This window comes from Pinus tabuliformis, chromosome 3_2 (genome assembly GCF_031772625.1).
Source record: "Pinus tabuliformis cultivar Carrire ecotype Pingquan chromosome 3_2, CPIR1, whole genome shotgun sequence".
Classification (NCBI taxonomy): Eukaryota; Viridiplantae; Streptophyta; class Pinopsida; order Pinales; family Pinaceae; genus Pinus; species Pinus tabuliformis.
Window position 1 is genome coordinate 1,097,864,169 of NC_142302.1, and position 72,089 is coordinate 1,097,936,257.

At 39.0% G+C, this 72,089-nt stretch overlaps 2 protein-coding genes and 1 pseudogene across 2 annotated transcripts; 1 reads left to right on the top strand and 2 right to left on the bottom strand.

The window, feature by feature from the left end:
- Positions 1-5,243: 5,243 nt before the first annotated feature.
- LOC149184500 (cyclin-dependent kinase B2-2 pseudogene) lies at positions 5,244-5,924 on the top strand (annotated as a pseudogene).
- A 9,396-nt stretch (positions 5,925-15,320) lies between these two features.
- LOC149184501 (mitogen-activated protein kinase homolog MMK1-like) lies at positions 15,321-33,046 on the bottom strand. The gene is made up of 6 exons (XM_089417547.1): positions 32,632-33,046; positions 31,311-31,440; positions 22,950-23,087; positions 16,976-17,308; positions 16,572-16,755; positions 15,321-15,990 (listed from the first exon to the last, which is right to left on the bottom strand). The coding sequence occupies exons 1-6, from the start codon at positions 32,844-32,846 to the stop codon at positions 15,818-15,820; spliced, it is 1,173 nt and encodes a 390-aa protein (XP_089273673.1). The 5' UTR covers positions 32,847-33,046; the 3' UTR covers positions 15,321-15,817.
- A 12,928-nt stretch (positions 33,047-45,974) lies between these two features.
- Positions 45,975-46,373, bottom strand: LOC149184502 (uncharacterized). The gene has a single exon (XM_089415352.1). The coding sequence runs from the start codon at positions 46,371-46,373 to the stop codon at positions 45,975-45,977; it is 399 nt and encodes a 132-aa protein (XP_089271478.1).
- Positions 46,374-72,089: the final 25,716 nt, after the last annotated feature.

Below are 72,089 nucleotides of genomic sequence, written 5' to 3' on the forward strand. Positions count from 1 at the left end.
CACTTCATTCCCTGACAGTTCGTCCTCCTCTGTTTCTTATTGAGAGATGGACCTTCCTTGAGTGAGCCTTCTAGATGAGGTGTTCCTCTTATATCCCTTGCTCAAGTAGACTTCTTAAGTGAGATCCTTCTTGATGTATGGGTGTATGACTGTATTGTTGTTCTGTTGCCCTAGTTTTCTTATGTGTAGAAGGTACCCTTAGTGAATTAGGGTCATTCCACCTTCGCTAGAGAGATAGGCTCCTTCTCTAGGCTTAGGAGTTTTTGTAGACTTGATTTCTTACCCAAACTGTTTACCAGTTGCAAACTTATCTTCTTCATTTCCGCACATGTGACTGTTTCTAGCCCTAGAAACAGAACTCTTATCCTCGGTCTTATTCCTTCTTCCTTCGTTTGTGAGGGTCTCTTCTTCGCTCTTAGAGGGAGGCCTTATAGACCTTAATTTCTAGCCTAGACAGTGATAAGTATGGGACTAATGTACTGTTGTTGTTATAATCACAAAGAGGCCTCCTTCCTTCGCACGTGTGGTTGTGTTTTACCCTTAGAACAACCCTCTAACCTTCGGTTTTGTAGCCTCTTCCTGTTAATATAGGTTGTCATTGATGTCAATATAGCAGTGTTTGTGATGGAAAATTCTTTGATACATGATTGCCCATTGATGCCCATTGATCATAATGCTCATAGTGATGAAAGTTTGATATATGATGATATGATGAGATGGAGGACAAATGAACAGAAAATGATGCAGGAGGTCAATTGAACAGCAAATGACACAGGAGGTCAATTTATCAACGATTTAACAGCAAATGAAGCAGTAGATCCAGTAAAGCAACAAGATAAAGAAGCCAAAAAGTAAGATGAAGAGTTTATCAAAATCCATCAAAGAAACAAGTCATCGGAGCAAGAGAAGAAGGTTATCGCATATGCCCAACGGTAAGTGTTATCGAAAGAACAAAAAGCAACATCGATAACAAAGGAGTAAAGAAGAAAACTATCGGAAGAGCGGAAGAGTGAAGAGAAGTCGCAGGAGCAATAGCTATTGGAAGAGCGGGGGTAGGAAAGTATGGACTTCCTTGATCGTGGCTGAAGTCCCGCACTCAATCCTAGTCGTCGATCTCATAGTCAACCCTTAGATCATGGTCAACCGTAGGGGTTAAGGCCGTTTTTAATCCATGTGCCAGTCGAAGTCCTGCAAATCCTCCAATTGCAATAACATTGTGGACCCGCTGCACCATTATAATATGTCCTAAAGAAATATCGCATCTGTCGCATATCGCAAGTATTGAAGAGATGTAATGATGGTAAAACCTCCGATTGCGATATCATATTGCAGACCCGTTGCACCACTATAACATGAATTTATACAATTTTGCGTCCACAATATCGCTAGTTTCTAAGGAATGTCAAACTGCTGATTGAGATTAATGGTGATGATGTGGCATGTGGGACCTCCATATGGGTAATGTATCTCGAGCATCTATCACAGAGAAAAAGTCAAGTGAGCGCAGAGGAAGTTGAAGATCAAGCAAGCGAAGAAGGAAGCTGAAAGGTCGAGTGAGCGCAGAGGAAGCCGAAGATCAAGCGAGCGAAGAAGGTCGAGTGAGCGCAGAGGAAGCCGAAGATCAAGCGATCGAAGAAGGAAGCTGAAAGGTCCAACGGAAGAAGAAAGGAAGCCAAAGCATGAGCGAAGAAGGAAGTCAAAGGGTCCAGCGGAAGAAGAAGGAAACCGAACGTCAAACATTCTGTTGACTGGGTTATTTATTGAAAAGCTCGGACCTGTGTTTCGAAGTGATTTCAAATAACAGTTCAAAAGGACACTCTACGGATCTAAGAAGATTATCTGAGTATGAACAGGGCAGGGTTGTTTTTTTAATTGAACGCACAATATGAAACTGCGACAGTCACTCCTCTAAAGAAGTCATTCTTGAAGCAGTTACTCCTGAAGCCTCACTCCCGAAGCAGTTATTGTGACAATAAGAACAAAGGGTCGAAACAGAGTTTTTTTGAAAAGACATTGAGGCCTAGCGCAGATATCTTGTTGATAAGTATCGACAGATCTTGAAGACATTATTGGAGATCATGATGGCTATTTGAAATCATCATGAGGTAACTTTGCAGACTCTGTGTGGGAAATATGAAGAGTTGTGAAGACTCCTTCATATGAAGACAGGTTGTCATTGATGATGTAGCATGGAGACTACAGTGAAGCTGTAGATTGACAGAATTCAGTGAAGAAGATTTTGGGAGCAGAGAATTACTACCAAACATATCCAGACAATATATAGTAGAGGGTTGGAGCCCTTGGGGTTGGTGCCTCACAATTGGAAGGATTGGTGTCCTTGGAGTTGGTGCTCCTAAATCCAAGGTTGGTACCTTGACAAGACAGGGTTGGTGCACTGGAGGTTGGAGCCTCACAAAAAGTCCAAGTTGATGCTTGGAAACAAGTTGGAGCCTTATATATATTGTATATGATTTATTGTAAAGATTATATTAATAAAAGCATTTATTCCTATTGTTCATTTTGTGTTCTAAATATAAATGACTTAACTGGTAAAAATAACAATTGAAAAGGAATATTGATTCACCCCCCCCTCAGTATTTCCAACAATTGGTATCAGAGCCAATATCTTCACTCAAAAGCCTAACAGCTTGAAGGTTGATCACTAGAACACAAATGACGAAACCAAGGAAGAAAGTCTCCAATCCTCCTAAAGATGTGTCTCCCTCTACCATTGAAATAGAAGTCAATCAATTTGTGGAGGCTCCATGGTTCAATGGAAACTCTCATATATGGGAGGCAAGGATGAGGAATTTCTTAAACACTCAAGGCATTGAAGTATGGGAATCAGTAATTACTGATAACATGACGAATAAAGAATCGAAGGAGTACAATGCAAAAGCAATGAAGGCAATCTTGAATGGGCTACCAGATTCTATAAAGAACAATTTAGGAAAATGTTCGTCAGCAAAGGGTATATGGGACAAACTTCATGACCTTCACTCAAAAGGAGCATTGACCATGACCACCAGTCAAGAAGACCTAGAAGATGAAGAGAATGAAAAAGATTTTGTATAAGATCTCCTCGGTAAACCTATGGCTGCCATGGAAGAGATTATCAATTTAAAAAAGGAAAACGAGGAACTTAATAAGAAAGCACTAGCTGGTGACCAAGACCAAACAAGGAAGAAAGTTGACCTTGCCAAGCTTCAAGTACAAGAAAGGGATGAAGAGCTTGCCAAGCTTAAGAAGGAATTTCATCAAAGCAAAAGAAAGCATCATGAAGAAGTCATATCCATGACAAATCAATTGGATAAAGCAAAGAAACGGGAAGATGCCTTGTCAAACCACCTTGAACAAAGGCACAAAAGCTCGAACAAACTTGAAGTAGAGATTGGTCAATACAAGGAAGAGGTCTCCTCCCTTAGATCACAACTAGAAGACGCAAGGAAACAAGCACAAGGAGCTGAGAGGAAAATGGAAGCATTGGCAATCATAGAAGGACAGGTTGATGAAGCAGAAAATGAGAGAAACACCATGATATGTCAACTAAAAGCAAAGGATGGAGAAACCTTCAAATTAAAATCTAACATCAACCTTTTCAAGGCCGAAACATGTAAAGCTACAAGGATCAAGGAAGAAATGGAGAGTAGTCTAGCAAAGGAAAATGAATAAATCTTCAAAATGAAGTCGGATATCATCTCCCTTAAATTAAAAGAAAATGAAGCAATACGTATTAAGGAAGAAATTGAGAAACAACTTGCTAAGAAAAATAATGATTGCGAAAGACTGGAAGAAGAGATTGTCTCCCTCAAGAAAAAGGTCGAAGGGATGGAAAAAACCTTGAAGAGCTCTCAAGCCTTGGATGACATGCTCAGCCATCAAAGATGTCCATTTGATAAATCAGGTCTCGGGTATGCAGGTGAATCCTCAAGCAAGAATGATAATGCTTCAAACAAAAAGGATGTGAGGAAGCCAGAAAGAAATGTTGATGCTCCCAGTTCCAGCAAAGGCAAGGAGAAGAGTCAAGGCAACAATGGAAGAAATCCCGCTCCAAGAAGAAATGTAGATGTTGTCAAGGATGCAAGAAGCAATAATTATCATCAAAGGATCTCAAGGCAGAAAGGCTTCAGAAGTACATCAAGGAAATCTCCATCTCCCAGGTACCAAAGTTTATTTCTTGGTTATTGTTATTCTTGTACAAACTTTGGACACATGGAAAAAGATTGTAGGGCTTATAATGATCCCCGTCAATCTCCAAGAAGCAATTTCGCAAGAAGAAGTCATGAATTCTTATTCATGAACAACATAGAATGCTTCAAGTGTCATAACATTGGTCATATGGCACGTAATTGTAACTTGATTTGGGCACCTTCTCAAGCTAGAACCATGCCAGAAAAGAAAGTTACACAAGTATGGAGAAGAAAGCAAATACAATCTGAAAATCTCTTGAACCCTCCAGCCAACAATGCGTGTTGTTGACTTGATGAAGATATTCTTGATATTTCGAGTGTTTGATGATGGGATTATGCCAAAAAGAGACCATGCATACAATTAGGGGGAGCTTGTGATTATTGATCATTATTGCAGAAGTTGTTCATGAAAGGGTCCTTATGAAATCCTTGTTGAGCTATACTAACAATCATCCTTTGATAAAGATCATTTCTCAAGAGCACTACATTGAAGAACATGAGCTTTTAATCATTCTTTGGACTGATGTTGAAGATGTTTTCCACTTGATCACTAAGCAGAAATTGGAGCAGCAGAGAAGGCCATTCAATGCTACAGAAATAGGGCTAATAACTATGTTGTTGGTATTACAGAAGTTGAATGTCTCGACTCAGGGATATTATGAGAACAGGTAAATCAAGGTCAGTAATAGAGGCTTTGTTTGAAGGGAAAATCAACTTATAGTTTTCAATTTTGTAGCAGTAACATGAATCTTGATACGATTCTGAAGTATATGAGGTGTCATTTGTTAGAGGAATATCTGGAAGGAAGGATTATAAGGGAATAATGCCAGAAACAGGGGAGGATGTGACTCTCAAGGTCGCTTACACACATTTTACGGAAGGAATTCCCCCCACTTCCATCAGAGAGATATCAATTTTACAGATGCTATCCGACAGCGCCTGCAACATCGTCAAGTTGCGAGATGTGGAACCTGAAAGAGTCGACACGGCCAATTTCGCCTTCATATAGTATTTGATAATATGAATCTTTTTTTATTTATCAACAAATATCAGATGCGGTCGCTCACAATACCGCCCCTGGTTATCAAGAAAATTATGTACAAGCTTGTGAAAGGCGTTGCTTCTATGCACGGCCATGGCGTCATGCACAGAAGCCTGAATCCTAAAGCTATATGGATAGAAACGGAGGACAGGGAATTTGTGTCACTGAAAATCGCAAGGTTTTGTCTGGGAAGAGCTACCGATTTATCTGGCAAGGCTTATACGAAGAGGGTAGGGGTGCGCTGGTACATATCTCCTGAACTGCTCTTGGGTCAGGATACCTACTGTCTTTCTGTTGACATGTGGAATGTCGGCTGCATTTTTGCTGAATTGTATAGAAGGGAGCCTCTCTTTGTGGGATGGAATGATTTCGAGATTCTTCAGGTGATCTTCAGCTTGCTCGGAACTCCAAATGAAGAAGTTTGGCCGGGAGTTTCACAACTCAGTTATTGGCATCCTTTTCCTCAATGGGAGCCCTGTGATCTCAGAACCGAAGTCCCGGATTTAGATGATGATGCTTTCGATTTGTTATCAAAACTGCTGGTATGTGACCCTTCGAAGAGAATCTCTGCCAAGTGTGCTTTGTTGCATCCTTATTTCTCTGAGTTGAGTAGAGCATATCTACACAGTACTTTGAGAACGTGTCCCTCTCCAACATTTAAATTTTTCATAGGAAAGTTTGTGAACAAGTAGATGCAAAAATATAGTTTGAGTGGGTTTCCACTGCTTGAAGGTAATGAATACTAAGTATACAATGCGGATGTCGCAGTACTGGCTTGAAACTACATGAACATGTGAAAGAAAATATGGTTTAATGCTTTGAAGGAATCCTTATTTGAAGAAAGATAGCAAGAATGACAATTTCAGTGGCATCTTCTCTTGATTCAGACTATAAAGACTCCTTAATTTTGACTGTGAAGACAACAAAATTCGGATTGCAGAAGCATAAAAACTTGGACTTGAACATTTGGTGTATGGCTATTTGGACCCTATTTGGAAGCATTGAAATGGAGCATCTTTAAGCATTGTTGAAAGCATTATGAAGAAGTTCTAGGACATGAAGAGGGGATAATGTGCTAGTTGATGATGAGGCAGCAATCCCTCTATCTTGAGTAAAAATAAGAGCACCACATCAGGGGGAGTAACATACCCATAAAAATATACTATTCATAAAGAACAAAAGTAGTTTGACAGGGGGAGTCCTTGTGCACTCCTTTGCCATTGATGTCAAAGGAGGAGAGAAGAAGAATATTGCCATCAATGACAAAGGGGGAGATTATTAATCTAGGTTGTCATTGATGTCAATATAGCAGTGTTTGTGATGGCAAATTCTTTGATACATGATTGCCCATTGATCATAATGCTCATAGTGATGAAAGTTTGATATATGATGATATGATGAGATGGAGGAAAATTGAACAGCAAATGATGCATGAGGTCAATCGATTAGCGATTCAACAGTGAATGACGCAGTAGATCCAGTGAAGCAACAGGAGCAAGAAGCCAAAAAGTAAGATGAAGATTTTATCGAAATCCATCAAAGAAACAAGTCATCGGAGCAAGAGAAGCAGGTTATCGCATATGCCCAAGGGTAAGTGTTATCGAAAGAACAAACAGCAAAAGTGATAACAGAGGAGTAAAGAAGAAAACTATCAGAAGAGCGGAAGAGTGAAGAGAAGTCACAAGAACAATAGCTATCGGAAGAGTAGGGGTAGGAAAGTACGGACTTCCTTGATCGTGGCTAAATTCCCACACTCAATCCTAGTCGTCGATCTCATAGTCAACCCTTAGATCACGGTCAACTACGGGGGTTAAGGCCGTTTTTTATCCATGTGCCAATCGAAGTCCCGCAAATCCTCCGATTGCGATAACATTGTGGACCCGCTGCACCATTATAATACGTCCTAAAGAAATATCGCATCCTTCGCATATCACAAGTCTTGAAGAGATGTAACGATGGTAAAACCTCCAATTGCGATATCATATTGTGGACCCGTTGCACAACTATAACATGACTTTATACAGTTTCGCATCCGCAGTATCGCTAGTTTCTAAGGGATGCCAAACCACCGATTGCGATTAAAGGTGATGATGTGGCATGTGGGACCTCCATATGGGTAACGTATCTCGAGCATCTAGCACAGAGAAAAGGTCGAGTGAGCGCAGAGGAAGCCGAAGATCAAGCAAGCGAAGAAGGAAACCAAAAGGTCGAGTGAGCGCAGAGGAAGTCGAAGATCAAGCGAGCGAAGAAGGAAGCCAAAAGGTCGAGTGAGCGCAGAGGAAGCCGAAGATCAAGCGAGCGAAGAAGGTCGAGTGAGCGCAGAGGAAGCCGAAGATCAAGCGATCGAAGAAGGAAGCTAAAAGGTCCAGCGGAAGAAGAAAGGAAGCCAAAGCGCAAGAAAAGAAGGAAGATGAAGGGTCCAGCGGAAGAAGAAGGAAACCGGACGTCAAACATTCTGTTGACTGGGTTATTTATTGAAAAGCTCAGACCTGTGTTTTGAAGTGATTTCAGATAATAGTTCAAAAGGACGCTCTACGGATCTAAGAAGATTATCTGAGTATGAACAGGGCAGGGTTGTTTTTTTAATTGAACGCACAATACGAAACTGCGACATTCACTCCTCTAAAGAAGTCATTCTTGAAGTGACTCCTGAAGCCTCACTCCCGAAGCAGTGATTGTGACAGTAAGAACAAAGGGTCGAAATAGAGTTGTTTTGAAAATACATTGAGGCCTAGCACAGATATCTTATTGATAAGTATCAGCAGATCTTGGAGACATTATTGGTGATCATGATGGCTATTTGAAATCATCATGAGGTAACTTTGCAGACTCTGTGTGGGCAATATGAAGAGTTTTGAAGACTCCTTCATATGAAGACAGGTTGTCATTGTTGATGTAGCATGGCGACTACAGTGAAGCTGTAGATTGACAGAATTCAGTGAAGAAGATTTTGGGAGTAGAGAACTACTACCAAACATATCCAGACAAGATATAGCAGAGGGTTGGAGCCCTTGGGGTTGGTGCTTCACAATTGGAAGGATTGGTGTCCTTGGAGTTGGTGCTCCTAAATCCAAGGTTGGTGCCTTGACAAGACAGGGTTAGTGCCCTAGAGGTTGGAGCCTCACAAAAAATCCAAGTTGGTGCTTGGCAACATGTTGGAGCCTTATATAAATTGTATCTGATTTATTGTAAAGATTATATTAATAAAAGCATTTATTCCCATTGTTCATTTTGTGTTCTAAATATAAATGACTTAACTGGTAAAAATAACAATTAAAAAGGAAAATTGATTCACCCCCCCTCTCAATATTTCCAACACTTCCTTCGCTGCCCTTGTAGACCCTTTACTTCATCTTTCTTCGTTCTTTTCTTGCCTCCTTTGCATTGTGGATTTCAAAGGTCACTGAGTGCATTGTATTGGAGTGGACAACCTCTAAATAAAGGATTTTTCCTTCTTTTAGGCCAACTTGTAGGCCGACTAGACTTTTCCTTCATTATTTTCTTTGTTTTGCTTCTTGAGGAGGACATTGTTGCGCGGCTTGCACTTGTCTTGGAAGTATTTCTTTGACTTTTATACTATTTTATACATAGTGTAACATGTCCTCAAATGGTCTTACATAAATACATTTGACTCTTGACTTCCTAGAAGCACTTAAACATGTGCTTGACCTAATTCAATGAACAAGAAACTCATTGAAAAGTATCATAAAAATAATTTCTCCTTTCTTGAATAAATACAAAAGTCAAACTTACATTTATGAACACTGAACCTAGTTACACTTCCTTACAGGAGGGTGGTTACATAGTGGTATCATAGCATGGTTCACCCCTCGGACTAGATGGGTGGTGTGTTGGTCATGCAATCATGTCAGTGGCATATGTGTTCCTTATGTTTGTGGTCTATGTGCTTGTTGCATATGCATGGTATTGGTCATGGTTGCAGTGATGTCGCCATGTGAAGGTTCATGGTGTTGTTGTGGGATGTTTCGTCATGAGTGTATGAATGGATATGCATTGTTTATGCATGTGAAGTGCTTATATGTTGTCAAGAGCACATTAATATGGTTGTTGTTGTCATGGTATGTGATTGATATGATCGTGAATTGATGACTGGACTATAGTTAGAATGATGTCTATATGTTGTTATATTTATTTGTTATATGTTTATATGTCGTTATGATTATGTTTATACATGTATTACACTGATTGGTTGATCTTGCAAGTGATATCCTCCCCAAATGATGCTAAGGTACATTGGCTTGTTGATGATTGTTTTAGCTGACACAAGATGCATTGCAGGAAAGAGATCAAGATGACTAGCAAGATGGTAGACTACAATTCACGATATTCTCCTTATGGATCAGATGGGCGGCGTGGTGTTGGGAATTCTTCTGAATTAGCAGACACATTGAAAAGCTTAAAGGCAGAAATAAGGAGTTGAAAAGCAAATAATGACATAATCATACAAGCACATGAAAAACAAGCAAAAGTTAATGCAATAATCCTTCAGAGTTTGTCAGAATTGCAACGACAGAGCCCACTTCGAATCAACCATGAACAAGAGGACAAAACTAATGGGGCGTATGGAAATAGGTCGCCTGGTGAGCACAGGTCAGATAGAGATGACATGATCAGAGATGGCGGATTCTTGGACACTATGGATAGGAGAGGAGATAGACATAGATACTATTCTAGTTCTGGTTCTGACAGGAACTATGATCATCATCGTTATCACTCTTACATGAGTGATAAGGGATATTTGTCGGATGCGTTTAAGAAAGCAAAGCCACCTACATTTGATGGAGAGATGAAGAAGTCACAGCATGCATAAGCATGGTTGCTTGAAATGAATAAGTTCTTCAGATTGTACGATTACTCAAAGAACATAAAGGCCATAATAGCTACATTTAGTCTTAAAGGTAAAACAGATATCTGGTGAGAAGATGTAAAGAACGTTAGATATATTTATGACTTGACTTAAAGTGAGTTCGAGAGGTTATTCCGGAAGAAATATCTATCAAAGAGATATTATGATGACAGGGCAAAAGAGTTGTATGAGTTGAAGATGGAATCTATGATTGATGAGGAGTGCACTAGCAGATTCTTGGAGCTATTGAGGTATGTGCCTTACCTCAAAGAGGAGAAGGCCAATATTCAGAGATTCATCAGTGGGTTGCCGATAGCATTCAAAGATGAGATTGAGTTTGATAAGCCTAGATCATTGGAAGAGGCCATTTGGAAGCTAAAGCATTGTTACGAGCAATCAAAGTGCAAATCTAAGACTAAGCCAAACTGGAAAGATAATGCAAAGAGCAAGGGAAAATGGGACAAGAAGTGAGCAAGACCTCAGGGTACAGGTAATAAAGAGAATGCAATGCCATTTAAAAAATTCAATGCAACTGACAGAGGGCAGGGACTTCGATCTGAGGCGCAGAATAAGGATGAAGGCTGAAAGCCTTTGCAGTGTTGGACTTGCGGAAGACAGCATCGCATGAGAGATTGTACATAACATCAAGGTGGTAGACCGCAGATTTACAGTGCTCAGGAGATACAGATAATGGGAGATGTTGTACAGAGTATTCCTAGGATCTATGCAGCACTGCATAACAGGCAGGCAGATCACCATGCGTCTATTATCGAGATGGACAATAAGATTTGTGATCAAGTTGTTTCTATTTGAATTGACCATGGATCTTAATTATAGTTATGTTAATTCTAACCTGGTGGATAAGTGTGGTTTGAATAAAATACATGCAAATTCTTAATTAGTGCAGTTAGATACAGGTACAAAAAAGCGAGTTCATCATTGGGTAAGAGCTTGTACATTTTATTTGAATGGTATGCCTACCTCAACACATTTGAATGTATTACCGTTGAGATCATACAATATGTTGTTGGGTATGGATTGGTTGTATCTTCATAGGACTAAGGTGGATTGTTATCACAAGGCTATTGAGTGTCTGGATGACAATGGGAAACAAAGAGTCTTGCAAGGTAAGAAAAAAGCAACACAGTGAGAATGGTGACAGCGATGCAGCACAAGTGTAGTCGGAGGAAAGGGTGTATGTTATTTGCGGTGCATATTTCTAGTGACAAAGGTAATTAAGTTGAGGATGCAGATGCTTTAAGCAGGTACCATGTTCTACATCAGTTCCAGGGTGTATTTCCTGTAAAGATTTCAGAGTTGCCACCTCACAGGGAAGTAAACTTTTCTATTGAGTTGGTACTAAGGGCAACACCAACATCGAAAGCATCATAGAAGATGAGCACTCCAGAGTTGGTAGAGTTAAAATTGCAGTTGAAGGAAATGCTTGACAAGGGATACATTAGGCCAAGTGTATCACCATGGAGCGCACTGGTACTATTTGTGAAGAAGAATGATGGTACACTAAGGTTGTGCATTGATTACAAACATTTGAACAAAGTGACTATCAAGAACAGGGATCAGTTGCCGAGGATTGATTATTTGTTTGATCAGTTGAAGGGAGCAACAATGTTCTCAAAGATTGATCTGAGATCCGGATATCATTAGACATGCATTAAAGAAGATGGCATTCACAAGACAGTGTTCTAGACCAAGTACGGACATTATGAGTTTGTTGTAGCTCCATTTGGTTTGACTAATGTTCCAGCTACTTTTATGTGTTTGATGAATAGTGTATTGCATCCTTATTTGGACAAGATTGTTATTGTGTTTATTAATGAGATATTGGTATATTCTAAAAATGAAAAATACCATGTCAAACACTTAACAACAGCAATGAAATTGTTGAGAGAGCATCCATTGTATGCTAAGCTTAGCAAGTGCTCTCTTAGAGTATGTGGATGTTGGCATGGTTTTACTTATTATAAATTAAAAATATTAAGATTAGCACTATGCACAAAACAAATATCTCTTCATAATAAGAATGGAATGTTGCCTCCCTTCAACATGTGAGCATATTTACACCCTTTTGCTCTCATATTGTGAGCTATATCTGACAATCAGCTCATGATTTGGATTTTAGTGAAAATGATCCCTTGGTTCATAACAATTTAATTTGCTAAGACACCAATTCAATTAATGAACACAAAATGTCACATCATTCTAATTAAATGAGAAAATAGTGGGAAGATAAAAAATTTAATCATGTTCAATGTTTTAATCCTTACCTTTCATCCAATAGAGAAGATTGCTTGACACAACATTTAGCACATCCATATCATTTTCGCAATTTATTAAACACTAATGTGCATCTTCAACATGTGAGCATATTTACACCCTTTTTCTCTCATATTGTGAGTTGTAACTGATGGTCAACTCATGATTTGTATTTTAGTGAAAATGCTTTTTTTGCCAATCTGCCCGATCATGGATCATCAATTCTATCAGATCGAATAGAAATTAGATTTACCATTTTGGAACCGTGCTATGCTTAAATGCTATTAATGATAATAATAATTCATTGTTCTCAACAATTGGTCCTGGAGACTTTTTGGTTCATCATGCCATTTCTTAGTTTGGCTGATAACGATAACGGGGTTACCATCTCCTTCATTGCCCAAAACACCCCCTGTTCGGCAAGAACCGCTAGAGATAGAGCTGGATATAGAGCCCACGAAGCCACCCTATGCGAGAGCCACCAAACTTTTTGAACTTATCGAACTGCTAGTTTGGTTATAGCCCACGTACCACCAGAACACCATAGGTTGGCCCAACCCAGTGCTCTCGTACTAGGGTTGGCTCCTCGCAACGTTTGGTCACCACTTCGTTTTCGTTTTAAATATTTAGGTAATAATATGTTAGATACTTGTGATTTGATGAATGAAATAGTCATCCCTTGGTTCCTAACAATTTAATTTGCTAAAACACCAATTCGATTAATGAGAACAAAATGTCACATCATTCTAATTAAATGAGAAAAAAGTGAGAAGATAAAAATTTTAATCATGTCCAAATTTTTAATCCTTACCTTTCATCCAATAGAGAAGATTGCTTGACACAACATTTAGCAAATCCATATCATTTTCACAATTTAATAAACACTAATGTGCAGCATCTTCAAGGCAATATCTTACTATTCATGGTGGTTCTCATAAATCCATCTCACCACAATTTATTAAATACTAATGTGCATCTTGAAGGCAATATCTTACTATTCATGGTGGTCTACACAAATGAATTATTTGACATAATTGGGTCAAGGGAATGATTATGGTTTTTATCACCCGTGTCTCATGGAAGGCCACTCGTTTGGTTGACAAACTACTCTGATCCAACAAACTCTATTGCCCGATTGCCTTCCAAGCAGCTTTGACAACTTGTCAAATTTACGTATTCTTCTAATTTTAAAGAAAAAAGATTTTGATTTTAACCAAATTCAACTCAGTCAAATTGCAATATATATTGATAGTGATTTAATTTGGTAGTGCTTTAATATTTGCCAATCTCTACATGCATATTGTTGTCCAAGTGAAAAATTGTAATTGAATGGATCACACTCGTGCCAATCCTAGAGTACCGGGGCAAGCACTATGAGCAAGGAAACCACTGTTAATTCTCTCCCTATATACAATTCCAAATACTCTGATTCAAGGCCAAGGCATTGTTTTTATCAAGTTAGAGAAGCACAAAAACCCTCCACTGTTAGTTTTGCAATCTTCTCTCAACTCCCCTTGATGATAAGTTTCACATTGCCACCATTGCTATCTCAAAGAACAGGAAACCACTTGAGGATCTCAATCTAGCCAATGGTGACTGAAGCACCAGTGTTGACCTTTGAGCTCACTAATGTTAGGCAGGACTATCGCTAAGAAAATGATGATCCACCTCCAAATGTGAGTTTAATTTCCATCGCTGCTAAAATGATTTCTTATGGAAATGATCACACGAACTTAACCTTGTTGCTATAGTGTCCGTCTATTTTGATTTATGCTTTGTGATTTTTATCCACTGTCGATTTGTATGCACTAAGAATTTGGATTTATTGAAGACTCAGTTACTAATACACCATCAGCCTTTTTCATTGACTCGCACGTCTAATATGATAGAAATAACTGCTTGGTCATACCACAAACTTGACAGGCCCCTAATTGCCTAGGGATCCATGAAGCATTATTATCATGCAGGGTACATATACTGATATACGTTTACAAATAGACTCCAAACGAAAGGATGGCATTCAACTTTGTATGCAATAATGGTCATCTGTGTTTCAAGACTTTTATAATTTATAAAAAAAATCATCAAGTCTGTTTTTCAAATTCCAGTAAAGACTTGGGTGTTCACCATCTGAAACTTTAACAGAATGCGTGCCAACCAATAGTGCTAGTCCAGAATCTTCATTAGGGTTAACTACTCTTTCATCATTGTGGGCATAAATCGACATTGTACTTACCGACTGGGTAAACTTTCAACATAAAATATCACAAGGCAAAACAATACTCATCAAAATCAATTCAGCAGTTCAACTATTTAGCTCTCTAGAAGAGTGGGGGCTGTCAAAAATAAGTGGGCCGGAAATTGCAACAGCCATAATTCCTACTGCTACTTCCCACAAATATTATGCCTTGTTGAGTGAGTGGCATTAATTTTTTTAAAAATGTTTAAAGTACACATACTGGGCAGTTTTCATATAAAAATCATTAGCGGGCAAATCAAATATTTGAGACAAAGAAGTTGGGAGACTCTGCATGTAGGAAGACAAAATTGTTGCACAAAACTATTATAAGCAACTGATGCATGGCATTTGGCTCTTTCCACTGGCATTTGCTTTATGTGAAATGGTGGATAAAATTGGAAAAGTTAATCACGTTATAAATATACCTTTCAGAGCATCAGGGCTCTTCCATTTGAAGTCGCATATCTGCATGATCGATTCATAGCAAGACCAAATTATTAGCGTGTTTTCTAATCTCTTATTCTGGTAATTAATTTTGCATTTTCCTTTCTAGTATATCACTTGTTCCATTCATGCTCACCCATAGTCTTCCATCATGGGTTGGAAATGCTCCTTGTAAAACATAATATTTGATTTCCAGTGCAATGGAGAAAAAAATATTGTAGATAAATCAGACAATCAAAAGCTGAAAATCCAAAACCGACGAGATTGGGGAAGAAAGCAGGAATTTATTTTATTCATATCAGTACACAATAGCCAAAGGTCCAAGTTCATCACTTATCTGAAAGGAGAATTTGACAAAATACCATATTGAGCATATAGTGGCAAACTGCCAGACTCAACTTTTCTTCACTTATATTCTAACAAAAATTATCTTCATACAACCCCTTGAAGTTTGAAGATAAAGAAGAATAAAGCATAATACAGTTTTACCGCAGTGTTCAGGTCTGTGACTCATACATGCACAATGCATCTCACCAAGTTGTAGCATATCAGGTTGACATACTCCAATATAAATGCTTTACACCCCTTCAATCATTATCTCCCTTACAACTTGCCCTGGACTCAAATGTGGTTTTAATACACATATTTACATTGCTCCCAAAACTCAATAAATATTTATAACACTATGACTGCTACAAACAAGAAAATAGCCCAGCTTTCAATTTTCAAAGTTGTAACCACTGTCAGCACAAAATGTTACTTTATTGTGCATACTTTGGATTAAAAACCAGAGCCTCTCTATAGATCAGCTCTTTCATCTGATCCTCTGTTAAGGTGTGCTGCTCAAAATCAAAGCTGAATGGCATGGCACAAGTGGGTTCATCACTGATATCATGTAGATTTGCCAGGTACGGATGGGAAAGTGCCTCTTCCACTGTTCCAAAACCAACAAACATATTTGTTTAACCAACTGGACCTAGAAAATCAATTGTACTCCCATCCAAAAGAACAAACAACTTTCATTGCCATAAAAATAAAAGCAGCTAAAAATTTTCTGCAAAGGATATCAAAATAAGATATTCATCTATTTTTGTCAGAATTGGATCTGCATTACCAGTGCTGGGAAACTTTGCTCATGTGCTAGCTTTTGGCCTCGATTTAAATGGTATAATTTAAATGGGTGTTTCCTCAGAGACACAACTGCTAAAAGTTGCCTGGATTTAAATGGGTAGAACTTAAATCTATACAATAGGGCCTTCTTGAGTGTACAGATTTTTTTTTTCTTATTTTAAGGTCACAGCCAAGTCAGACACCAAATTGGTGTATAAGACCCCCTTGTTTGTGGGACAAGGAACAAAAATTGATCTCAATACTAGATGTCAAATACTGTGATATAAACAGCCATAATCCAAAAAGGATTAGTCCAACTTATACAAGGATGAATTAAAAAGTTCTGCTTTAGCAAACCAATAAAGAAATGACCAGTCAACGAGAAAAAGAGGTAATGTTGTGCACCTGTGATCCTCTGATTTGGATCAAATGTCAGCATTCTTTCACAAAGATAAATTGCTAATGCATGCACATGAGGGAATTTTTGAGTAAATGACTGCCTTGGATACTGTGGCAGTTGCCGAATAAATCTTCTAGCATTATCACTCCGAACAAATCCAAGGTCAGCCTCAGTTGGCGTGCCAATCAACTGCAAAGACAATAAATGCTTTCTCACCGCACTGGCATTATATTTAAATTATAGCCATATCTTCAACCATTCAACCAAAACTGTAAAATGTCTCTATGTCCTTTAACCAGAGACAAGATATGAACAAGAAGCGTGGCTCAAACTTCAATAGGCTTAAAAGTATACAACCATTATACAGGGCAAGCTGCAGTAGGAAAATATTACAAGCTATGGCCTTTACCTCTATCAATAAACGCAGCTGATGCACATGATCCCTTCCAGGGAATAAGGGTTGTCTGTTCATCAATTCCATGAAAATACAACCTACTGACCAGACATCAATGGCTGCAGTATAATCTGATGAATTCAGCAGCAATTCTGGAGCTCTATACCATCTAGTAACCACATATTCGGTCATGAAATCGGTTTCAGAAGTAATCCGAGCCAAACCAAAATCACATATCTTCAGATCACAATTTGCATTCAGTAGAAGATTGCTGGGCTTCAAGTCCCTATGAAGGACATTTGCAGAGTGTATATATTTCAATCCTCGCAAAATCTGATACAAAAAGTACTGCAATAGACAATCCACGTACAAACATTAGCCTCTAACAAACAATATTTGAAGGACCTCATTCATATAAACTATGGCACACAAACGCATACTAGAACGTAATACCAAGAAACAACAATTCCTGCCTTTTTTCAAGCATCAACTTCTAAGGATGTTTCTGAACAAAACCCCACTTTGCAGGTGGTGGGAGGTCAAACTCATGCACTTGATAGGAAACTTATCAATCATTATAAGTTGCCATGGAAACTTGTATTGATGTAGTTCCCTAGAAGTTGTCTGAGTCTCTAACCTCCACGAGAAATCAACCTTTAACTTTAAATGAGTTGCATGCTAATTTGCCTGAGATGGCCAATGACAAGTCCCCAAGATTGGACAATTTCCCTTGTGAGTTGTGTAAAGCCACTTGGAATTTTTTGACCAAAACCTCTTCAGTGTTATGGATAAGATGGGATAAATTTACCAATGTCCACAAGCAACAAAAAGTAGGCCAATGGGATGAGTATACTCCGAGTTACAATCACAACATGGGAGTGCCAAGGCAACTCTTAAATGCCAAAAGAAAAAGAAATGCACTCAATAATATGAATAGTGAGTATGAAAGGGTACAGCAAGAATGGAAAAACCTACAAAAGAGATTAGCGTTACCCCACACTATAAGTAGAGGTAGCAGAGTTACCCTTGTCGTCGTCATCGATCATTGTAAAAGTAAAAATGCAAACCTGTAACATCATCTAGGGAGTGCCAAAAGCTTAGTGGGCATGGCTAGTTGATCTTGGGAGAAGCCATCAACATAGGCTATCCTAACATTTGAGTCTGAAGAGAGAGATCTAGTTATGGGCATCTGCATAGTCAATTAGAGTTCAGAGACTGGTCCAAGTTGAAAAAGGGTATGACCCTATGATCACGTGGAAGTGGGTCAACTATCAGTAGCATGGGAGGACATGTGTTGTCTCACTAACCCAATGTCATCTCCATCCATCTCCATCCATCAGTAGGGAATTTTTCTAACAATTTTCACCTTGATTCTTAAAAACAGGCCAGACGAATCAAATAATCAAACTCATGAGCAGAGGCTCATAAGGTCTATTCTAACATATGTGAACGATCAACTCCTGTATGTAGGGAGTCAAACATCTTTGATCTAACTAGTAAAATATAGTAGTCACAATATAAATAATCATACGTCACTTGGATCTCACAATATATTGAACACCTAAAAATGAGGTACCCTTTGTCTCAGTGTCTTACAAATGACAACACTGTTAAATCCTCTCTATCCACGAGATGTTACCAATTCAATGGCAAAAAAATGCTTGTAAAAGAAGATCCATCATAAGACTTAGAGCCCCAATGGAAGGAACAAGAGATCTAGGTTACCTAAACATACTGTTGGTGAATATCTTTACTCATTGCCATATTGATCTCCCTGTTTGTAGAGCCAAGGTGGCTAGGTGTTTCCAAAGAATATTCCAAAGGGGGGAGGCGCTAGAAAGAGATGTTGATAGACTAAATAAGCAAACAGACCTCTAAGAACTAGCACCACTCACACCTTGAGAGTTCCATCAAAGGGCCAAATTGGAGTATCGCTCTCATCTTGTAGTTGATTCCCTAGGGTGTGTATCTTGTGAAGAAAGAAACAACCCTACAAATGCTACCAAGGCACAGGATTGGTGCTTAGTTTGGACAATGCCCAGCAAAACAGTGCATTTGCAATGGAATAAGCATCAAAGTATAACAGATTGGACTTTTTAGACAGGCCTAATCTTCTAGTAACAAACTAAGTCCCCAAACCTTCACAACTAAGTTGCAAGAAATGCCTAGTTTGGCAACATCCCAATAATTGAAACTCTCAAAAATGTCAAAACAAGTATGAAACGCCGATGACCATATAGTACACAGCATTTGCAAATCTAGAAATATTGTATGATAAGATCAATGATGTTTTGGCCTTTTCCAGTAACATTTCAAGTACTTTTTGAAAGTTCACGAGCCCACCCAAGAGACCATGAGGGGCATAGGATAGATAGGAAAATATCGCCCGGTCTGTGCCAATGAACAGTAAAAGTTAAGGAACTTTTACTTCAAATTTTAACATTACTGTTAATTGTTTCAGAATGTTCGAGAATGATTCCAATCTCATCGAACTTCATATGGAGAAAGTTGAAGTTCATATCCCATTCAAAATTCTGCAGACTTAATAGTTTTCAATATTTTAGCATTGGCAGGATTGTAGTGCTATTACTAGATTCTATCATGTATGAAAGTATGGGACTGGCATTAGTCATTACCACCAAGCTATGAAATTTTGCATCATGCAATCATCTATGAGAGTTAATATGGATATGGTTTCTTTCTAAACTGCCATTTATGTGCATCATTCTTATTTTATTTTATTTTGGCAAGATAATGTGTTATTTAAAATAAAACTATATATCAGGGATGGCAGGAGCGGGAGGGGTTATCCTTTGCCCCGATGAACAAACAGAGACAATATGCTTGGGGTTTGGGCATCGCAACTAACAACCAAGCTGAATATCTAGCACTTTGGCAGGGATTAGAATTAGCAATAGCAAGGAAAATCTACAAATATATGGTGTTTGGAGATTCAATGATTGTAATCCGACAGGTGTGAGAAGCAAGGGCATCGCAAAAGTCTGTTACTTTTCCTATATTGCCAAGGATTGTTTTACAAACCCGTCATTTTAAACAAATCGACTTCTTCCATGTGTATAGGCAATTGAATACCGCAGCTGACACATTGACAAATAAAGGGGTTATATTGGAACAGGGGTCCTTAGAATTGGATAAAAGGTTGATAATAAACTTTCCCTTACCATGAAGCAAATCGCCAAACCCTATGGGGTCCAAATACTATAACAGGGGTCCTTAGAATTGGATAAAAGGTTGATAATAAACTTTCCCTTACCATGAAGCAAATCGCCAAACCCTATGGTCCAAATACTATATGTATAGGCACCTACAGCCGATCAATGATCAAATATATGAGGTGGGAGATGCCTTATTTGTTTATCCTCGAAATATATGGACCTAGGCCCGCAAAGATCAACAAACATGTACCTCTATACAAATCAATGCGACATATGGCACTGGAACGAAGCCTCACATAAGCACAGGTAGTCTCAGAATTTAATACTTCAAGCCTTCAAGGTGGTAATTGGAATATAAAGGCAGGGAGGGAATCAGCACTGTTAACACTTTCAATACAATCCAGAATGGAAATAAACCCCTTATCCCTCCATATAATTTATCAGTCATCTCAGGGAAATCGACACGATCCAGGCATGGATTTGATAACCTTGCAAATTACAGCTCTGGGGTGGCAGAATAGAGGCAGAGGAGGATATATTAGGTTTGGTATTTTTCACAATCGAACTCGCACGGCAGTGTTGCTGAGTGATTAAGACAGTGAGCAACGGCGGATGTCAAGCAGAGGGGGTTACATTTGGTGTGGTGTTGTTCGTATCCAAGCCTACACCACTCTATCATTGAGTATTCACATTAACGAGCTATGGAGAATGTCAAACATTCGAAGTAAAGGAACAGTGCAACATAAACCTCTCATGGTGGACCTGGAGACATCATCAGATGGGAATGAGCAAGTTAAAAATTAAAATGAATCAACTTCTGGAAAGGCTTCTAGAGGCAGTGGAAGGGTTGGTGAATGCTCTGAATCAAAGGAGCAATGCAGAGGAAAAGGAAAGGAAGACATACCAGCTGTTAATGAATACTAAAAGCATAAATTATTGCAGAGCAGAATGGAAAACTTTCAAGCTGAGGTCCGAACAGAATTGGCAACAATGGCTATTAGACTGGCAGCGGCAGAGGAAAATTACAACAGTGGATCAAAGTTCACACTGGAAGAGATTGAGACTAGCAAGGGACCAATGAAGAAAAAGGCCAAAAAAGCACGGGGGCCAGGAACAGCAGAACAAGGATGATGGAGGTGAGCTGCAAGGAGAATCTGAAGAGGCAAGGCTTTCAATTGCCAGATAATTTACCAAGCCTTGAAATTTTTTGATGTTATGTAGGTATAAACTGTTATTAGGAATTTTTTGAAAGGAATATGGTAGGCACCTTTTTAGAATAGTTGGCAGAAAATGCCATAAACACAGGCTAATAATATTTTGGACATCTGAATGTAGTATAATTGTGGAGCATGAAGAACTATGTCAGGGTTCTGACCCAGAAACCAGATTTTCCTTTTAATATCAAATTCTTATCCGTACCTCTAAACAAAATATTAAAAAAAATACATATATCTATAATTTTTGTATTTTTTATATACCATGTTTCCCTCACAAACCCGTTTTGGGGATGAAAAGCTTCCAGGCATTCCCATTTTGAAAACTCGTACATGCTTCCACATTTCAAGCAATTTAGCTTGGCACCATGGAGAGTAAAGTAGGTTTGCTGATTCTGTCAAAACACCACGTCTTTAAGGAAAGCCCTCTAGTGGAGATTTACCTAACAAGGGTAATATCATATTAATTCCAAAGGCATGTGTCTAAGCATATAACTAGCTAGAGTCTAATTAGTTTGTTGAGTGTTTCCTACAAAAGGTTTCAGGCATTCCCATTTTCAAAACTCGTACATGCTTCCACATTTCAAGCAATTTAGCTTGGCACCATGGAGAGTATAGTAGGTTTGTTGTTTCTGTCAAAACACCACATCTTTAAGGAAAGCCCTCTAGTGGAGATTCACCTAACAAGAGTAATATCATATTAATTCCAAAGGCATGTGTCTAAGCATATAACTAGGTAGAGTCTAATTAGTTTGTTGAGCATTTCCTACAGAATTATTCCCAAAGCTTTAGCAATGTGATTCACTATATATTATATTCTCAAGCAAATCATTGAGCTCGAGCAATTTGATTATATTGTAGAGAGACACATCCTTGATATCCCAAATAGTCTGTCCTTAAATATTGGTGTCAAACCACTGTGAAACTGCTTGAAGTGTTGGCTTTGAACTGCAAAATACCTTTTGCTAGATACAAGCCAACAAACAGATACAAATTAATTCATGTTCATGGCATTCCTAGTACTATGTGCTCTCCTTGTTGCTAAGTGGAGATTGTCTCGATTGAATATGCTTCGGAACTCCCTCTGGATTCCCCTTAGTCCTAATCTTCTAGGAGATCATTTAGGTTATTTGGGCCTACAGATCTACCTGCAAGGAAACAGAGCATATCTACTAAGAGTTGCATCATAACAATCTACTAAATCTCTGCATGTGTTCTTCGAAATAGGGGACAACTGTTTCACTTTGATGGAAAAGACAAAGAGGTTCCATGTCTCCTAAAATATGCTACAAGTTAGGGAATCTGAATGTAAGAACAACTCCCAAAAATAGTTTATAACCTAAAGAAACATATATAATGTACATGTAGATATCATTATGATATAATAATAAACATTGTCCCAGTACCCTCGAGTATGGTAGAACATAAGCAGCAAAATAATTTCCTTATTTTCTATCTCTAGAATTTGAGAGACACTGAGAGTATAAATAGTAAATACACAGTAAATCTCAAGTTCATATATACAGAGATTCAATGCAAATTAACTTTTCCCAATTACTCCCTGGTTCCCAAGTTGTGTTGAAGAATTCAGATACTAACCTGACAGTGTTCCTCAGATAAGCCTTGATTGGAGCGAATAATTTGATGGAGATCAGTATCCATTAACTCATATGCAATGTATACATCATCAAAGGCTTCTCTTTGTGGAGGAGGTATAATGTCTCTTATGGCAACTACCTGTTGTGCAATCATCAATATATATCAGTTAATACATACTTTCCTGGATAACTCATCCATATATAAGTCAAGATAGAAACTGATGCAATATATCACGGAAACAAAACATTTGAAAGATAAATCCTTCTACAGGACACTACCAACATGAAAAAGTTAATACATGAAATGCACACATGACATTTTAAAGGTTAAAGACTAAAAGCAAACATTCAACCACCTTGAGAATAATTACATTTGACAACGCTGCTAAATCCCACCATGTTCTTTACAATACTAACATGGGATGGCATGGCATGAATCAAAAAAATTTGCAACAAGTTAATGTAAGAGAAAAGTAAAAACCTGAATGGTAACACTCTAGATTAAAAAAATGGGCTTTGTCTTGTAGTTGTATCTTGAATTCACACAACCTTTTCTTTGAAACCAGTACACAAAGATTTACCATCCTTGTGATTACCTGAAGGCCTAGTAAGAAATGTTATGCTTTATTGATACAAGTGCTTAAAAGAATGATTCTGAACCAAGTCAAACTTGACAGAAACTTGCAAAAGAAACATGAGAAATCAGTCTGAAGAAATTACACTAACATGAGCATCTGAATGAGTGTGTTCAGGACAGCTTACACATGACCAGCAGGCAGCCCCCCTTCACCAGATCCCAACAACAGTTCACCTCTCTAAATATCCTAACACTAGACAGAGAGTCACTCTCTGGGCCAGAACCAGCTTATCCAGCCAGATTTCTATATGGAGATCCTCTCCTTTGGCTTTGGATGGTAGGATAGATTCCCTCTCTCCTTCGCCCAATGGCATACTCTTGTGAACTGCGGATACTTCCCATCAGTTTTGCTCCACTCTAAAACATATGCTCCTCAACAATATAGGATATCATCAAACTTTAATGCCATTAAACTTTTGGGAGGCGAGGTTAGGAGAAGCTCTTATATAATTGTTAAAAATGGCAACTAGGGCCAAACTCCATGTGGGTCATCTTATTAATTGAAAGCTGATCCAAAGGGTAGAAGCCGGAACTGCCAGAACAGCCAGAGCATCTGTCTCTGAAGGAGAGCAGCATGCAAGGGACAACTAACTAACATTGGGACAGTTGTATGATACTTAGTGCAGCAAGCATGTATTGGTATAGCTAGCATGCAAGGTACAACTAGCATGCAACAGCAAGCATGCTAGGGACAACAAGCATGCTAGGGACAACAACCAAGCAAGGGGCAACAAGCAAGCAAGGTGCAACCAACACATAGGTCAGTATGGCAACATGGTGCAGCAATGGCACATAATGCATACAGTGATGGGTACAGTCATGATTAATGAAGCGTGATGAGATACAGCATAGTGATGATGGGTGCAGCATGGTGCAGCGCGGTGAGGGGCAGCATGATGACGAAATGCAACACAACGATAGGTGAAGGAGTCACCTTGGAGAATCAGTTGAAGCAGCATGTCTTCAACTGATCTCATGTATCATCTTCTTAGAGATGATCTATGCTCTTATCTAGATAAGTCAAAGTGTTGACTTCTGTTGTAAACGTACTCTCTCTCTCTCTACTAAACTATTGAAGAACATATAAGAAGAATTGATCAAGGGTTTCCCCACATTGGGGTTTGTCCCTGGCTAGCGCCACATCTTGTGTCCTCTTGTCTTGGCTTGTCTTCTGCGATTTATTTTTATGTTCTATCTGCAGTTTACTTTAATGCTAATGTGATTGCTAATCTAGAAAAGATATTGAGTTAACTGTGAAAATTGAAATAAATTTCTCTAAGCATAGAACATACCTAAAATTAACATGGTATCGGAGCTAAGGTGAACGCAATGCCCAAGCAAGAGTGAAAGAGCAATCACCAAAGACAATTGGGAAAAAAAAAGGATCAATGAATTCCTCATCCCTCTTCAAATTCACCAAGGGTGAAGTCGAAGCAGAGAATATTATCAAAATGGCGCAACAGAAGTTTTTGATGGTCTACCTAAAGATCACTTCAATGGGAAGTCCGGATCTAAGGGTGGAAGGAAAGGCAGATGCCTTGGTTGTAATAAGTTCGGCCATTATGCGAAGGAGTGTCTAAGGTAGGGACACATCACATGATGATGATAACAATCATTCCAAGGACATCTTCAATGATCAGAGGAATGACAGGTAATACAAGTCATCAAGGAAACGACCGACTCTTCAGAGAAAGCAAGGAACCCCAGGTATGAAGAATCAAATGTTGTTTCTGATAAGATAAAGAAGCATTATCTTGTATTGGCCCTCTCCTTCAGATTCTTTGGGAATCTGGCTTATTGATCGTAGTGCTTCAAGGCACCTCATCAGATAGAAGGGTGCTCTCTCGAATTTGGACGGAAACAACTGTGGGATTATACTTGGAGTCAATGCCACCTATCTCGGAAAGGGTGTAGGGAATGTTACCCCTCAATTGAATGAGGGTAACTCTATTCATTTACAAGAATCCCTTTTATGTACCTAATCGCAAGAACCTGGTGTCCATCTCGGAAATGGAAGTCAAAGGTTTTAGGGTGGCATTCATTGATAGAAAGGTACGTGTTAAAAATAGAATTTTCAAAGATGCTTTTTCTCATGGGTTCAGGGTTGGCAATTTGTATCAAATTGGGGATCATGTCAATTGACATATCGCATCTATAACACCGGAGGTCTACCTATGGGGCTCTACCCGATGTCCCAGTACCTTCCTTTGCACAAAACTCCTTGAAGGCATTGGAGATGTATTCTCCACCTTGTCACTTCTCACTACCTTGATTTTCTTCTTGGTTTGCTTCTCACTACCTTGATTTTCTTCTTGGTTTGCTTCTCTACCAAGGCCTTAAACTCCATGAACCTATCTAAGACCTCATCTTTCTTTTTCATAAAGTAAATCCAAGTTTTCCGAGAAAAATCATCAATGAAAGTAACATAATACCTGTGTCTCATCAGTGATGGAGAAGAAAAGGGCCCGCACACATCTGAATGCACCAACTCCAAAATCCCTTTGGCTCTGTTGTCCTGACCATGGAAGGAAGACTTGGCATACTTGCCAAGCGTGCACCCCTTGCACACTCCACCCTTGTCAAGGCCTCCTGTTGGTAATCCTGTGGCAATCTGTTGAAGAATTTTCAGCACCCCATGATGCAAGTGTCCCATGCACCTATGCCAAAGTTCACCTACATCTGCACATCCTGCCTTGCTGCTCAAAGCTGCACCAATCTCTACATGCAACTTGTAGAGGTTTTTCACCCTCACATCTATCTGCCTCTTACATCCATAAGCCAAATATTGGAGGTAAGCTTTAACTCTGCCGAAGTTAACATCATATCCTTTATCCTCAAGGATAGCTACTGAAACCAAGTTCTTCTTCGGCCCTGGAACATAGGGAACATCTTGGAGATGAAGAGTATTACCTGGCTCCCTCTCAAAGCTGACAGTACCAACCCCCTTGTGGTAGCATACTTGCCACTATCTCCAAACTCGATATTCAACTACGTGTCCCTCTCATCTAGTTGGCTGAAATACTCTCAATTTCCAGTCATATGGAAAGAGGCCCCTGAATCAATATACTGCATACTGCTCCCTATCAAGCTTGCCATGCAAGCTATCAATGAGAGGCAAACTCATCTACTTCTGCTCCTTATTCAAACCAAGCAACATTTACTAGCACAAAACGATCCAAATCAATAACAGTTGATTAACTAACAACTTGCGCTATGATACTAAGACATTATTAATAATATATCTATATATATATATATATATATATATATATATATATATATATAACTTTTAATCAACCTATTATTATTATTATTATTATCCTAATTCATTAATATTAACGCTAATATATTTATATAGCATTTTATATAACATAAAACCATATTAACCTATAGTTAGTATTATACTAAGTATAACATAGTATTAAAATGAACTATCTAGTTTAATATTGATACCATATAAAGCTACTTATATAGGTTAATCTATAACATATATATATAGATATTTTGTGACATTGCATATAAAAAAGGAAAACAAGGGTCCCTACTTGAAGATGGGAGAAGAAAGCCTACCAAAAGATATTTAAATTCATAATAATGATACAAAGAAGGGAAGTAATGTACAAATTGTAGCAACATTTCCTTTACCCTACAAAATCTTAAAAGGAGAGGAGAATTTAAGAAAACGACCCTCATAGGGTTGAACATGTACTAACCTTAAGTATGGTTGATCTGGACATATGGCCAAATGGTAATGGTGTTCAAATTGTTGGCTGTGTGTTCCCTAAAAGTCCATTCTCAGCAGTCACTGAAACCAGGATCAATGCCCTGGATTATATACAATTGTTGTAAATACACTACATTGCAGTGCCAGGCCAAATAAATTCAAGCTTCAAGAGCGAGAAATAATTTTTAAAATATATATGTTGTCCTTTATAAGAAAAGGCTAAACTAATTTATTCACCTTTTTTGTTGAATATAAAGACATTCAATTAAAGAGTGAATAATGTATAAAGAACGCATGCCAAGCATACAACAATGCCATTATATCAGATGTCTGATATAATCAATTCCCTAAAGGTTAAAATCAATTATACTTAAAACTTGCTACATATTAGCCAATTCAATTATTTATTATAAGCTGGTATAGAGCCTTACATTGTAATCAGGGTCCAACTTGACCAATTTTTAGCCTACCCTGAGAGGTAGGTTTTTTCTGATTCCCATATCAAAGAATCACATAATCTAAAAGATTATTCTTTGTTTTCTCCTTTTTTCCCCTCATTTTCTATCCATCCTTTCTATGCAACTGCTAAAGCAGGTCTATCTGGTGCTGAAAGAGTCCCCAACAGTTATGAATGATACCTCCAATCTGACTATCCAATTGAGCTAAGTTCTCTTCCTTTCAAGGTTGATCTGGCTTCTTTCCAAGCAGATCACACCTACAGGAGCTACCAAGCAAGGTATTTTCTGCATTGAGGTCAGGAGATTGACTGTGGTATCCACCTAGTCTGTCAAAGGTGCCTTCTTAGATCCCTCGTGGGGAGAAGTTCGGTCATCTACAAGAACGACTGCCTCAGGTTCAGTACAATCCATGGATGGTTCCCACCCAATGGTAATTGGAGCCGGATTCCCCCACCATGTTGTCTTTTGATTTACATGCCTTTTTGCCAAAGAAGATCTAGCATTCAGGCAGAAATCAGCCAGGTGTCCATGCACAAAGCAGACTCTGCAATGGAATGCAATGTGTTCATAATCCAAAACTTGGGTCCAGCTGCAACCATCACACCCTAGAACTATATTTCCCAGAAAACCCTCGATTAAGTCAGCTTCAATGCAAATGTGAGCATGAGTAAAGGCAGGCAATGGGCATGAGTTATAAATCATCACACTGTAGAACTATATTTTCCAGAAAATTAATACTCAAGTCAGATTCAATACAAATGCAAGCAAAAGCAGTGACAGGCAATAGGCATATCTGTCGTCTATGGTGACAGAGTTATAAACATGTCCAAAGCATTACCGATGGTAGCAAGGAGTCTCTTGTTCCAATATTCAAGAGGTAAATTTGCTCCCATAACAGGACTGAAGATTATTCTGTGTATGGGTTGAATCCTGGCTTCCAATGCTTCGTAAAAAGGCCAACCCTGCCCATAAACCGAGAGTGGGTTGTTGCCAATGGTTGTCAATTAAAGAAACTCAAGGATAAAAAACACTTTGGCACAAGGGTGTATCACCAACATGTCCTTAAGGACGAGGCCCCAGAATATGAAATCCAAGCCAGGATCTTTCAGCTTTGGCCAAACATTGTTGAATGTGCAGATTAGCCCTTGTATCTGATAGTAAAGTTCTTCCTCCTTGACCTAATAGGGTTCAAGTTCTAAAATCAGCACTGACGCAACCTTCTCGATGAAAGATGATGGAGGCAAGGCCCAGAGAGCAGGAGTGATTCTTTAAAGGAAACAACATTCTCAAGGCCTTCACCTCCAACAGAAGGAACCTCTGGGGCAAAAGATAGTTATGGACTCTGGCAAGCCCCTCCTGCAGAACTGCCAGATGGTGTGGAAACTTCTGCTCAGCAGCTGAATGACATTTTTACCAGGCAAAGACCAATTGCAAAGGAGGATCTCTGCATAGAATATAAGGCATCCAATAGAGAATCTGAACAAGCACTAATGAGTGAGAGTTAGTCTGCAGAAGAAACCACAGAGACTTTGATAAGCCCCATCCAATACAGACTCCCCTGTGTCACCATCACTGGCATTAGACCAGACCTAACTAATTTCATCGCTTATTTTACCCACACGACCTAGTAAAATTCTGCTCTACAGTATGAAGCCTAACTTGATTTCAAAACAACGCATCTCACAAACTAGCCCATGCAGGATTAACAGAGTTAGGTGCATTCAGAATGCCTGTGTTGCATGCATTTCAAAAGATTCTGGAAAATTTGAAAAGCTTCTATTTGTACATAGTACATACCATATACTGGCTATTTGTGTTTCAACTTGTAAGCCATTTGCCAGTTCTTTGATCTGAGAATTTTCACAACTTGTGATTATATGGTTACATGTGTTTCTTCTGTGTATGATCTTAAAATACACACACACACACTTTAAGCTTCCTTAAAAATTCCATACTCATCCTGTATGAAACGCTCAAATTTTTGGAAATCTGGCTCCCAATTGGCATTATTGAACCAAAACAATAAATATTTCTAAGAATTTTAATGGGACTCAAGAATAACATTATGCAAAAACTTCCAAACACAATTAAAAGCTGAGTTAAAAGCTTAAACATTCAACAAATATGAATTGAAAACATTGATATTTATAATGCCACACAGGAATATGAAAATGTATGACATGATATTTGTTATCCGAAGTTTCTTAAGTGTAACCATTCTGACTAACCTGATCCTCATCCCTCGTTGACTACTTGAACTAGGACCATTTCTTGGCAAAAAAGAGTGTAGTTGAAGCTTCTTCTTGGATTTGATCATTCAGGCAAGCTATTTTATTATTCATATAATAAGCATGTTCAAAGCTAGTCAATTGGGTGTAGCTTGAGGGTTTGTTAGTAAAATTGTTACCCTCCCCATTTTGTGACATGTTTGCTCTTAATGAACCATCTGGTGATGAGATATATATAATTTATTCCCGAGTCATTAACCTGATCTTGTGCCCTGAAGAATCTAGGGTTTACACTGGTTACCATCTTCGAAATGTGAGGGGAAGCACCAGGAGGTTTCCCCCAGGATATGCTAACCTAGAATAAAGCGTGTTCAAAACTCAAAATAGTAACAGGCACACCAATTATTATTAGAGAAATGAGATTCATCAACAATTTACGTCCAACTAAGGATCTAGGACATAACTTTACCCAGAAGATGGAGACATTCAATTGAAGTTGTAAAGAATAAATATGTACATGAATCGTAGACAATGATATCAGAAAAAACAATAATGGAAGAAGCTTTATTCGATTGTCTGTAATGTCAGTATGCATCACAAAACAAGCAGGTGCCTAGAACTTTATTGAAACAAAGTGGTGCCATCAATCACAAAGCACAAAGGGGAAAACACAGAAAATCCTACAATTTAACTTGAATGAAAAATAAATACCAGACCCTTCAAGGGGAAGTACTGGAAAACGGAAAATAACTTCAGAATAACTGCATAGGTGTAAATACACACTACTTGAATGTCAAAACTTTAGTGCCTTGATTTTCTAAAGTTCATTATTTCTCCAGACTGCATCTTCAATCAATATGTGAAGTTTGGCCATACCGGATATTATAGTTTGCTCTAACCTCAGTTTGGCCATAAATTCTATTTGTTTATCCGTTCATAAAATCTTGTGTTTGCAAACATGGGCATCAACCCCACGTATTCAAAATCATGATCACTAAAAGCAATAAAGTTTTTTAGTATAAATGCACATTAATGGGCCATGATTCAACTAAAATGGAAATGGTTTTGAAGGTTGTCACAGTTAGCTATAACTGGAATGAATTCCCACAGCTTCTAGGCAGGTTAAACCTTAAAACTAGATTTGGATGGCAGCATGCCAATAGAAACATCAGCTGCAATATTGCTAAAACTCCGAATCCAGAAATCATAGCAGTGGACAACTGGGTAAATAAATCTAGACACCGATAATAGCAGGACACTAAATAATGAAACAAATGCCATTAAAAATGCAACTTTTAGGGAACAGAGACATTACATTTTCATGATCCATATGTCGGAGCAACTTGATTTCCCGAAGAGTTCGCTTTGCATCTATGCGATTGTCAAACGCATTGGCTATCTTCTTGATGGCAACTTGCTCTTTTGTCTCAGAGTTCATTGCAGAACTGAACAAAAAAACAATAAAAAATAGTTAATTTCCATAAACATTTAAAAACACTTGCATCTTCCACTCAACCTGTTGGTATTAATTACTAACTAGCAAATCATTAAATTGATTCAAAAGCAATCATTTCACAACCTTCATAAATAACATAAAAATTAAAGAATATTACCAAGAAATATATAAAACACAGAAATTTGGAGCAACGAATCAATTCTAACAATGCTAGTAACCAGCCCTAAAATTTAGGGGGAAAGTATCCCCAAAATCAGGGAAATTAAACATTTACAAAGATAAAAGAATATAACACTTATTTTTCATCCCAAAACTTACAAAGATGAAAAAACAAAAGGGAAAAAAGGATCATTTCGTTTTCATAATTATCTAACAGCTGTGGACACATCTTCCACATCAACTGGCTAGTATAGTATTAACCCCACATAACAACATCATTTTCTTCAGCACATATCTACACAAAATGAATTCACAAAACAGTGATGTTATTAACCATAAATGAAGAACCTAATAAATTAAGAATGTTCCCTGCAATTTATAACGTGAAAACTCACTACACCCAAAAATTCAGAACAGTAAATCAATACATGTAATGCAAGTAATTAAACCTGAAATTCAGAAAAATAAACACCAAGATCACGGTAAAAATAACAAACCCTAATATTCAGACAACAAAAATTGGGGAAAAAGAGAAATTAACCCTTAAAGTACGAAGAGAATAGCTCCAATCTCGCGACAACAGTAATCAACCCTAAAATTCAGGGAAAATAACAGCGGGTTCCGGGGGATCAAGTAGTCAGAATGAAAAGTCCAAGCAAATAAACCAAAAAATCCAGTGTTCAAAACCCCGAGTTTAAAAAACAGTACAGGCATCGAAATTCAGAATAAGAACACAGAAATAACCCTAGGAGTCAGCAAAAAGAGACATGGCTTTAGCGTATAAAGAGCGAAACCGGCACAATCACATCGTGTCTGATCCAAATTAGACCAACTTAATTTCAGCTAATATTAGACGTAAAATTCAGCAAAGGGAAGGGAAACGATAAACAAAATAGCTGCTAATATCATCTTTTCAAAGCTACTACTCGTATTTTCTTTGAGTTTTAAATATCAAACTCTGAATTTCTAAAACAACAACATATAAGAGACAAAGTTCCAAAACAGTCCACAAGATCCTTACCAGACGATCCCGTAAGCTCCTTTCCCGATAGGCAACAGAGGTGGTTTGTACTTGGCTGTGACTTCGAAAATATTCCCAAAGATATTATACTGCACGAAGAGGCCGCCGTGACTGAGTACTGCAGGGATGCTATCCATGGGATTCGACCCGGCGGCCTGAGGCGCGTCGGACATGTGCGTGTCCGTCGATTGAACTGGAGCTGCTGCGGCCTCCATCGCTGAAATCTGAGGGGAACAGAGCCAAAGATGTCGGGGCGTAGATCGAACCCTTGACCTGTGAGTGGCCTAGAAAGGATTTCTGCAGACGCGAAGAGAATCGAAATGCTTATGTACACAACAACAAAAAATAATGACCACGATTTCGAGAAGTCAAACCTCTGTTACTGCTTTCACACTGCCCGTAACCCAGACGCTGCACCGGCCAAATCGAAGGGTCGGAGATCGTCCCCCTGGATCTGAGGGCTCTGTATCGGTCTTTAAAGGTGCTCAGACATGATCAACGGCTAAGACCAAGCCGCCTCTGCATCGTGCAGCTCTCGGGTGACGGGTCCCACCAGAGATATTAGAATCTCTTGAACGATCGGATTGCGGGAAATCCGACGGTTAGATCTTTACCTTCGGCCATCCTGCGGCTTATGTTGTTTTAACGGTCTTGGCCGCTGGCAGCTCAATCGGCAAACGACACCGCCGGCGGCTCACGGGTTGGTATGGGGTGGACTTTTATTATAACTGACACGTGCCAGGAATGCTAGTTTGAGTTCTGTATGGCGTTTTAAGTTAGCCAAAATGTGAATTTCAAACATCAAAATTAAATAAATTGAAATATATTGTTTTATTTAATAATTGTATAGTTATTGGTAGTTACAGTGGTAACTAATTTATAAAAATAGTAATAATAATATAAATATATTAATATTATAATAAGAAATTAAAAATATATAAATTATATTTATCTTTATAATTTTGTATCTAAATTTCGTTTATATATATAAATATAAATATATGATATGGGATGGGCTTGGCTGGACGACTTGGCTTAGATATCCAATGGCTTATCAATGGCTTCTCCTTCTAAATCAAATTTTAGAATTAGAATCTTTATGGAGGACTAGGGTGTGACTAATGAGTTCTTATTTGATGAGGAAGAATTTCCTAAATTGAGCAACGAGTAATTAAACAACCAATAAGAAAAGGATCTAAAGGATGATAAGAAGTATTTATGAGAACACAATCCAAGACTGGTGGGACAAAGAGTTCGAAGAAACCTTTATAAGGGGACCTCGAGGAAGACTGCTAAAGGAGATCTCCCTAACTAAATTGAATCTCATGCCTTATATATGAGATTATGCCAATTTCCTTTTTCCAATCCAATAAGAAGTATAGTAAACACTGTGTCCCTGAATCCAACAAATAATCCACTAAATGGGGGTCTAGTACAAAGGAAAAGGTTTTGTGAGCATTCAAGCTAGAGTACGGGTATGTATATGCTCCCTGAACATGGCTGGGTTCAAACTGAAAGTCTATGGGTCTTAGATCTCATCAACCTTGCGGACACCTTTCCTTTCATTCGATGTTGTCCAAAGGGGGCCACCTAAATAAGATCGATAAGAAGTGTGATAAATAATATATGGCAGACTAAAAAGCCTGCTTCCTAAAGAATCTAAAAAAAGAAAAGGTGGTCTCTTCTCTAAGGCCCGCCCAATATCAACCAAAAGGTGAGGTTCGTGAGAAGATCCTCTCTTCCTTCCCATCAAAACAAAGAAGGGGCGTAGCTTGTTACATTAAGAAGAACATCTCCCCCCATGCTAGGATTTATAGAAACAACCCTTACAACCAATATAGTTGGATAGATATTACTGACATTAATGATAAAAATACCTACATAGCAATCTGTTATTTCCCCCTCCCCTCAATTCTAACTTCTATAAGAAAAAGAATATAGATAAAAATAGTCCTTACAATGGTTTAGAGAATGATATTTCTAGCCTAAGGAATGAAGGTAATATCCTTTTAATGGGTAACTTTAATGCTCGAACTTCAATCAACCAAGCTATTCTTCTAAGCAATCATTCCAACCCTAATCCTCTTTGGTTAGACGAAGACCTTACTCTAGCTAGCCGATACAAAAGGAGCTCTGAAGACCTTGGGGAGAATTTGTTTGGGTCGGAGCTAGTCAAGCTCTATAGTGCTCAGGATCTCATAATTTGCAACGGTCTAAAGAAGTGGCCCAATTCTACCCAGATGACCTGCATCCATGGGCTTGGTAGCAACTTGGTAGACTATGTTATTAAATGACCACAAGCCTGACTCTGATCATAGGCCTTTACTTATAACTCTCAATTTTGTCATGCATAGAGATCCCATAAAAGATCATCCTTATAGCCAAAAGAACTTGATCTTTAATAGAAATAAAAACAATCTCTTTCTAAATGAATTAAAAACTAATTTGCTTCCTTTATCTAGTATAGACAACATAGACGACCTCTTTCATAATTTTACTACAACCCTCTCATATTCTATTAACAAGTTCTCATTTGAAGTTTCAAGTAATAAAAGAAATAGCAAAACCAACCCATGGTATGACAAAGATTGTAAAAGTGCGATGAGAGCAATTAAGGAAGTTGTTGATGAATCTCTTAAAATTGGCAAGATAAAAATATACAAAGCCCTAACTAAAAGGAAAAAATGGCAGTATATTCGTAAAAGACAAGGGAATCTCTTACACCTCTCTAAGGTAGCTCCTAAGAAATTCTGGAGGCAGATTCTAACTAGAAAAACTAAAGATAATAATAAAATTTCTTTACACGACTGGAATTTCCTATCTTAAAAAGCTTTATGAATCTCCAAATGTCATGGATAACTTTGAAACCCTACTCACAATTGATGAGCCCCAAATTTGGTAACATTTTGGGCTCATTTGGCCTAACTACCTTTGCTCAATCCCTCATTTTTCATAACTTATGCATCATTTTTTAGTATGTTTATGTCATTTGTATGAATAAGGGTAGTCACTATTTCTAGGTGGCTAACACGTGCTCATTTCAGGATTTTTTGACACATGGTGGAGCAAAACCGAGCAGACAAGGGCTAGGAGACAGCCAAGCTTGGGTTGAGGATTCGTAGGGGGGGTTGTCTATGGCATTAAATAGCCTCCCTCGGGATCTTCACCCCCAACTTCGAGCTCCAAAGGCCACCAAAACCGGATCTAGAAGGCAGCCAAATAGATTTTGTGGAAGCAGCTGTTCACTCCTAGTTTGGTCAGCCAAGTCCCATGGATTTAGGAGGCCAGCTTGGGCCTCGTGGTGTATAAATGATAAGGCTTCAGCCTTCAAAGGGTACTTTTTGAAAAACTTTTGCACATTCTGCACTACAAGCTGCCAGCTCTGTTTTGTTCTTTTGTAGCCATTATTGGCATGACTCTTGACTTATGATTATTATTTTTTAATGGGAAGCAGTCAGATTTGATCTCAGCTCTGAGTTTCTAGAGGAGCCATAGCTCTCGGGGTTGGGCCCAACCTGAGAGCCTAGGGCCTCCTTCTTTGTATTGATATCTTTCCTTTCAGCATTATGATTTTCCTTGTATGCATTTGAAACGCAGTTTGTTGAGTTAGATTTCGTTGTGTGGTTAAGTAGGTCATTATTGAAAAATAGAGTTGCTTCAGAGGTCTAGAATAGAGTAATGAGATAACAATTGATAAGAGTTCTAGAAAAGGGTTGCCTGCACTCTCATTTTCACCTCTTTCTAGGGGTTGGAATTGCAGACAGTGCTACCCAACAAAAACACTAGTTTGCTTACTCATGCAATCTTTGGTGCAATGTTTTCATTTGTAAGAGTTATCCATGCGTTCAGACCTCTTGGAATGTTTCTTTACTTAAGTGTTGTACATGGTTCTCTTTCGGAATAAGCTGTTGTTCATTGGTTTCATTAACAGTTAGGATAGATTAGTTAATATTTTGATTGTGTGCAGGACGTGGTTGATTTGGTTAAGTATACACTGTGCGGTGCATCTCCATCACTCTCTCGTCCATCTAAGCTTCATCCAGGCCAACTGCTCCATCTCCAAATTAGATCCCTCGTCTCACAACTACTCTTTTGCCCACGTCACCCTACCTTCTTGCCCTTCCGTTGCCTCCGCCCTCTTTAAGACAAGCTAGCTTTCCACACCCTCTTATCACTTCATCCCTCTGTCACTAAGTCATTTCAGACCCCTATCCTACCTCCCTATCCATCCATGCATCCTCTTTCACTCATCCATCATCCAAAATCCAATCGTAGAACATCCTGTAGAAATTTCTGAACATCCTGTAGAAATTCTGAAACATCCTGTAGAACCCCTGCAGACTTCCTGTAGAAGCTCACAAATGAGGTTCCTTGATAGCCAAATGTTGTGAAACTCTCTGGAAGGGTGTTAGGGACTCCTTAGACCCCCTCTGAACCTTCCCAACCTTTTCCAAGCCTTTTTCCTCCTTGATCCACCTCTGCACAGTAAAAAATAGTTAAAAGCACATGCATGATAATCCCAACAACTTAATCAAAAATACAAAAAGACGTTTTCTTCAGATAGAGGTAGTCTAGACACATGTATTTTACCCTCATAGAAGTAATGGCATCCCTTTCAGTAATTTGCATGCTCTCCTTTGCGTCAGTAGGACTAGCTGGTAGAATTAGGGTTTGCTAGGGTTTGCGTTTCTTTTTGGCTTTCAGTTTCTTGTTGCAATTAGATTAGCTTCCTTCGAGTTAGCTTTCATCCATCAATTAAAAAGCTTCTTCTAAGAACTCATAGAAGTTGGCTTAAGCTCCTAGTGGACTTGTGCCAGCTGACCAAGTGACAGCTGCGGCAAGAGCTAGTACTTGTGCATACAGCACCGTCGCTTCCAAGTTTGTTACGAACTACCGGGTTGATAAAATTAAAGAAGGGAGTCCCAGGAGTTGTAGCATTATTTCTACAATACTGGAGCCCACCAACAATGAAAGAAGTTTTCTCATTATAAGACATTGGTTTTGGGGTTAAACGCTTGGCAAATGGGAAAGCTAAGGACATTGAAGGTTACTAGGTGGAAATCTTAAAAATTGGAGGTCTTGTCCTCATCCCCCAATCCAAAAGCTTTTCAATCAAGCGGTCAAGTAAGGGTTCCCTAAACCATGGACTCAGAGCCTCATTATCCCTATTTTTAATAGTGGGGATACAAACAACCCCTCTAATTATCGGACAATTATGATCAGCCCTTTCTTAGCCACGTTATATGGTATTATTTTGGAAAAGAAGTTGAGCATATGGCTTGAAAGTGAAGGTAAGCGGGCTAAAGGCCAAACGGGTTTTAGAAGGCAACACTCAACAACGAACCACCTTGTTATGCTTAGGATCATTGTGGAGGAATGTCGCAGTGATAAATCCAATCTCTTATGTTGCCTTGTGGACTTTAGAAAGGCTTTCGATACAATTCCTATAAACAACCTATGGAATAGATTAGAAGAGCTAAAGGTTTCTTTCGAGTTGAGAGTTGTTGCTATAAGGTTATACGAGAATGTAATTGCCAAGTTAAAGAGCAATGAGGGGTGGTCGAAAGATATTAAGTGTAATATCGAAGTTAAACAAGGTTGCCCCCTCTCCCCTACCCTATTTGGCATTTACATCGACAAGCTAGAAGGTTGTTTAGAGGAAGCAGGTTGTGCTGGCACGATCTTAGCTGGGATAGTCACCATCCTTCTTCTTTATGCTGACGATATTGCTCTTCTCGCAAGGTGCCCTTCTAATCTTGATAAGCAACTTAGACTTCTTAAGGATTTCTGCTATACCATGGGTATGTAGAATTTCCAACTGTAGATCACCTGATAATGCAATATACTAAAGCAAAATACTTGATCTACTTCTACAAACAAACTTGCGGAAGCTTAATCGATTTTGAGCAAGATCAAATACAACACATATAACAGAGAATGAGAACTCAATCACACATGAACACAGAAGAATACTCTGGGAAAGCCTCAGCTAAAAACCCTGATCTCTGTATTATCATACAAGTGGAAATATGTCTGGATTACACAAAGCTTTAGCTCACAAGCTATCTAGCTCTCAGTACAATCCCTCAATGCTGCTGACAGACTAAACAGACACAACACATGCCTTCCCTCAGTCCTCCAAGCCTCCTATTTCCTTGCGTAGTTTCTCCTAGATCCTCCAGCTACAACCTATGTGATTCTCACCTCACACACAACACTGACCTCTGAAATAATTGCGCAATCCTGAAGGAGATAATTCCTTCTGCATGGATGAGTTTCCTTTATAGGAAAATTCCTCCAACTGATAGTATATTGTCCCTTCCTTTAATCTCAACTGGGTCTCCGTCTGAACTGACATGCATGAGTTATTTATGAGAGAATATTCAGTTGTCTAAAGTACACTAGTTGCATGCATGCATGCATTGACTAACTGAACTCACAATCAGTTCCACAAAATGTTGGAACTAATCTAACTCGACTTAACTCAGTTAACTGAGCTAACTAATTACAACTCATCTTATCTCCTGTCTTAAGGGATAACTTCCTTAATCAAAGGGATAATTTTTGCATGTCTTCACAAAGACTTCATGTTTGATTTTCTCCAACTAATTAACTCAAGATGAATTAATTAATTAATTTTCAAACAGCCAGTGAAACTAAATTCAAATTTTAATTCTCAATTGTAATTCAGGGACTAATTAAAATTGGAATCTATCCTGAAGTGCTATTTATAGCAATGTTATTTTTAGCATTTCTATTTTCTCATTCCTTGTTGCTATTTTCAACACCGGTACCTGAAATGCTATTTATAGCATTTCTTGTTGTTATTTTCAACAGGGTATGACTATCAACACTGACAAAACAAAAGTTATGATTATCAAATCCAAGAAGGACACTTACGCTAATTTTATGTATGACAATAGTAACTTGGAGGAAGTGTCTTCTTACTAGTACCTAGGAATTGATATTCATCACAAGCTCAACTGGAACTATAACATTGAGAAAAGGATTAATGGAGGGTGGAAAGCTTATTTTGGTCTTGAAAATATTTGTAAAACAACAAACTTCGTAATGTGGGATAGAAAGAAGTTCCTCTTTGAAACTTTAGTCACTCTCGTTATCTTATATGGATGTGAGGTTTGGGGTTGTAGCATCTCTAGAGAATCCTGGAGAAAGATTGAGCAAATCCATAAGCGTTTTATAACATATAACCTCAAAATTAAAAGCAATACACCCTATCCTATTCTCCTTATAGAAGTGGGTCTTTCCCTTATCGAGAGGCTAGCTATGACTAGGCTTATGTTGTGCAAGCAAAAACTCAATAACATAGGAGACCATAGACTTCCTAAGCTAGCTTTAAATTCCAGCCAAAACCACCTAAGGCTCAAACGAGGTTGGTATAAAGACACGAGGGCATGGTTAAACCATTGGGAGATTGACGAGAATTTTGCATTGCAAAACATTAATTACATTAAAAATATTGTTACTTCTAAGTTCAAAGAAAAAATGTGGTGTGAGAAAGATTTAGGAGCTAAAAGAAAATTAAGATATTATAAGGAGGTCATCAACCCCACCCTAGAAGATCAAAAGTATCTCTCTGTTTTAACTAGCTCAAAGAAGAAAATTAATATAGCCAAGATTAGAATGAACTCTCATGAGCTCCATAGTGAAACGGGTCGTTGGGCAGTTCTTAAAACACCATGGATGGAAAGGATCTGCCATCTCTGTGAGAATATGGACATCGAGGATGAAAATCACTTCCTCTTAGAGTGCCCCACGTACAACCACATTAGATCTCAGTTTCATAATCTTTATTGCAATACTGACCTTCCTAGCCTTTTACAATGTCAAAATTATAGTGAGCTCGGGAGCCTTCTCTCCAAGCTCTTTGAGCATAGGAATAAAATCTTAAATCAAACTAAATAATTCGTTTCTTTAGGTCCGATAGACCAAAGTTTGGTCTCAGTGGACGTTAACCACCACCATCATCATCATCATCAATTGATTAGTATTATTAAGAAATATATTATATATAAATTATTTTTATCTGTTTAAGTTTTACTATTATTAAGTTGAGATTTTCATTTGTATTTATTTTAATAATTTAATATACATATATATATTAAGCAAAGTCTTTGGCCGACGCTTTTCGAATCTACAAGTGTGGTTCATCATCAGGCTCAGGTGAGGAGGTAGACCATGTCAAAGATATCTATGTGTGTGTGTGCATATATGTTTGTTTGGGGTAGCTCAAATGGCAATGGTCGTGGAAATGAAGTGCCTCAATGTAACCGGAAGTCTTGGGTTCAAATCTTATGCTATCCCCCGATCTAGGTGAGAAGTTGGACATGATGAAGACGTAGTCCTGCCAAGCTTACAAAAGAAAATATGGGCACATACATATATTATAATTATTAAAATAAATAAATAAATGAGTAAGAAATATCATCATTAAAAATATTGATGACGGTGATTAACATCCATTAAGATTCAATGTGGTTTATCTGACCATGAGAAAGTAAGAGATTAATTGAGACTCTTTAATATTTTATTTTTGTGGTCAAAAAGAAGGGAAAAAAACGGTTTTGTTGACTTAACAAGTCAAGAAGGTTGGTAGTGTGGCAAATGTTTTGGAAATGAGAATGGAGGTGAATAAGATCCCAACAATCCAAGAGAAAATGTTTTTCTATTTCAATTAACAACTTTCAAATTTTGAATTAGTTATAAAATAAAATAAAAAAACATTTTTAATTAAAAATAGACATAAGTTAGAATTCAATTATAAAGTAAAGATGGAATCATCAAGCAATTGCAAAGAAAGGTCCAATGTGTGGGGTATATCATTATGGTGGTTTAGGGTTGGTCCCCTAATAAGTAACATCAAGATCTTATTCACTAAGTATTGGTTCACAACTATCAATTGTGGACTCTAGTGACCTTTTCCTATTTAAAATGGGGAGTGTTAGTATAGAGAACCTCTCCTTTTGTTGAATTCATTAACAAGTCCAATGGTATTTTTGTTTTCTCAATTCTCTTGCAATTTTACCAATTTGATGACAAGACCAATCCTCTCAATGTTAGAATTGTTGAGATGAGTTAAAACATACAAGAAAGTTAATGATAAATGTTTCATGGAAATAGCTACAACTGGAAACTAGTACTTCGAAGATAATATGAACTCTTCTTTATTCTCTACTGACATCTTTCAACTTACATCTCCAAAAATATAACAAGAAAAAACTTAGAAAATATTTGATGAGACTGATCAACTCATAAACATCATTTAAGTTATGTGAAATTAACTCTCATATATGATATTCATATATTTATTTATGACTTTTATATTAATTAACTATAAATACCTCTTATTCAAAGAAAACTAAATTTTAAATGTTGTTATTTAATAAAATATTATTTGATGAGGCTATTTGGCAAAAATATAACCAATATTGGATGAGGATACCAACTCATAAACATCCTTTGAGTTATCTCAAATTAACTCTCATTTATGATATTTATTTATTTCTTTAAATTTTTTATAATTAATTAACTATAAACCATTTAATCTCTTACTCCCAAAAAAAACTAAATCACATTAATATAAACCATTTAATCTCTTATTCCAAAAAACAAAAAACTAAATCACATTAATATAAACCATTTAATCTCTTACTCCAAAAAACAACTAAAACTTAAATGTCAAGTTGCTTCACTCATAAACATTGTCAAATTTAACTCTCATACATAATATTCATTTATTTCCTTATGGCTTTTATAATTAATCCACTATAAATAATTTAACATCTTACACCAAAAAAACTAAAAAATCATCCTATTAATTAAATCTAAAATTTAAAATAATATCCAATTAATTATTAGTATTATTAATAAACCCAATCCCATATATTGAAATATAATCTCTAAATAACTTTAAAATATAGTTAATTCACTATAAACAATTTAACCTCTCACTCCAAAAAAAAACTATATTTTAATAGTCATCGTATTAATTAAATCTAAATAACTTTAAAATATAATATCCAATTAATTATTAGTATTATCAATAAACCCAATCCTATATACTAAGATATATCATTTAATAAATTAACTCTAAATAACTTTAAAATATTCAATTAATTACTATTATTATTAATAAACCCAAGCCTATATATTAGGATATTTACTTATCATTAAATGCATGGTGACTGTACCATTCTTTGTATTTTCACCTTAATGCTACCATCCAAAATCTCATCTTTATTTGGTGGAGTAGTTGGGTTATCATTTAAAAATTGTGTTGTATAGAATAATAGTTCCAAATACATCCTTATTCCATTTTTTTTAAAGTACAATGTGTCCATGGATTAAACAACGATAACCACAACTATATATGTATTAAATTAATCGAAGTAAACAAATGGGTAGGTAAACTAACAAAATGTCAATATGAATATTTAATATTATATTTAGCTACATATCAATAGTATAAATTATTGATGTTTTATTTATATATATTAGTCTAATGGATGGTGGCAGAGTGTTTTGTTAAAAAAATTTGTGGTGAAAAAGTTGTCAGTTAGAAATTTTGTGGGCAAAAATTCAATAATGCTAAAGGCTAGTGTGGCCTAGGCTAGGTGCAATTCCAAGGTGATTTTGACAGCTTTGATGCAGTTGGGTCGCAGCTACTTAAGCCACGGGCTAGGGGTGTCAGTCATCTCACGACTCACTTAATATATATAATATTAAGATAACATTTTAAATTTTTTACAATGTAGAATTAAATGCTTTTATTCATTAAAATTTGTGATATTTTGTTAACTATAGTATGTTAAATTTTCCCTGATCGAGGTGGAAAATGAGGTGAATCAAGAGGAAGGGGGCAAGCTCGCCACCCCACCATCGAGCAAGTCATTTTATGAGGCGGGTGGCATGGCCAACCCCTTGCATGCATAAGCATGTGAATGTTCTTAATGCATTTAAACACAGCAAGCGGGATCTCGCTCTAGTGCTTTGGTTCATAGTCCAAGCCTCTTTGTATATTATAAATAAGAAGTTGACCACACCCTCGCTTGTAGGTGGGATCTTTACGAGGTTCCACTAGTGTTGAGGGGCCAACCTATGCTTGACCCACAATCTCTTCAAAATTCTTAGTGTTGTCTCCTCCTGGAACGCAATCTATGCTCCTTACCAAATCTGTGGTGAAATTGTTATGTCTAGGTGAAGCCCTAGTTTTATGGAGACAATTGGCTTGCGTCGTGCAACATGCGTGAATATACGGGTTACAAAGGTGCATTGGTGGCTTGGACGAGGCAATTCATAAGGAAAAAAACATTCATCGAGCTTTTGTGGATGCTTCATCCTACCCACAAGTACTCTAACTCCAGCTTGTGAACAGGCTTCCAATCAAGGGTACTACTTAATTCCTTAGTTTGTATTGTTGTTTCCTCATGTATATAATTAATTGGTTTCTATATTGTTGGTATTATAGCTTGTGTTGGACTTTGGTTGCATGGACGACGACTGTGTGCCAACAATTTGACTTAATTCCCTAAAAGTGTTGAATTTCTTGGTGCTTTGTTCTTTAAGTATTGCTCCCTGTGTCGGTGTGTGTGGTTTGGTCTATGCATTGTCCTTCCCGATTTTACACAATTTCTACAGGTTGTTTCTTCATAAACCATGTCTAGAACCTAGGTACTTTTATCATTTGGGCAGCGTGCCTCCCCAACATGTGAGAAGTCACTGATGAGGTGGAGGTCATGGCCCCTAAGGTCAAAGTCAAGCCCAACAATAGGCACAGGAAGTCGCTCATATTTTTCACTTTATTGTCCCCCCCCCCCCCAAAAAAAAAAAACCCATCATGAAATTCGTCACCTTGAATCTCGTGTTGTCATGGACCAACAAGTGTTTTCAGACTCAAAGATATTGGAGGAGGTTTCACACTGGGTTCCTAACCCTAGTCATACCAAGGGAAGAAGTAAATAGTACCTTAATTCTATTGATTTACAATGGCGAATGAAGACCCTCTTGGGCAAGGTCTTAAAAGAAAAACAGGAAAAAAAATATGACATCTTTGCTGCATTAAATGATATTAACCTTGATACATGGTATCAACAAGTTTTCCTGGAAATAATGGACACCATGATTGCTCGTTTAGTGAGCCACATCCAATGTGATGTTGATATCCCAATGCCTCTAGGATCCAATGCTAAAGATCTTGCACCAGTTACTTCCTCTAATTCATAGATGTTTGTAATGTTAGATGACAACTTTTTGTTATGTAATATGGTAACAAATAGGTTTATTTTGCTAAAGACATTTGTATTTTGGATAATTTTCTTATATTGTAGGCAGTTACAATTATATTGTTTCCCATATGGTAAATTGAAACTTCCTAAGTTGAATTATGTTTAAACTATGGTCCACTCGATGATGTATTTTGATATTATGTTTTTGTGAGATAATACAACTCTTAATCCCAAAAAAAAACTATAGTATGTTAAATTCAATTAAGTTATCTTGATTGGTTAAGCGATATGATTATTATCCTATTGGACCAAATTTATATTCTTACTATTGACTTGTTGAAAAAAGTTTTAAAATATAGTAATGACTTCGAGTCTAAACACTTTCAAGTACGCACAATTGTGGGTTGACCTCATACCAACAACCTCACTCTTCCCTTAGATTAAGAAGAATATCGATTTCTTTCTTTAAAACTATAATAATAATTAGTTTAAGAAAAATCTTAATTAATAATTAATATATAAAAATTGTACATATCTCAAATAAAATTTAAACTTGATTAAGAATAATAATCTTTTTTTCTTTCTCATTAAATATTTAAACTAAATCTAATAAATAATCATTCGTGATTAAATATACAAATATATCAACCCAAGAAAATCACTAAAATAATAATAAAACAAAATTTAAACCTAATTAAAAATATAATATTTATTTTTTTAATCAACTATTTTGAAATTTTCCATTTAAAGAAAAATTATAATAATAAAATAAAATTTAAATCCAATTAAAAATAATAATATTCTTCGTTGTAATCAACTATTTCACATGAACCCAAAATACAACCATTTACAATTAAATATATATATTTTACAAGAACGGGTATGGGTTTATATTAGAACTGTGGCTAAAATGCTTTTCATCGGTAATAATAGTTCAAGCCAAGCCCATGAACTTTCTACCAACAGATGATCAAAGGCCCCAAGATTTGGGTGCCAATGTTTCTTACTCGGAACTAGAGAATCTATTTCCGTTATTTTCCCTATCTTATGGACATAAACAAACTGATTTAGTACAACGCAGTAAAACATGAAACAAGATTATGGAATGGAGTCCCACTCCTCGACCCCATCTCTCAAGAGAGAGCCAGCTGCAAGAGGCACCGCTCTGTTGGCTTCCGAGTCAGCATCCTTATTGTTCTCCCTTAATACATGGAAGAAGTTAACAGACTGAAGAGATTTCACCAAAAGTCTGATTCTTGACACCACTCTAGCTAATCTAAGATTAGCAGGAGGAGAATTCTCCACTACGACTTTAATAATGGACTGAGAATCTCCGATAACATTTACCTTTGTTAAACCAAGGGCCTTGACTTGCTTGAGACCTTGAAGAAGTGCCAAGGCTTCAACTTGGATACTTGTGGAGTACCCTCTTCCCCAAGCAAAGTTAGTCACAATTTTGCCTTCCTTGTTCTTTATAACTCCTCCTGCCCCTGCCATACCGGGGTTTCCTTTCGCTGCCCCATCAAAGGACAAGGTATGCCTGGATTGCTTGGATTGCCTGGTGAGCCATTCTGATAGATCACTCCCCTTCCCTCTGAATTGCCATTCTTTTTTTTCCTTGTGATGTCTTATTTCTCAAGAGAAATGGAGATCCAACGAAGCGCCACAATCTAAGTCCTGCTGAATTAGGTTCGAATTCGACAAATGCTCACCCAAACTTTCTTTCCATTGACTTTTTATCTTGATTATTATGAATTTCATATTTTGCCCTTCATCTCTGAAAACTCTTCTATTTCTCTCAAGCCAAATTTGCCAGCAGATAAATTTTGGCAAGGAGAGCCAAGCAGCCTTAAAGCTTTCATTTTTTGGAAGTGTATTTAGATAAAAATTTCGCCAGGTTGCGAATAAATCAGAGATAGAAATTGGCAAGATGAACACTCTTTTCCAATGGCTCAAGAGATTCTGCCAGATTTCTACTGAGTATTTGCATTCCAACATTAAATGGTGGGCGTTCTCTTCATTGTCACAACACAATTGGCATCGTGAGGGTCCATGGAATCCTTTCTTCTTTAACCTGTCCTCAGTAAGAATTCCTTTGTGGCATAACAGCCAACAGAAAAAATCCACCTTTGGCATGGTCTTGTAACTCCATAGACTCTTCCACAGCAGGATCTGGTGGAACACGTGGACGCTCTTGCAATGATTTATACCCCTACGCTACTGTATATATTCCAAGCTTAGCTCCCTAGCCACGGGCATCCTTCTTCCTTGCACGCAGAGGTGCCTTCCCATTCAATAGCGTGAGCAGAGTGTCCCAATCGTTGGTCAACTCAGTTGGCATGGGTGGCAGGTTCCAACGCATCCAAGTGTTCCCTGTCCATGTCGAGACGTCCCAAAGTGTAAAGATCCCAGCGCCATCCAACCACGAAAGTAGCTCTTGAAGGGAATTGTTGCTCGACAAGGGAGGGTACATCATGATACCGTCATCCCAGAGACTGATTTCTTTTCCATTGCCGGGTATCCAAAACGTGTTGTTTTTAATTAGAGGAATTGCTTTCTGACAGAGTTTTAACAATTGCGATCTGGTGGTGGGCAGGGAATTGTCCAAGCATCTTTTCCGCGCCCCAGTAAAATACTTCTTCCATAATGCTCTTTGCGCCTAGCCTGGATGAGGACCAATGATTTTCCAAAAAATCTTGGCTCCCATGGCTGTGTTTTGAAGACTGAGATCCTTAAAGTTCAGACCTCCTTCATTCAAGGGCTTACATATTTTATCCCAGCTTACCAATGGGATTCTTCTTTCATTGTGATTGCCACCTTTCCAAAAGAATTTGCGGATGAAGGCTTCCATTTTCCTGATGATGCCAGTTGGAGCTAGGATAACAAAGAATTGGAAGATGGGTAGACTACTGAGTACGGATTTGATGAGAACTGTTTTGCCGGCAAGATTTAGCCAAGTGAATCCCCAAGCTTGAATTTTTGCCTTGAATTGGTTTAGTAGAGGGAACCAGTCTTTGTTGTAGGCAAGTTTGCGGAAGATAGGAAGGCCCAGATAGATAAAGGAAGTCCAATTGAGGGAGGCTGTTGTGGGGAAAAATGCCTATGCAGGACGATCCTATCCACCTAAGGTGTGACAGTGCCTTAGCAACAAACAGAGACAGCTATTCTAGTATTCTTCCTTTATGAATTAAGAATGAAGAGAGATGGATGGACTAACCGGTGTCTTCCATTTGTCCCTCGATTCGGTTTCTCTTCTCTTTGAGAGTTCCCAGCTACTTGCCTTCTTGCTCGCCCAGCTTCAACAGGTTCCTGCAAGATCACAAGAAGAGAACACTACACAAAGACATAGATTCATATTCATAACTAGTTCAGGATTAGAAATAAACTAAACATACTAATGCAATCATACATCAAAGACACATCAGCATATAGGAGAAACCAAGATAGCTTTATTGATGAATAACAAGGTTCAGGAAGAGATACAACCCAGAGGGCTCCAATCCAGCATCTCCTTCCCAGCAAATGAAATTCCTATCTTCACCTTCCTTCAAAGCATTAAGCACCCAATGATTCCAACCTCAAACCAATAGCAATTCTTTGCAATAACAAAATTCCAGCCCCCAGATCTCATGGAGGAGAGATCCATATATAGATGTTTGGAGAGAGGATGAGTCAGCTTGAGATCTGACTAGTGTCCTCTCCCTCTGTCAGTTCTTGCTTCCACTTGGAGATTGAGAACCTCTTACTCATCACTAGTCGAATTCACTGAGGCAAGTGTCATTGAGGAAGATTCTGGAAGCTTCCAGGGTCTTGACTGTTGAGATTGCAACAAGATGATGGAGCTTAGTGAAAAGAGTCGCCTTCACTAAGTGGGCCCACAGGCTATTTTTGGCGCAAGTCTATTTTTAGACTATGTCTATTTTTAGACATATGGATCATGTCTATGTTTATGGATGATTGATCAAGTTGGGAAAAATAGATGGACTTCTATTTTTTATGAAAGTGTGAGTGATCACAGTGTGAGTGATCAAAGTCTATTTTTAGACTGGCTGTCAAAAATAGAAAAGTCAAATATTATTATCTCACAATAATATTTGGACTATAAACTTAATCTTATTCTCTTGGAGCACTTCAGTTTGAGCTACAGAAGTGGCACATGCAGCTGTCAGAAGGAAATACGCTTTTCTTATGAGTCAGTTGAGTTGTTGCATGCATGACTTCAGTTAGAACTCAATCAGTTGAGTTTGGTGGAGTTGATTGTGGAGTTGATGGAGTTGTGTTCAGTTTAGCTTTGTTAATCTGGTTGTATTTAGTCTAACTGGCAAATAGACTAAAGATGAGTTGGGTGAATTAGTTATTAATTAATTCACAAGTTATTAACTCATAATACAACTAATGAATACATCAGTTAACTCAGTTGCATGTCAGTGCATGTTCAGTTCAACAGGGACAAGTGGTAGAGAATCAGATTGCTATCAGTTGTGACTATAGTTGTGCATCAGATCTTGCACAATCAAGGGATTGAGTATGCCAATGAGTTTGCTCACGTATTTGGCCCACATTTTAGCCTTTGCTCACGTCCACAAAGAGTGAGTGACTATTTTGCAGGTGAAAAACGAGTTTGGGAAGCAATTCTCATCAGTTCTTGAGCAGGTATTGAGCAGTGGAGGCAGGCAAGCAGTGGAAGAGATTTGGAGATCAGATCTGAGCTGTATTATGTGTAACAGAGGTGGAGATACTTGTGAGAAGTATTATGCTGTGTAATGTTACATGACTCAATCATTAATATACAGATAGTTGGGGTTTTTAGCGCGATGCTTTCCCCGGGATACATACTGTGTTAATGTGTGAATGCTCTTGATGTTTTATTGTTATTGATGATGCTATATTGTTGATCAACGTAGAGGAGCTTATGTATTGTGTATGTTTTCCGCAATAGTACATGATCAGGATAATCTCTGTTGAATATGTGTTAAATTATTCAAAATTTCTACATGGTATCGGAGCAGCTTGATTTGTAGAAGAGATTTTTACAGGATATCAAGCGAGGGTTGATCGGAAGCAGTTGAGTTGGTTGCTGGTGGAAATTCGAATTTGCAGCAGTGTTGTTGAAAATGTCTTTCAACGGATTGCAAATGTTATTCCAAAGCAAGAGCGACCTGGCACTCAAGGATAAACTCAGTAACAATAAAGGTGAGAATGGATCTTCATCAAAGGTATCTGATGAAGAGAATTGCGCTTTCGCTGCCAAAGCAAAGAAAGGGAAGAGCAAGAAAGCTTCTCAGTCTGGTGCGAAAGGCAAGAAGTAGGATATGTCCAAGGTAAAGTGTTTTCACTGTCACCAGCACGGACACTATGCCACAAATTGTCCGCAGAAGAAGAAGAACAAGCAAGCTGCTGGATCTGCAGGGGGAGAGGCTTTAGCTTCTCAGTTTGAGCTTGATTTTTCATTGATCGCATGCTTGGTTTCAAGTGTGATGGGATCAGTGTGGTTTCTGGACAGTGGTGCGTCTTTTCACATGACGGGAGATAGAGATTTGTTCTCTGATCTGGAGGACAAAGATCTTGGAGTGCACATCGAGATGGGCGATGATGGTAGATACAGTGCGACCGGTATCGGTACCATTTCCTTTGAGAGGGAGTCTGGTAAACCCTTTGTATTGAAGGAAGTCATGCATGTTCCAGGATTGAAGAAGAATCTCATCTCAGTGGCGATGTTAGAAGACAAGGGGTATGATGTTGTTTTCAGCGAGGGAAAGGCCTTCCTGCGCAGGAAGACAACTGGTGAGACCCGGAAGATAGGGGTTCGAGTGAGGAACCTTTATCAGTTGCATGTAGATGGATGCGCAGCAATGGCAGGCAAGGCAGAAGGATTGGTGAGCCGGGATGATGGCGAGTTGTGGCACAAGAGATTGGGTCACCTTCACCATGGAGCCTTGAAGATACTGCAGCAGATCACTACAGGGCTTCCTAAAGGCACACTTGCGCAGTCAGATCATTGCAAGGGGTGTACTTTGGGGAAGTTTGTGAAAGCCACCTTTCACGAGAAGGATAGTCGCGCCACGACGATCCTTGAGAGAATTCACACAGACGTGTGTGGACCTTTCTCAGTTGCTTCGACAGCAAAACACAGGTATTATGTGATTTTTGTTGATGATTTCTCTCGTAAGTGCTGGATCTTCTTCATGCAGAAGAAGAGCGAGACATATTCAAAGTTCTGTGAATTCAAAGCACTGGTCGAGAAGGAGTCGGGGAAGAAGGTGAAGGCTCTTAGGAGCGATAATGGTGGTGAATACATCTCGGACGAGTTCAAGGATTTCTGCAAGGCAGAAGGGATTCGTAGAGAGCTCATAGCTCCCCATAACCCACAACAGAACGGGGTAGCTGAGCGGAAGAACAGAACGATTGTGGGTGTTGCACGGGCAATGTTGCATGATCAGGGCCTACCCCTTCACTTGTGGGCGGAAGCATGCAATACAACAGTTTATGTGCAGAACCGTTGTCCTCATAGGATACTTGGCATGAGTACACCTGAGGAGACTTATTCTGGTAAGAAGCCTGATCTTTCTCATTTGAGGATTTTTGGTGCTAACATTTACATGCATGTGACGAAGGATGCCAGAAAGAAGTTGGAGCCGACTGCAGAGGTTGGGATATTTGTGGGGTACACTGATACGCCCCACAACTATCGTGTGTATTTGCCAGACAGTGGTAAAACTGTTGTGCGACGGGATATAAAATTTCAGGAGGAGAAAGCCATGAAGTGTTCGCTTGAGAGGGAGCTACACTTGCATGCAGATGAGGAGCTATTAGTTCCTAAGGATGAGCTTCAGGACGTGGATCAGCCACAGGACGAGGTTCATGGAGTGGAAGAGACCACTCATGCAGCGCCAACCATCAGAGGGCGAAAGCGCTTGACAGAAGCTGAGCGACTGGCTCAAGATGAAGAGAAAGTTGTAGGACCACCTACAGCCCAACGCAGGCAGAGACAGTCACCTGATCGGTACACTGGATACATGGCTCTTATGAGCAAGTGTGTTGTGACTGAGCCATCCTCTTTCGAGGAAGCTGTGGAGGATCCCGCATGGGTAGACGCCATGGTGGAAGAGTATGATTCTATTGTCAGAAACAGTGCATGGGAGATTGTTCCTAGACCGGAAGGGAAATCAGTGGTAGGTTCGAGATGGATCTACAAAGTTAAGCAGGCAGCTGACGGGAGTGTGGAGAAGTACAAGGCAAGATTTGTTGCCCGAGGCTTTTCACAGATTGAGGGGATCGATTATGAGGAGACCTTTGCACCTGTCGCAAGGTATTCTTCCATACGGACGATTCTTGCTCTCTCAGCGCAGATGGGATGGCACATTCATCAGATGGATGTGAAGACTGCGTTCCTCAATGGAGTCATTGAGGAGGAGGTGTACATTGAGCAACCCGAAGGCTTTGAAGTCTTCAGCAGCGAGTCGCATGTGTGCAGGCTCAAGAGAGCGCTGTATGGGTTGAAGCAAGCACCACGTGCTTGGTACACACGGATAGACAGCTATTTCACAGGACTTGGATTCTCCAAGAGCGAGGCGGATCCGAACCTATACCAGATTGTGGTGGAGGGTAAGTTGCTTATCATTGTACTGTATGTTGATGATTTGATTCTAACGGGTGATGAGCTGTTGATACTGTCATGCAAGAAGGATCTTGCTACAGAGTTTGAGATGAAGGATTTGGGCCTCCTTCACTATTTCCTAGGATTGGAAATATGGCAGCGCAGTGGTGGACTGTTTGTTTCTCAGGGCAAGTATGCTCGGGAGATACTGGAGAAGTTCAACATGCATGGCTGCAAGCCTGTTGATACTCCTCTTCCTGGAGGTTGGAGGAAGGAGGATGCCACTTCGGGAGAAGAAGTGGATGCCACTGTTTATTGACAGTTGGTGGGGTCGCTGATGTATTTGGTCAATACACGACCTGATATATGCTATGCAGTTAACCAGCTTTCACAAGCTATGGTTAAGCCTACCAAGCTCTTCTGGAAGGCGGGCAAGCATGTATTGCGCTACTTGAGAGGCACATCGGGATATGGTTTGTGGTACAGACAGGAGGATGAGGTGAAGCTATGTGGCTTCACGGATGCAGATTGGGCAGGGAGCCCAACAGACAGAAAGAGCACATCAGGAGGGGTCTTCAGTATCGGATCGACAGCAGTTTCTTGGTACAGCAGGAAGCAGAGATCCGTGGCACTCAGTTCAGCGGAGGCCGAGTATATGGCAGCAAGTTTGGCTGCATGCGAGGCTATATGGATGAGGAAGATCCTGGTTGGTTTGTTCGGTTCTCATTTGGATCCTACTGTGATAACCAGAGTTGCATTAAACTCTCGGCTAATCCTGTATTTCATGATAGATCTAAACATATTGACATCAGGTACCATCATATCAGAGATTGTGTGCAGCGGAGGATCATGTTACTTTCGTACATTCCAACGGAGGATCAGGATGCTGATATTCTGACGAAGGCTCTCACTAGGAGCAAATTCGAGTACCACCGAGGCAGGATAGGGGTTGTTGATAATCCATATCTTGTCGAGAGGGAGTGTTGAGATTGCAACAAGATGATGGAGCTTAGTGAAAAGAGTCGCCTTCACTAAGTGGGCCCGCAGGCTATTTTTGGCGCAAGTCTATTTTTAGACTATGTCTATTTTTAGACATATGGATCATGTCTATGTTTATGGATGATTGATCAAGTTGGGAAAAATAGATGGACTTCTATTTTTTATGAAAGTGTGAGTGATCACAGTGTGAGTGATCAAAGTCTATTTTTAGACTGGCTGTCAAAAATAGAAAAGTCAAATATTATTATCTCACAATAATATTTGGACTATAAACTTAATCTTATTCTCTTGGAGCACTTCAGTTTGAGCTATAGAAGTGGCACATGCAGCTGTCAGAAGGAAATACGCTTTTCTTATGAGTCAGTTGAGTTGTTGCATGCATGACTTCAGTTAGAACTCAATCAGTTGAGTTTGGTGGAGTTGATTGTGGAGTTGATGGAGTTGTGTTCAGTTTAGCTTTGTTAAACTGGTTGTATTTAGTCTAACTGGCAAATAGACTAAAGATGAGTTGGGTGAATTAGTTATTAATTAATTCACAAGTTATTAACTCATAATACAACTAATGAATACATCAGTTAACTCAGTTGCATGTCAGTGCATGTTCAGTTCAACAGGGACAAGTGGTAGAGAATCAGATTGCTATCAGTTGTGACTATAGTTGTGCATCAGATCTTGCACAATCAAGGGATTGAGTATGCCAATGAGTTTGCTCACGTATTTGGCCCACATTTTAGCCTTTGCGCACGTCCACAAAGAGTGAGTGACTATTTTGCAGGTGAAAAACGAGTTTGGGAAGCAATTCTCATCAGTTCTTGAGCAGGTATTGAGCAGTGGAGGCAGGCAAGCAGTGGAAGAGATTTGGAGATCAGATCTTAGCTGTATTGTGTGTAACAGAGGTGGAGATACTTGTGAGAAGTATTATGCTGTGTAATGTTACATGACTCAATCATTAATATACAGATAGTTGGGGTTTTTAGCGCGATGCTTTCCCCGGGATACATACTGTGTTAATGTGTGAATGCTCTTGATGTTTTATTGTTATTGATGCTGCTATATTGTTGATCAACGTAGAGGAGCTTATGTATTGTGTATGTTTTCCGCAATAGTACATGATCAGGATAATCTCTATTGAATATGTGTTAAATTATTCAAAATTTCTACATTGACACCTTGTTGAATGAACTTGCCATTTGTCAATTCCCGCTCAGCGCACCCTGGTAGTGCTTCTACCTGCGTTGCAGTGCAGGTAGCCAGTGTAGACTTTGCATTTCAGCGCAGACAGCTAGTGGAGCCTCTGAATTGATCCTGAATTGACTTGTTTTTGAGCAGTTTCTGGTGGAGAACTTCTGTGAATTGCTGTGGTTTGTTAGCCTTGTTCCTCTAGGGGTAGGAACAACATGTTTAGGGACTTTGGATCCCTTAGATTATGGACATTTCATGCTTATAGTTGTAAGGCACAAAAATGTCTATAACAGTTGCCCCTAAAGTATGAGGCCGTTTATCGGGTGAAATGCTTTATCAGGAGGATCCGAAGTTCATCCAATGCTGGGAGGAGACCTGTAATACAATACAATACAATACATTATTTTTCATACTGTTTTCATGATCTAGCTGAGGCGGGCATTCCCATGCTCAGCTTTATAAATTCATTTTTCTGTACATAGAACAGACAATCGTCTGATGGTAGACTAATGATTTTGACGAAATCATCATCCTTCTGGTAGGATGATTATCTGCTGCAATGATGTACATGTCAATGTCTTTATTTTTCCTGAATATATATCGCAGCCCGGATGGATGAAACTAGATCCGGGGTCTTCAAACTCGTTCGATCTTCACTCTAAGTACAAGTCGATCCATGTGAGAAATGTTCTGAAGTCGAACATGGAAAGACATCGCTTGATTACCGGTGTTGAGCCTCAGACCTGCACTCCTTTTCACATCCTCTCAGCCTCCTTTTCCATTCATTTCCCTCCTTTATCACTCATTTCCTTCATCAATTTGCTTAAATCATTGTATTATAGGACTTCTACATGGTTTATTAATTATGCTAATGACTGTGTTGTTGGATTAGAATTTTGGTTCAAAACCTGCAGTTTCCGCAGCTGATCCCAGTTTCCGCAGTTGTTTTCTTAAACGGCATGATCTAGGTGTCCTCCGGTCAGAAGGGCCACATGGGCAAGTGCGTGGCACTAAGGACATGGTGTGTGTCCTTCCAGCTCAGCCATAACAGTCGTAAACACCCATGGTCAACGAGGGGGCAACTTCAGTCAAACGAAGGTAATTGACGGTGGCACGGCTCTGCGTGTTCGGTTTAGAGCACGTGAAGCACAGCTGGCCTCTTCCTCAACCACGCAGATGATGGGGAACACGAATCCAACCAGAGATTTAATACCCACCTCGACCGTTGCCTAAATCCGTGGACTGTGCTAGATTACGTGTTCTTCACACAGCTGTTAGAATAACGTAGTTTGTGATTAAGTTAGTTTGGTTTTTCTGCTATAAATAAAGCGTATTTGAACGCTGATTAGCTAGCTGCTGTTATGTAATATTGAACCCCACTGTAACTTTTATTTTTGCTACGTAATATATGAGAAGACTGTTCTCCATTTGAGCGTTTAAGTGATCTTTTGAGCTGGCTGGAGTAGGCAGAGGGCCCCTGTTTACTTAAGGCCTGTACAGTGTTTTACATTTCATGCATTTCTTCTTATCAGCTTTTGTATAATAGTTGTACAGAATGCTTTTGTTTGCTATGCTTTGATCATGTACAATAGCTGTATATAACTTTGAATTCTGTCCATTTATATTTCTGCACTTTTCCATGACTGATCAGTGTGTTTTTGCAGATTGCTTAGGTGCCCAGGACAGTTTCTTTTCTTTCTTTTTCACAGCTAGTGATACTTGTGATCATCTTGTCTAATGGTGCTGACCTTCTTTGTTTGCAGCCTTTATTTCTTTGTTATCATTTCTTTAAGTTGCATAATTGTTTACTAATCAAGTTGTTTACTTGTTGATGGTCTCTTCTTTATAATTCAATATCTTTATCGAGGACCAAAATATCACTAACACAGCTTGGTTATTTTGTTTAAGACTCACATTGCTAACTCACTCATAACTCTTTCTTATATGATCAATCCATCTAAAGGCAGAAAGGTTAAGGGAAAATTAAGTAGTGTGATTTGTCACTTAGATTGTATATTGCTTGAGATTTCATTGAAGAATTAAAGTAGTTGCTCTTGTTTTTAGTTAATGTAGATGTCATTTTCAACTTCATTTTCTTGCAGCAACATAGACACTGGGCCAAGGTCATTAGTCTTTTATTTGATGCTTTCTTTTTTTTGTAAGTAAGAAGATTATATTATATAACCAGTATAATACAAAAAAACTGCAAAGGCAGTGTGAGCAGGGATGTACAATATTCCTGGGCTAATCGCCTGCTCAGAAGACGTGTTACAATTACACCAAAACGAGGCACACCACGCAGGGTGGCGATAGACAGAGCAAAAATTTCTAGACCCCAGGAGCTACCCTGAGTCGATGGTAGGAGTATTATCCGAGCAACAAACACAGACTACAGCCGATATAACAAAGTGAGAAGATAACAGAGTAGCCAGAGCGCGAAGACATGAAGACTTTAGAGGTGGTATTTACCCATCTGGGCGGTGGTATCCAGGCCACTGTTCTTGATTTGGCTGTCGATCCTCGCTTGCAGCTCTTCCCGGGATGCAGGCTGAAACGCTACCGAGGTCGATGGCTGAGCAGCATAGTTCACGTTGGAAGTGGCTGGCTGCGCCACAGTAGCATTGTTAATGGAGTCCTTGAGAAGCTGGATGAGCAGCATCATCAGACGGTTCTGGGTTTTGATCGATTCATTCACCGCAGTTAATTTGCTGTCCAGGGAGCTGTTGTAATCCGTAATCCTGGCCATCTGTTCTGTGGTGAGATTGACCTGAGTGGTGAGATTTACCTCTGTGACTGATTCCAGCGCTTTGGCAATTAAGGTTTTCATGCGCCAGCATTCCGCCTTGGTACGCACAAACTGAGTGGCCCTCCTCGCAGGCGTGCCGGGGTCTGTTACCCAGTTGACCTCGGCGGCGATCTCCATCTCCGAGCGACCGTCCTCCTCACGTTTTGCCTCAGCCTCCAATTCTGCCATTTTGCGCTTGATTCTGGTTGCAGTCCTGGTTTCGTAGCCACTTCTTGCAGCCTGAAGTTCCCTGTTAGCCGCCTCGCAGCGACTGCTCCCCTCTTTCATGGTAACCCTCTCGTGGCTTGCCCGATTTGAAACAGAATTGTAGGCTGAACCACTCTCGACACAGACGTTAAGAACAATAAGGGGAACAGGGCAATTGCCCCAGTTTTTATAATGGTAGGGGTGATGCTTCCTCAGGGGATCAGAGTAAATGCTTTTGATAGCGGTGGTACCTTGCTGGTAGGTGATCTGAGGAGTCGCACAAGCGGGCCTGTCCCTGGAGGAAATGGAGCTCATGATGTAACTACAAGGTGGGCGAGCCAGGTGCCAAGTGTGTGGTAAAAACCTTCGTAAAGGGTGGTGGCGCGTGAGGGTGGGTATGCGCTCTGTGCTATCATGCCTGAAACTGGTCCTTCGGGCCTTGTGCCACCGTCTTCCACTCAGAATTGCCATTAATGGTCGTGAATCCTTTCCATGCACATCCTTTCCGTGCGTGCTTAAAGGACATTGTTTGATGTGCTGGATCCCGTCGCATGAATCGTTATGATCTCCAATTTGCAGGAGCTGTTGCCGCCGGGAGTTCCACCGCCCCCTATGTTTAATCAGCCCGTTGATGGTTTTAGATTGACACTCCTTACCTGTCTTCTCGTGGTTTCGAGATTGTTGCCAAGTGCCATCCTCGGTTAAGGTTGGGTGGCCTGGGTAAGATCTTTCGCTGCCAGTTGTATGCATGCTTCCCTTATGGTTGGGTCGTCAAACTCCCTCCAGCATCTGTCAATGGCTATGTTGGGGTTGTCTGCTCCACAGTTTGCCAGATGGTCAGCAAGACCATTCGCTCTTCTTCTGGTTGTTTGAAAGATAAGACCCTTCATCCCCATAACTAGCTCAGCTATGTTTTCCGTTGCTTTGGCCAGCCTCCAATGTTTGGTCGCTTTGCTTATGGCCGTGCCTGTCTGTAGGCGTTTAGCCGCCATTATTTGATGCTTTCATTTTTTCCTTTAAGAGTAATTTCATTTCAGTTGTTGTTCAAAGTTTTCTTGTAGATTACTTTTTAAGCTTTAAGAAATCATCTAGAACTCATCACAATCACACACACCTCACTCACTTTATTTTCATTTCCATCACATCACTGTAGGATAAATAGACTTGAAAACAAACTTAAAAAGTTAAAAACGACAAAAACTTAAGAAATAGTTGCCTAAGTACATACAGTACCCATCACTTCATCAGCTTACGAGCCCCGGGTTGACATTTAAAAGTTGCAATTTAGACATCACTAAATTGACCAAACATTTTGGCGCCGTTGCTGGGGAAGTGAAAATTAGGTAGCCAATTCTTAAAAAAAAAAAAAAAACAGGAAAATTTCAAGAAAGGGAAATTGATAACCTCTCAAAGTATGCTCTCCTCTTGCACCTAGAGTGATCTGGAGGATAAGAAAAGAGAAAGTTATTGGTTTAATAGTTTCTTGAGTATGCTCTCTTCTTGCACCTAGAGTGACCTGGAAGATCAGAAAGAGAATTATTAGCCTGACTTGAAGGAAAAATGACATGCATAGAGCTAGAGATTCTAGGGGAAGGTTTTTAGCTAGAGCCAAGAGTTCGATTTTTACAAGTCCATCTACTTCAAGGAATAGACAAGAGACACCTCCCTCATCTCCAACTGACACTCCTAGCCCTAGGATTCCTGGAATTCAAGAGGCAAGAATTGACTCTCCCACACCTTCTATTGAATTTGAATCAGAAAGAGATCCTTTCCTTTCTTCTACAGAAAGACCAATTGTAATTGAAGAAGTAGAATCATCTGAAGAAGAGGGAGAAATTCCTTCTCATTCACCCTTTGTAGAAGAACCAGAAGAATCTGAAGTCTCTAAGGAAACCACTATGACAGAGGAAGGAGGTGGTAGAGGTAGAGGTAGAGGAGGAGGAGGAGGAAACAATGGAGGAGGTAGAGGTAACATTGGGGGAAATAGGGATGGAGATAACTCATTTGGGTTCCCTATCGTCGATGAGGACTCCCGAGCCACTATGAAAAACATATCACCATCTGTCCTCCCAAACTTCCATGGGTTAAGGAATGAGGACCCTGAAACATTTTTATTTGAGTTTGAAGTCGTATGTCGAACTTATGATTATATGGATGACTCTCAAAAACTCAAATTGTTCCCTTCAACATTGAAAGGACAAGCTTTGAAATGGTTCATGGGATTACTCACTCAATCCATTAGGTCTTGGAATGATATGAAACAAACATTTTTGGATAGGTACCTGGACTATTGTATGCCCACCAATCACAAGGATGAGGTATTCAAAATGGTACAAAAAGAAGATGAAAATTTGGAGGATTTGCTTGAAAGATTTCAATACAATTTGAAAAGAACAAAAATGAGCAACTTAGATGAGGAGACCTTGAAAGCCCTTTTGTTAAAAGCCATTAGAGATGAATGGATAGACATTTTGAACATGATGGGGAAAGGAGATATATCTCAACTTTCACTCAATGATATAGCAGAGCTATGTGTCCATCTCTCAAGGGGAAATCAAAAACTCAAAAAGGGCCTAGAGATCCTTCTCTCCTCAGAGCAAACAAATCTGCAACTGGATCGGTAAGTAGGGCTGAAATTGGCAGTATGCTTGATGAATTTAAAACTGACATCTTAGGGAGTCTTAGTGAACAATTAGACACCCTTAAGATTCACAATAAACAGAAAGCAGAAGCTGAGGCTTTGGTCATCTTTTGCCCGAAATGTAGGAAGAAACATGCCCTAAGGGAATGTCCCTTGGATGCAAAAGTTGTAGAAACATGTGTAATTTGCTCAGAGAACCATGAGACCAAGGATTGTCCTTGAATTCCTGGGCTCAAAGCTGTCTTTCATGAAGATCCAAATACACTCGAATCCCTCTGTTTTGTTGCAAGGAGGCCTTGGCAAGGGCAACAAAATCAAGGGTTTAACAACTCTATGAATTTTCAACCCCAACCAAATTGGAATCCTTGGCAACAACCTTGGTCCCAACCTCAAAATCCTTTTCAATCATGGATACAAGGTATGCAAAATCCTTATGGGAGATTTGCTCAATTCTATCAATATCCTCCATCTTTTCAAAACCAGCAAGTTCCACAACTTCCAAATCAAAGTCCACAACTATCATTGCCATTTCCTCAACAACAACAACCTTCTCAACAGAATCAAAGTTCTCAACTCTTGCTTTAGTCAAATCAACTTCCTTCTCAGCCATTGCCAAACCCCAACAATAAGAATCCTCAAAATGCTTACATGATGGAAGGTCAACCATTCCCTACCTATACGATTGTTCCTCTCAATGAAGTACAACTCAGATCAGGTAGAATCCTAGATCAACCTTCTATAAATGTTCAACAGCCAAGCATTTCTGAGGAAGAGTCTCTTAAAGCCAATAAGGGTTCTGAAGCATCTCTTCAAAACCCAAACACTCAAAAAGAAAAAGAAAAAGAATCAACCCCCACAACTCCCATAGTTGAACAACCTACATCTTTGTCCACACCTCCTTTTCCTGAAAGATTACAAATCGACAAAGGAGTGGAAAAACAAATTTGGTTGCCTGACTATAATTTTCTAGATGAATTGAAAAATGTCTGTATCAAGATTCCCTTGTTACAAGCCATTAAGGAAATTCCTATCCTAGCAAAAACAATAAAGGAGTTGAGTCTTAAAAGACCAGGAAGGAAACCAAGAGATACCAGAAGGATCCACCTGGTAGGGAAAATTGCAGACATCATGATGGGAAAGATTACTATGCAGAAATATGTAGACCCCGGTAGTCCAATTGTCAAAACACATATCAATGGGGTAGAAATACCAAATACTTTGATTGATTTAGGGGCTGCTATTAACATTATGAGTAGACAGACTATGGAACAGCTAAAACTTCCTAATCTTCTTTTTACACCCACCTTGTTGCAACTTGCAGATCGATCCATTATTAAACCAGATGGTGTATTAGAAGACATTCCTGTCTCCTTAGATTCTTGGGAATATCCAGTGGGTTTTATGATTTTAACTCCCAAGAGTAATCTAGGAGGACATCCTCTTATTTTAGGAAGACCTTGGCTAGCCACAGCTGATGCTTTCATAAGTTGTAGGTCTGGGGACATGTACATTTTTGATGGTAATTCGACAAAGAAGTTCAATCTGTATCCTCCAGCAAAAGCAATCACAGAAATAGGAGATAATGAGTGGGTTGATGATGAAGATACTATACAACCTGTCTTTACCATTTCTGAGATTAGTGAAGATAGTCAAATTCTGAATACATTAGAAAATTTTGAACCATCTTCAGAATATGACTCCACACAATTTCAGTTGGATTCTGACATAGAGTGTCTTTCATCTAGATAAATGTCTCTTTTCTCTATGGAAGAGTTTGGTAGTTCTGCCATTGATATCTTTTCAGGAAAAACACTAAACATCAATAGAAACTTGGAAAAATCACAACGGGAAGAGCTAACCAAAGTCTTGCAAAGACATTCTACTGCATTTGCATGGGAGTATACCGATATGAAAGGTATTGATCCTAAGACTTGCATTCATCACATCTACATTGAGGAAAACAATAGACCAATCAGACAACCTCAAAGAAGGATGGATCCAAATCTTAGGGAGATAGTGAAAGAAGAGCTCCAAAAGTTACTTAATGTAAACTTCATTTACCCTATTTCAGATAGCCGGTGGGTTTCCCCTTTGGTTATAGTACCTAAAAGAAATGGTAAATGGAGGGTTTGCATTGATTACAGAGAATTGAACAAAGCAACCTTGAAGGACCACTTTCCTTTGCCCTTTATTGATCAAGTATTAGATACTTTAGCAGGCAAAAAATATTTCTCATTTTTGGATGGTTTTAGTGGTTACAATCAAATTCAGGTAGCACCTGAAGATCAGGACAAAACCACATTTACTTGTCCATGGGGAACTTTTGCTTACCGAGTACTTCCTTTTGGATTATGTAATGCACTCGCAACATTTCAAAGGGCGGTATTAGGAATCTTTTCCGATCTAATTCATGATTGTGTAGAGGTCTATATGGATGATTTTACAGTTTATGGTAACTCATTTGAAGAAGCATTAGAAAATTTGGAAAAAGTCCTTATTAGATGTAAAGAAACAAATCTTTCATTAAGTCATGAAAAATGTTTTATGATGTTTACTGAAGGGATTGTTTTAGGACATCATATTTCAGGAGATGGAATCAAAGTTGATAGATCAAAAGTCGAAGTAATCTCTAAGCTACCTATTCCAAATTGTCAGAAAGATGTTAGAAGTTTTCTTGGGTTTACTGGGTATTATAGAAGATTTATTGAAAACTTCACCAAGATAGCATCTCCACTCTTCAAATTACTTACCAAAGATTGTGAATTCAAGTGGGATCCCGACTGTCAATCTGCATTTGAAACTTTAAAAACTAGAATATCTGAAGCACCCATTTTGAGAGGGCCAAATTGGAAACTCCTTTTCCACATTTCTACAGATGCTTCAGATACAACTCTAGGAGCTGTGTTGGGTCAAAAGGATTTAGTTCCTTATGCCATTTATTACACCAGTAAAAATTTGACTCCCACTGAGTTAAATTATACTGTGATTGAAAAAGAATTCTTAGCCGTTGTTCATGCAATCAACAAGTTTAGACATTATATAACCGGCTATGAAACTTTTGTCCATACTGATCATTCTGCAATTAGATATCTTATGAACAAACCTGTTACTAATGGCAGAGTTACAAGATGGCTTTTGCTTTTACAAGAATTCAAAATTACTGTGTTAGATAGACCAGGGAAACAAAACACAGTAGCTGATTTCTTGTCTAGAATCCAAAACACTAACGAAGATTCTCCTGTAGAGGATAAGTTTCCAGATGAATACTTGTTTGTAGTAACTACTAAAACTCCTTGGTATGCAGATATTGCTAACTATTTAGCTACAGGGAAGCTACCTCCACACTTATTTCCTAATGAGAAAAGGAAAATTATTCAGGAGAGTTCACATTATTCATGGATTTCTAATGAATTGTTCAAAACAGGGCTAGATTGTATGATCAGAAGATGTGTTTGGGAAGATGAAATGCCTGACATCCTTAAGGCATGTCATGATGAACCGTGCGGCGGACACTTTGCTGACAAGAGGACGGCCTATAAAATCCTTTCTTTAGGATATTATTGGCCTTCTCTCTTCAAAGATGCAAAGAAATATGTTAGAAGGTGTGACAGCTGCCAAAGAGTTGGGAGACCAACTCCTTCAAATGAAATGCCACTACAGCCACAGGTATGCATCGAACCCTTTGAGAAATGGGCTCTAGATTTCGTTGGACCTATTAATCCACCATCTAAGCAAAAGAAGTATATATTGGTTTGCACTGATTATGTTACTAAGTGGGTAGAAGCCAAGGCATTGCCTTCTGCCACTGAAAATTCAGTTGTTCAATTTCTTTTTGAGGATATTTTTACTCGTTTTGGTGTCCCAAGAGAAATTGTGACAGATCAGGGAAGTCAATTTACATCTAAATTGATGGAAAAGCTGATGGAGGAATACAAAATCAAGCACAGAACATCTACTCCATACCATCCGCAAGCAAATGGTCAAGTGGAATCTACAAATAAAGTTCTTGAAAGCATCATCACCAAGACTGTTCATCTCCACAGAAGAGATTGGGCAGAAAGGCTTCCTGAAGCCTTATGGGCCTATAGAACTACATGAAGAAACACAACAGGACATTCTCCCTATGAACTTGTTTATGGGAAAGAAGTCCTGCTCCCCATTGAGTTCCAAGTCAAGACCTTCAAGATGGCAGTTCAATTGGGGATGAATCTATCAGAAGCCCAAAAGCACAGAATGGAGCAGCTAAATGAGCTAGATGAAATAAGACAAGATGCAATTTTAAGGACTGATCTAGTTCAGCACCAAAGAACTAAGTGGCATGATCGACACATCAAAGAAAGAAAGTTTCAGAAGGGAGATTGGGCACTATTGTTTGATTCCAAGTTTAAGGACTTCAAAGGAAAATTTCAAACTCATTGGCTTGGACCATATGAGATTGATGAAGTCTTTAACAATGGAGCAGTTCGAGTAAAGACCATTGATGAGCTTCAGACTCCTCTCATTGTGAATGGCCACCGATTGAAAGTCTACCACAAGCCACTCTCAAAGGAGGAATTTGTTAAAATGTTCCAAGAAGATTCTGCAATGAGGCTGGTGGAGAAGAATTCTTCTCCTCCATCAGCCTAGTCTTTGTTTCTTTCAGTTGAAAAAAAAAAAAAAAAAAAAAAAGGTCTCTTTCATAAGCCTGAAAACCAATCTTGGATTGGCGGTCTTATGCAGAAAATATAAGGTGAAAATCAGGGGCACCTGACACTTTATATTTTCCAAATAAAAAAAATCTCTCTCTCTTTCCATCTCATTCGCCATTTCATTCCACTTCATCTCCATTCCATTTCATTTTCATTCCACTTCATCTCCATTCCATTTCATTCTTTTCATTTCATTTCATTTTCATCTTCACTTCCACTTTCATTTCCATTTCCACTTCATTTCATTCATCTCACTCCATTTCATCAATAAAAGTCCCTCTCAGGACTATTTCATTTAGTAAGTCTTCTCTAACTACTTTTTGCATAGACATAAGGGTGTTGTTTCAGTTTCTGCAGCTGAGAACTGTTTCCGCAGCTCGCACCAGTTTCCGCAGCTCGCACCAGATTCCGCAACCAGTACACTCTGTCTTCACAGCAGCAGTACTCTGTTTTCAAAAAAATCACAGTCAGAGGGCAACAAGGATGGAAGGCACCTGAAGGATCAAAAAGCAATCATGGATCAACAACCTTAATCAACAGATGGTAAACCCATAAAGGTATGATCAAAATTTTTCTCCAAACAACCATTTGAATGTCATGTTGTGCATAATTATTAATCGTGGACAGAGTCACTAAATGCAATGATTAAGCAAAGATCATCCCATTTCTCCGTCGTGATCATTCTTCATCCACCTCAGATCTTCATAACGGTCTCATAATCACCCTTAGTTTAAACTCAAATCGAGACTGTGCTTTCATTAATTAGCCGTACGAGGAAGAAGAGACCTATCGTACTACGTCTCTTCTCCACCACGATCTCCGCAGCCAAAAACCGAAACGTGTATGAAAGCCGTCCGACTCCAAGGGATTTGGCCGTTATTTCATTCCCTTATCATCCCATTTTCGCACGCATTTGAATTCATTCTCGTGCTTGTCTTCCACTTCTTCACCTTCACACCCATTTCCGCTCTCGTTTTTGCTGTAAACTCCACGTCTCTGTTTTAAACCCCGCAGCTCTGTTTCAAGCTCCACAGTTCCGTTTTCAAACTGTATTACCTCGCATTACAGTGCGGCTATTTCACTTACAGCCGTAGTCTATCTGTCTTTCCCGTGAGCATCCTCCTTGAGTATCCATATACAGTCAAAGCTTCAACCGAAGTTGAAATGGGGAAATTGCTTCGAGCTGAGCCTGAAGGTTCAAAGTATCTAGAAGGATACCCACAGACAAAGGAAGCGTTAAACAAGGCAAAATGGTTGAAGTTCATTCAGAAATTCAAAGGATATGATAAAGAGGTAACAAAAACGTTTGCTCGTTCATTCAATGGAAATACTGTGGAAATAGGAGATCTGAAATTCACAGTCATAGAAAACTCTATAGCAACAACAACTAATTTACCTATGGTGGGAGACCGATGGTTCAAGAACAGAGGGGTTGAAGATCAAGAATGGAAAAATATGCTTAAGAATCCAGGTATGGACACTTCAGTCTTCACCAAAGGGATTCCTATACATGTTATAAAAGAAGAATGGACTGCATTGTTGTTATTAGTTCAAAAGTTTATAACATGTGAAGGCCGCTTTGGCACTATGTATATGTACCATGCTAGAATTATGATGAACTTCATGGAGGGCCATGCCATCAATTTGCCCTATTTTCTGTTAAGAAGCCTAACAAAAATGAGTTTTAGTGTCCAAAAGAATATAGGCAATATTGAACCTCACTTGGATCATCATGGGTTCATTAAAATTCTTATAGAGGACCAATTGAAAAACAACAATGATACATGGGAAAAGTTTTTAGTCAAGAATCATTTTCAAGAGGTAACTGAAGCTTCCGCTAGCAGCTCTCCTAGAGTCCCAAAAAGAAGTAGAAGAATGAAAAAGGATGTTGTAGCCCAAGATCCTCCCATTATAGAAACTCAGGAGACTACTCAAGAAGAAGAAGTAGAGAGAGAGAAAACTAAGAAACAAAAAAAGGATAAAGGGAAAGCAGTTGTCCAAGAATCATATTCATCCCCTGAACCTTCAATAGAAGAGGACTATCAAACCTTGGCTGATAGACTAGTAGAACTCCAAGCAGTCAGCAAAAGAGTACTAGTGTACAAGTGAGAAGGAGCAATAGACTTATAGAAAAGAAGAGTGTGACTAAAGAAAAGCAGTCACATTTCATTGATTTGGGCACACCTGAAAAGACTCCAATCCAGCTAGATATTGAGCCAAGTCCTCCACGAGAGGAAAGTCCCTTCCAGCAAGAAAGAGAAAGCAGTCTTCAAGAATTTGAATTTAGGCCAAGACAAACACCTGACATTGACCCTGACCAGCAAGAGGCATATAAATATTTGGAGACCTTGGAGCAATCTGTTGCCGGTCCAAGCACTATATTACCTCTTGAGGAACAGGTCCACTCTCTAAAACAAGAGGTATTTGAGCTAGAAATTCTGAACCGGCATGTTAAACAGGAGAATGAAGCATTGAAAGAACAAAGCAAGGTGGACAAGATTGTCCATGACAACACCATGCTTCACCTTGGCCTCTGGCAGAAGAAGAACAGGAAATTGAAGAGAAAATGCAAGAAACTGAGCAGGGCCTTGATCAATTTGAAATTCAAGTGTTTAGTCAGAAAACCAAGGACAATTTTGGCAACAAGGAGAAAGAGGAGAAGGCTGGATGTTTTGGCAGAAGCATATGAGCACATGGACTGAAAAACACTAACAAAGTTTTGGTTACATGAGGACATGCAACATCCTCACAGTGGGGGTATGTTGAGCCTCAGACCTGCACTCCTTTTCACATCCTCTCAGCCTCCTTTTCCATTCATTTCCCTCCTTTATCACTCATTTCCTTCATCAATTTGCTTAAATCATTGTATTATAGGACTTCTACATGGTTTATTAATTATGCTAATGACTGTGTTGTTGGATTAGAATTTTGGTTCAAAACCTGCAGTTTCCGCAGCTGATCCCAGTTTCTGCAGCTAATCCCAGTTTCCGCCGCTGTTTTCTTAAACGGCATGATCCAGGTGTCCTCCGGTCAGAAGGGCCACATGGGCAAGTGCGTGGCACTAAGGACATGGTGTGTGTCCTTCCAGCTTAGCCATAACAGTCGTAAACACCCATGGTCAACGAGGGGGCAACTTCAGTCAAACGAAGGTAATTGACGGTGGCACGGCTCTGCGTGTTCGGTTTAGAGCACGTGAAGCACAACTGGCCTCTTCCTCGACCACGCAGATGATGGGGAACACGAATCCAACCAGAGATTTAATACCCACCTCGACCATTGCCTAAATCCGTGGACTGTGCTAGATTACGTGTTCTTCACACAGCTGTTAGAATAACGTAGTTTGTGATTAAGTTAGTTTGGTTTTTCTGCTATAAATAAAGCGTATTTGAACGCCGATTAGCTAGCTGCTGTTATGTAATATTGAACCCCACTGTAACTTTTATTTTTGCTACGTAATATATGAGAAGACTGTTCTCCATTTGAGCGTTTAAGTGATCTTTTGAGCTGGCTGGAGTAGGCAGAGGGCCCCTGTTTACTTAAGGCCTGTACAGTGTTTTTCATTTCATGCATTTCTTCTTATCAGCTTTTGTATAATAGTTGTACAGAATGCTTTTGTTTGCTATGCTTTGATCATGTACAATAGCTGTATATAACTTTGAATTCTGTCCATTTATATTTCTGCACTTTTCCATGACTGATCAGTGTGTTTTTGCAGATTGCTTAGGTGCCCAGGACAGTTTCTTTTCTTTCTTTTTCACAGCTAGTGATACTTGTGATCATCTTGTCTAATGGTGCTGACCTTCTTTGTTTGCAGCCTTTATTTCTTTGTTATCATTTCTTTAAGTTGCATAATTGTTTACTAATCAAGTTGTTTACTTGTTGATGGTCTCTTCTTTATAATTCAATATCTTTATCGAGGACCAAAATATCACTAACACAGCTTGGTTATTTTGTTTAAGACTCACATTGCTAACTCACTCATAACTCTTTCTTATATGATCAATCCATCTAAAGGCAGAAAGGTTAAGGGAAAATTAAGTAGTGTGATTTGTCACTTAGATTGTACATTGCTTGAGATTTCATTGAAGAATTAAAGTAGTTGCTCTTGTTTTTAAGTTAATGTAGATGTCATTTTCAACTTCATTTTCTTGCAGCAACATAGACACTGGGCCAAGGTCATTAGTCTTTTATTTGATGCTTTCATTTTTTCCTTTAAGAGTAATTTCATTTCAGTTGTTGTTCAAAGTTTTCTTGTAGATTACTTTTTAAGCTTTAAGAAATCATCTAGAACTCATCACAATCACACACACCTCACTCACTTTATTTTCATTTCCATCACATCACTGTAGGATAAATAGACTTGAAAACAAACTTAAAAAGTTAAAAACGACAAAAACTTAAGAAATAGTTGCCTAAGTACATACAGTACCCATCACTTCATCAGCTTACGAGCCCCGGGTTGACATTTAAAAGTTGCAATTTAGACATCACTAAATTGACCAAACAACCGGTCAATGAGGTAAACCGTTAACAAGCGCGAGAGGAATCACCGATAATGATAATGACCCTCAAGGTACTGCAGTACAATTCACGTGGTGTGAATAAAGGACTTGGCGTCGAAGACCATGCAAAATCTTTCGGTCGAAGGTCGTTGATGTATACCTGTCGCCGGAAGTGAGAAACTTGCCATTGAGGCATGCAAGCTTCAAAGTACTGAAGGGGTTGTTCCTAGATCAACTTCTTGGATAATGAGCTGATGTCGACAAGAAGCGATCCGTCAAAGGAGGGCCTTAATGAATCCCACATCAATGACACGGAACGGAGCTAATGATTTTGATGGAGGTGAAAACGATCTGATGACATATGATTCAGGGTGGCGGTCATGAAAGAGTATAATGTATGGTAGTGGATGGGACACAGGTGACTTCTCTGAACGACTTCTCTTGAACATAAGGCGACACTTATTCGATGGATTGGTAGCATTACCCCAAATATGGATGGTATGGCGAGACCATGGTGATGTGACCGGTGAATGAGACAACCCAACCCGATTGTGGTACGGAGGAAAAGTGTCATGTTCAAGAGCGACTTGCTACCATCAAAGTTTTCTTGAGTTTCTCCCAATTTTTCCCCAGTCATTGCTGACTAGTACCTCTTTATTTTTGTCAAGCTTGAGGAGGATAACATATGCTTGTTCTATAACTTGCCCTTCGGGCAAGCCCATCGCTATGTTTTAACGAGCTTAGCGATAGTGAAACTCGTTCTCGTCTAAAGACAAGTTTGTCGCTATTTATTGCATTTAACGAGTCTAACGACAAGGACAACTCGGTCCTTTTCATTTTTAGAGAGTCTGAAAAGGTACGTAAAGTCAACTCCGGAAGTCCTTTTTCGTCATCTAATCCCTTAAGTCCGAAAAAGTATAAAACAATACAGAAGGGATGAGTTTTCGATAGTTTTAACGAGCCGAACAAAACAAGCGCTCGATCTTTTTGTGCAATTGATGAGCCCCAATTTTTGGTACAATTTGGGCTCATATTGGCCTACTTACCTTGTTCAACCATTCATCTTTTACCACTTATGCATTCATTTCTTTGTATATTTGTGTTGTTTGTAGGAAGAAGGGCATGCATTATAGCTATGTGACTAATACATGATGATTTCAGGTTTTTGGCATTAAAGAGAGCAAAAGACCACGTAAATGGAGACAAGGAGACAACAAAGGTGACATTGCGGGTTCATAGGGAGGTTGTCCACAGTCTTGATGATCCTCCTCGTGATTTTCACCTTAACTCCGAGCTCTAACAGCTCTCCCCACCGAGCTTAAAGGCAGCCAACACGTTCTACAGGATCAGCAGTTTTACAGCAGTTTGACTTTCAGTTGGACAGCCAAGCTCCACGAATGGAGGAAGCCAGCTTGATCTTCATTTTGTATAAATATGAAGGCCGTAGCCTTTGTTAGGGCTTTTTGAACTTTTGGACTGATATTGTAATTTTTGAGCATAGCTCGGTGTTTGTTTTTGTAAGCCAGTTTTGGCATGACATTAGACTTTTGATTATGAATAAAGGCAAGCAGATTTGGATCTAATTCTGAGCTTTTAAGGGAGCTATAGCTCTCAGGTTAGGGCCCAACCTGAGAGCAATAGATCTCCTCTTCTTGTAGTGTTATTTACCTTTCTTTCCAGCACTTTGTTTCCTTGTTTTGATATGCATTTCAAGAACACAGTTTGCTGATTTGATTTCTTTAATAAGATTGAGTAGGATTAGCTTATGGTTGAATTACTTTCAGTTACTTAGATTAGGATAGGAGGTTTGTAATCCGCAGGAGCTCCAAGAAAAGGTTGTTAGTGCCTCCACTGCCATCTCTGTTTAGGGATTGGGGTGCAGTCTATACCAACCACCAAAAAAACGCAGTCTTTTCTACTTTCATGCAAGTTGCAACACAGTCGGTTTAATCGTGGATCTTTCCATGCATTTTTTCTCTTGAGCCATACTTCGTCATTGCAATTCCATGCACGACTTTTCTTCATGATTTACATCACTGTTTATTGATTTAATAGCACAGATAGCATTGGTTAATGAATTCTCATTTTTGGTGCAAGACATAAGCAATTTGTTTTATTTACACTGCTCCATATCATTCTACTTCCTTCTTCTTCTTCTTAACCTCTCCTCAAGCCACCTACTCGACCTCTGTTCAGCTCGTTTACCTTCCAACTCATCCATTGCCACGTAGCTTCATCTTCTTGACCTTTCGTTGCTGCCATCCTTCTATCCACCAACCAACTCCGTGCACTCTTTCTCCATCCTGTTTCTCTGCCCCTGAGTCATCACAAGCTCCATCTCCACCTCACCTATCCACCCATACCGTTCCATCACTTCACCATCAAAAACTTCCACTTACAGCACATCTGTAGAAGTTAGCAGACTTCCTGTAGAATTCCTTAGTTTCCTGTAGGATCCCCTGCAGACATCCTGTAGAAGCCTGCAAACTTGGTTGCCGAGCATCTGAATGTTGTAGACTTCTGTGGACTGATGCTAGGGACCCTCTGGAACCTCTCCTAGCCCTCCTGACCTTTCCCAAGCTTTCTCTCCCTTCGCACCACCTCTGCACAGC

Excerpts from the sequence above, each read along its gene's own strand:
- LOC149184501 (XM_089417547.1), bottom strand. The coding sequence starts at position 32,846 with ATGGAGGCCGCAGCAGCTCCAGTTCAATCGACGGACACGCACATGTCC. Across the intron at positions 23,088-31,310 it reads GACATATGGATCATGAAAAT|GTAGTTGCCATAAGAGACAT; the intron begins GTAATGTCTCTG and ends ATTGCACAACAG. Across the intron at positions 17,309-22,949 it reads TATCTGAGGAACACTGTCAG|TACTTTTTGTATCAGATTTT; the intron begins GTTAGTATCTGA and ends TGTCTATTGCAG.
- LOC149184502 (XM_089415352.1), bottom strand. The coding sequence starts at position 46,373 with ATGGCAGGGGCAGGAGGAGTTATAAAGAACAAGGAAGGCAAAATTGTG.